Source organism: Uloborus diversus, chromosome 8 (assembly GCF_026930045.1).
Source record: "Uloborus diversus isolate 005 chromosome 8, Udiv.v.3.1, whole genome shotgun sequence".
Taxonomy (NCBI): domain Eukaryota; kingdom Metazoa; phylum Arthropoda; class Arachnida; order Araneae; family Uloboridae; genus Uloborus; species Uloborus diversus.
The window spans coordinates 37,570,267-37,628,770 of NC_072738.1; the positions used below are offsets into that span (position 1 = coordinate 37,570,267).

At 31.6% G+C, this 58,504-nt stretch overlaps 1 protein-coding gene across 2 annotated transcripts; it reads left to right on the top strand.

Annotated features, from left to right (window-relative positions):
- The first annotated feature begins 7,930 nt into the window (after positions 1–7,930).
- Positions 7,931–55,055, top strand: LOC129227652 (uncharacterized). Of its 2 annotated transcripts, XM_054862241.1 has the most exons (10): positions 7,931–8,034; positions 16,534–16,647; positions 22,227–22,724; positions 22,805–22,920; positions 34,618–34,817; positions 36,499–36,807; positions 45,638–45,891; positions 49,639–49,813; positions 50,002–50,098; positions 54,432–55,055. In XM_054862241.1, exons 2-10 carry the CDS (start codon positions 16,540–16,542, stop codon positions 54,466–54,468), a joined length of 1,794 nt encoding a protein of 597 aa, XP_054718216.1. In that variant the 5' UTR covers positions 7,931–8,034; positions 16,534–16,539; the 3' UTR covers positions 54,469–55,055. The 2 variants fall into 2 exon arrangements, with proteins under 2 accessions (XP_054718216.1, XP_054718217.1); XM_054862242.1 differs by lacking the exon at positions 16,534–16,647 and having other exon boundaries at positions 7,937–8,034.
- Positions 55,056–58,504: the final 3,449 nt, after the last annotated feature.

Below are 58,504 nucleotides of genomic sequence, written 5' to 3' on the forward strand. Positions count from 1 at the left end.
TTTTTTTTTTTTTTGGAAAGGCAAGCATTATAAAGAGTTTTAAATCTAAAAATATTTCCTGTAACCATCTAAAAAGCAATATTACTAATAAAAATGGTTTGCTATTAAAAAAATTGCAGGTTTACGTTTACCCTGTACAATTTTCTTATTTAAATGTGATTAAGTTAAACATTAAATTAAAAATTTGAAAGATAAATATGCAGAGGAAAATTTGAAAATTCAATACTAGAAATAGGTAGATGGTCAAAACGAGGTAACCCCCCCCCCCCCCAAAAAAAAAAGAAAGAAAGAATACCAAGAACCTCTAAATATTTTAGTGGTTCATTAGGCACTCTTGGTTAAAATATTAATTTGAATAAAGTTGAAAATTATTACTTTAATTTGATGTAGATAGTAATATTCAGAAATAAATTGAGGAGTTGAGGGGGTGTAATTTGAAACATTACTTATTTTCAACTCATATAAATAAGAAACAAATGTATCTATTGTTATTTATTTATTTTTCTGTATCACATCATGCATCTATTACTTACATTTTGAACAATATTTTCAAATCAAAACAATATTATAAAGAAAAGAAAGTAGGCACTTTCTTAATGAAACAAAGAAAAAAATCTTTCCCAGCACCAGTAGAGGACTTGTACTTATTTTTAATGTTCGTGGAAAAGCAATGTTTACATTTAATTTTGACAGAGATTTTAAATACAACTTAGCACGAAGAAAACTCATTCATTCCATACTAACAGTTCAGGTCATTACCACATAAAGATTACAACAAAAGTCTCTAATGTTCAATTTATTTTTTGGTGTTGTTACATCTGTAAACTTTATTTCAAACATAGAATTTCTGACATTTTTACACACACACAAAAAAAAAAAAAAAAGAGAAAACAAAGACATTTTTCTCAATGAGGCAATTAAAATCAAATTCAGGGTACCAAAACAGAATTTGTAGTTTTTATAGATTTTGGGGCAAACTATTATTGTCAATAACTACTTAAGTAACAAAATAAGCAAAGATTAATCTTTGTGTTTTCTGAAATGCAACGTAACTTCAAAATATTCACATGTTCAAAATGTGGTTATTATTATCAAATTTTTAAAAATTCTTTACTGCAAAGTATCATTTCTTAAAACTAATAACTATGGACAAAGCACAAGTTTAATCAAAAATTTCAGTCACTTATAAGCATAAAGAAAATAAATTTTGTTATAGGTTTTACTCCCATCTACTTACTTAGGGAGTTTCGATTAGACAGGGCAAAATATACTGACGCTTGTAATTTATTTTCTTTTATACTATTTGTGAAGTGAATGCTTGTGGGAAAAAAAAACCATTGATTGAAATAAATTGAATTTTTTGTTCAGATTTTTTCATATAGATTGCAATTCCATTCATTACCCTGTATCATGGATGCAGGCCCGTGTCCAGATTTTCATAAAGGGAGGGGTTTTAAACTTTGGGGGGGGGGAGAATTCAACCCCCTTACAGCTTTTAGTTTTACGACAAATTGCCGATCCCAGTATGGCGTTTATTCACCTGTAAGGACTGCTGTATTCTTGAACGATACCTGTAGCTGTACAAGTTACCAAAGTATTCCTTCGTTTCACAGGTTCGCTTTAATCAAACTTTGCTTGCTTCTTTTTAATTAAATCTGTTTACTATGTAGTATATTGCAATGAGTATTAAAAACTCTTCACAAATTCTTTTATTATGTAGAATGTATATCAGGTTGTTATGTTCTGAAATAATGCTTAATAAACTAAGCAAGAAAGAGCTCTTTGCAGATGCAAATTACATAGCCAAGCACAATCACTAATGCATCTTCATAGATGTAACATATGCCAAATTCACCATAAGCTCCTTACAATAAGCAATATTCTTTCTTTGCATTGGTAGATCATTCAGCGGTTCGTTCACCATACTTTTTTCGAAATATTACATCAGTTTGTAAGGCTTTAGCAGTTGTAAATCGCAAAAAAACTTCAGAGAGAAAATTAAAATAGAATAAAAACGCTGAAAGCAAACTTTCTCATTAAAGTAAATTTAAGTCAAATATATATTTTATTCATTTTGCTTATTTTTTCCCCAAGGGAGGGGTTTAACCCCTAAAACCCTCCCCTTGGACACGGTGCTGCATGGATGGATGAACATGACCTATATTCCAACATCCTGAAAAATGCTTCCAGAATTTAGTCAGAAACAGAGAAGGTGCATTGACAGTCAGAAGTGGACTAAGATAACAGTTGCTACCTATCCCTTCCAAAATTGGAGTTATTTGCAGTTATTCAAATCCTGTCCTGTAGTTTAGGTGGGGAGAAAAATCTGTTCTTGAGAGGGGGGGGGGGATTTCTGGATAACTATACAAAGAGAATAAGAATCAATGAACTGTTCATTTAATGCTGAAATAAACAAACCTAAATATATCTTTCATAATTTTATGTATACCTAAATTTTTTAGCCTTGCATTGAATACCGAAAAATTTATTAAAAATCTAAATTGAAAACAATATTTTTACATGACAAACAAGCATAAACCTTAAAGCATTTGTTTTACAAAACAAATTCAAAACTCTAGATTAAGAGAATCAAAACAGAATTCCAGCTATTTCTCAATTTCTGTTGCAAAATTATTGTTTCTTTTACCTCTTTACATTTCAATATTATTATACAAATGAATGATAATAAATATGATAATAAGTGTGACAAATCAGAAATACAGCACTGTTTGTATGAAGAAGAACAAAATTTCATTTAATTACACTATTTAGCATTTAAACACAGAATTTTTGTTGGTTTGTATGTCATTGTTGAAAGTCCAAAGACCATTTCGGCAACAAATTTCCTGAAGTCATCAGCATAATAAGAAGCATAACAAACATGAATGGCATATTATGTATGGAAGTTTATTATTTTTTTTAAACAACTTCATTAGTTTTGATAAAGCTGTCAAGCTAAGAAAACTTGGAAAATGATTTCTGGACATCCTTGTAAACTAAATATTGGAGATCATTCTATTATAATAGAATGATAATTGTATAAATACAATTCTTTAAGCGAACAGTACAATACTATCCTGAGTTTTCTAGAACATCTGCATCAGGGCTATAATTCAGTTAGTAGTTGAGTTTTCTTCAAGTTGCAGAATATCTGGAAGAAACTTAAAAAACATTAAGGGCAAACAAATTTAAAAGCAGAAGTAAAATTCTTCAAATGTGCTAAATCATCAATACGGCTGAACACAATTGGCAGGAATGTTTTTTTAAACTAGTTCATAAAATTATAAATGGAAAATAAATAAACACACTTTAATTGAAATAGAGCTGTATTTCAACTACTTTGCATTAAGTGTGTTGTAAAATTTAAGTTCAAATAACAGGGTGTGTTTTAAAAACACTTGAAAAAGTAACACACATATTACAGGGGAATATTTTACCTAATTCATCAATCTCTTTTGACTAGCATAGATTGCTTTTCATTTAATTATGTACACAAAAATTATGTACACATTTGTTATTGTGCATCATCTTTGCTCTTAAGAAGAGAAATCATCAGTTTATGATGACTAAAAGTAATGAACGTTCGTGATTCTAAATTTTTTAGGAACTGTGAGAAAACTTGCTTGCTTTTTCTGCACCTCACTCAGGAATATCCACAACAAAATTGTAGGGGGAGGTGGGGCATGTTGGACAGTGGGGCATGTTGTACGGGTTCCAATTATTTGAATAATATTAATATTTTTATTTTATTTTTTGAACAACAAATAGCTCCTATGGTCCTACAAATCCTATAATGAAATCACATGGTACAGTTATATTGAACAAATTTTATTCCAGAAAGTGTTATTTCAGCAGTCCTGCGTACTTTTCAGAAAACTATGAATTAATTTTTTTAATAGTTTTAGTCAAGATTGCGGGAAAAAAAATTGAACTCCTGTTTTAAACTTTTACCTGAATGCCACCACCTCATCAAAGTGCTTACTTGTGATTGTGATTGAAAAAATGTGAGTGCATACTAAAGAAATTAATTATAAACTGTTTTTGTTTGTTTTTAATATAAAAATTTAAGTGAAGTAAAAATATAGAGAATGCAATATACTGATGCTTGAATTTAAATTCTTTAAAATAAAGCCACAGTTTTTAGTAAATTCATTTATCTATACCTGATATTTCAGCTGGCCACATGAATCAGTTTTGAAAGCCGTATGTTGGGCACCACTGTTTTAGAGCATTTGAATTCCCCTTTATTTCAATGTTCTATTTCCTGACAAAAGTATTGATTTTCTAAAGACTTCAACAAATTAAGATAAGCTCTGATAAATTGAATATTTATTTATTTATATATTTATTTTTATGAGTGGTTGAAAGGAACTTGGATGCAATTGAATTACTTTTTGAGTGGGTGAGGTAAAATCATAAACATGTAATAAATGAATATAAATAATGAAAGAAAATTTACTTTTAAAGTTGATGCATTATAATAATAATATAAGAAAATAAATAACTCTGATTTAAGGAAGCAGTTACTAAACACTTTATTTTGCATTGGTTGAAAACATCGGATAAATATCAAAATATCCAATATACAATCGACTCCCGCTACAAAGCGATCCGACTTACGCGAAATGGCTACAATGCGATTTTTTCAACAGTAAAGAATTTTTGAGCTAGCGCGAATTCCTGGCTTGCAACATGAAAATTTTCGGAAAGGAACTGCGGTGAGTAAGTTGTTTTTCGTGAACGGACCTTCATCCCTTTAGAATCACTGAGAGCAGAAGTACCCACACTGTACTAGTCTTTTATCGCTTATATAAATAACTACTTCTCATTTTCCATTATCTTTTTTTCATTCTAAATGCGAAAGTTAACAAAATATAACGACACCTAGGAGCGCTGCTTTATCTAAAGTTGGTGAAGATAGAAAGAAAAAGAGAAAGTTTCTGACAATTACAGAAAAGGTAAAGCTTCTTGGAAAGCTGAAGCTGAACCAAAAAATGCTTCGAAGGGTCGCACAACAATTAGGTATGACGGTATGAGTGAATCTTCCATACGTACAATTAAAAGTCAAGAAAACGAAATCCATAAAAGTTCACCGAGTAATAGTATCCAAGCAAAATGCAAAAATTATGAAAATGGAAGCTGTTTTTTATTGTAAATTAAAGAAACCAGGAAGAGGGGTAATGCCATAGATGGAAACTTTATAAAAGAACCAATGAAGCAACTGTATTTAAAAATATATTAGAATAACTGCAGCATAAATCATCATTTTCACTTTTTTTAAGTTACAAATATCATTACTGAATCAACTGTACAGTACAACTATAGGGCATTTGTTCTCCTTACTACATGCCATACATACAGTACTGGTCTATTTTGTCTTTCTTTCCCATTGATCATTGTTTTTGTGCATCATAGCAGAATTTTATGTTGAATAAAACGGCTTTTTTTTAAAATACAAAAATTCAGTTCTTTATGTAAGAAACAGTAAGGTGTGATTAAGAAAAGGTTTTTAACTGTTTAAGGTTGTGTTTACACGTGTCTAAAATTATTGGTTATGTTTATAAAAGTTTTTACATACCTTTTTCCACAACGCGAAATTCCGACTTAAGCGAGGGGTCTTGGAACGCACCCCTCGCGTAAGTCGGGACTCGACTGTATATCAAAATATCGGATATTTTCGAACCCTAATCTTAACAGATAATCTCAAAACCCCACGATGACAGGCTTTATTTTAAAATGCAATTCCACACTAGTTAAAATTTAACTCCACATTAATCGAGATAGGATTATTTAAAAATCATTTTCCCACCAAATATTGAAATTTTTACGAAATTGATGTGGGGTAAGAACTTCATGTACCTTATTTTTCTGCTGGTCTAGAAGAGTAGAATTCTTCTAAAGTTTGATTCCAAGAAACAGGTTGTGTCATAATGACACACAATAGACGTGAAACATTTTAACTATTCATCAAACACTTTTGAACAGATTGTGTTTCTTATTCATATTTTTACATAAAATTATTTACATGTGTCTACTGATAATGATCATCTTCTTCCTTCTTAAGAAGAGAAATGATCTGTTTACGATAACTAAAGTAAGTAATTACAAATGTACATAGTGATCTCTGCGCTGCCTGAACGCAGTACATGCAACCATACAAAATGAGAAAGGAAGTGAGAAGAGTGTAATGTCTCACTTTTTTCCAATACCTGAAGGCAAGCAAGCCACTATTTTCCTTCTAACCGACATTGCTTATCCCCACCACTTTTTGTCACACAAAAAGGTTGGACCATAACTTCAAAGCCCTCGCATAAAAAGTTTCACTTAAAAAAATCTTTGATTCAGCATTTTATCATAAAAGTATTGATATTTCAACAGGCAAAACTTTAAATGTACCTAATTTCTGACAAACAAGAGCTGTGGCTGGGAGGACTTTTACAATTTCAAAAACCCATGATAACAGTCCTGATCTCATGGGTAATTCAACACTTGTTAAAACTTAATTATGCATCAATCATGGCCATAATTATTTAAAAATCATTTTCTCAATAAAAATAGAAATTTTTACTAACCTGAAGCGGGGTGATAGTATGCACTTTATTTTCAGGTGATAAAGAAAGAGTAGCATGTAAAGGAAATAATTAGGCAACCTAAAAATTAGTAAACCCTAATTAGAGCATAATAAAAAGTACCAACACACTACTTGAAGCAAACTTAGAACATCTCAGTTTTCTGTTTATGATGGAACACACAGTGAGTGACGTGCTTGTTGAATAAAAAAGAGTAAATTACCAAAATAACCAAAACTGCCTACAATTCATTAAATTTTTAATAAAATAGTACATTTTAAATTGGCTCGCTCAACCTAAAAAATCGATAAAAACTGCCGTGTATCAAGCAAGTGTTCTACTTCATATCCACCTCAAACGCTTTGGCAAATTCATGTGGTGATATTAATTTCATAATCGAATTGACATTTTTTTAAAACAATTTTTAACTAATAAATATTTAGCAGAAAATCATAACAAATCGTTTTTCCTTAAATCTAAATGTTATTAAAAGATACTGCCAGCAAGCATTGAAAATTCTGTAATTAATTTATAAGCATTTTATTTCCTCAGCATCTCCTTTCAAAAAACAAAAATTTGACACTGTAAATACTTACGTTGCATAAAGAGAAGATTTAACTTGGAGTTTAATAGCTTGAAGGAATATTAAAAACGATACATAAGTCAATTTTTGTCAATGATCAGGAAAAATAAAAACCCTAACATTAAAACATAAGTTAAAATGGGTTTTAATATCAAGTCACATTCATTTAAAATAAAAATTTCTGCAACATACAGCATTTATAATACAAATCACAAGTTAAGTTGATCTCCTCGCATCACAAGTGTATGTTTTGTTTACTTCCACTCGTCGCCAAGCACGAAATTGATCGCGCCAAACGGAAGACAGAGATTTATCGTTAAAAAAATTCAATTTACACAATTTAAACTTTTGCCTAGTCTTAAAGTGTTGTTTTTCAATAACGTTGTGATTGGAACAATCGATTTAACAGGAAAACTAACTATAAAAGACCCAAATAAAGTGTCAGAAGGGAATTTTAGCACACCGGAACACATGTTCTTGATATAATTACGCGATAGTTAAAGAAATAGGAATGGACTCACTCAAGTAAAGCTACACACGTATAATTTGAACATTGTAGAACAGTAATATGAGCATTAAAATCTTGGACTCACCTTTAATTTTCCAGATTCTGGGTTTTTCCACAGCACTGTCATACGCTCCATGTTAATCCTACGGGAGAAGAACCGTTGTACCGGTTAAGTTCGTCGAACGCAACCAAAGAGTTTGGATGGAGTATAAAACTAGAGATAAGTGGCAACACCTGAAAACGGCTCAAAAATTTCTCACCTTGGCAACAGAACGAGTCCCGTGCTACTAAATAAACAAATGTCTTTATGACAATCCGTTTCGTTTCACACGTTCTTCGTGTCCAGATTATCGTGTGAATTATTCAGGACTTGGGTAGGTACTATCCCCTCTCCCTTACAGTGGCGCAGCCAGATCAAGTTTCTGGGAGGGTTTTTCAAAATCGAAAATCGTCGCATATTATCTCATTCATTTTTAGTGCGATAATATTCAATTCGCAACTCTAGCGCTCGAATGCGCTATTTTGTGGTGATTTACAGAATTACCGAAAAAGGCAAAACATTTCATTCCACGTGTGTCTGTTGTGGTAAACATACTCACTTTGTTATAGAAATTGTTTTGTCCCTAAATGTTATTCTCCAGCTTCTCAAAATAAAGTTAGTTTCTATTATTTCCCAGTAAAAATTCAGTTGTTTCGTAAATAGTGAAAGTGTAAACAGACTAAATCTCTGGACTTACAAACTTCGCATTGGCTAGAGAGTAAAAACAAATGTGCGAAGTATTTTTTTTTTTTTGAAAGAGGCTAAAATTTCGCCAAGTAACATTTTTATTCTTATTCTTCTGTGTGAATTTGTGCAGGTATGAATTTTTTTTATCTAAATCTCGTGAGGAATATTTAATAACATTAGCAAAAGAAGTAGGGCTTTCCTTTCCACCTAATTTAAAAATAGTTACTTTAACTAACCTTACATTTTCTGCAATTTAATTGCAATGGAAAGTTGCAAAATATATTCTTGAAAATTTCGGAAAGGAATGAAAATTGTTTAACCCAGAAAGAATGTTTAGAATTTGAACTAGCAAAGACAAAAGCTGTGATTTTTAATTGCAAAAATAAAAATACTGCACCAAGAGTTTTGACAAAAAAAACTTTAGGGTTGCGGTTTTAGTATTTTGTTTGACAAAATTTTGCTTGTCTGTTAAACCATTCTTATGATGAGTGGATTAAAAAGGTAGGAAGATTTCAGAATTCAATAAGTTTAAAGAAATAATGGAAGAATAATTAAAAAGAAAACTACCACCATATATCCGTGAGAGTTTTATTCATGATTGCGGATTTTATTACATCATTTAATTGAGAAATTAGAAACGTATGGAACAGAAAATATTTAAATTAACCGATTCGGCAATTTGAGAAAACTCAGCTGCAAATGTAAAACACTTAGCACAAGCCAAATAAAACAAAGAAATATCATCTTCCTTTTTTAATAATCAATGATATTGTCATATACTTAAAAATTATCTAGTATTAAATGTTATTCTTGTCAGTCTTATGGTCACAATAAAAATAAAGTTCCATCAAGAATCGATAAATATCTAATTCAATTTCGTGGAAATGACTGCTTGAGAACTACATTGCATAATTTCTAACACATAGTAAGATAAAAATGTAAAGTATTTGTTTACATAATTGCTCAAAACTATGCAGGAATGAAAATCAACATGCAAACTTTTAGTAAGAAAATGCCTTTTGCTTTCAATCAAGTATTTGTGAAAGCAATAATGACCGTTTTTCATTAATTTATCCTCAAATTTTGGAGATAATTAATGTTTCATATGGATATTATTAATAATTTTCAGCCAATGCATATATATATACAACAAATGTACCTGCGCAGCATAAAATGTAAATGTGAACGTGTGTGTATATTATCTAGCTGTGTTCTAACGTTTAGTGATGCTTCTTGATTTCTCATCTCTACCTGGGCCAGAATATCCACAAGATTTTAAAAAATAATTTGAACTAAGTTTCATATACCCAGCCCTTGGCGACTTTTTCCTGTTGACGCTAAGAAAGCGTCCAAAAGAAAATGATGTATGACAACATATGACATACATCATTCTTAGTGATGCTTTTTCAGCGCCAACAGGAAAAATTCAGATTAAAAAACATGATCAAAGCCTTCAGAAGACAATATATATATAAACAACATAAAACCACAGAATAAACATTGCGAATATTTGCTTCAAAAATGCCAAAAACTAGAAAGTTTTTGTATACAAAGAAAAATTACTAGTAAGCATTTAAAATGTTTAAATTAACAAATTACTATCACAGCTCACCAAAGAAATATGTACCAATAGAAATAAAAGCTATTTTCCAACATGCATTTTGTCGAACAAAATCAATTCTCATATTCTACTGAAAAAGAGCAAATGATTCCATATGTGATGTTTAAAGCAGAAAACATCCCCAAAACATAACTATTTCAGCCAAAAAGAAAGCTTAGTTATTCAAATTTTGGAGTGTGAAAAGTAAAAATATCTCGACAGAACATACCAAACATAAACAATACAAAATTACCATACATTAATTTGCTATCCAAAAATGCTTTCAAAATATCTACTATATTTTACATAAAATAACACCTTCATATTTTTATAAAATCGTAGAGTCAACTTATTTTCAGAAATTCGGTACCTAAAGGAGGCACGTTTACAGAATATGCTCTCGGCGTCGATAAGAATTAACTTTTAGAATAAAATAACTGTACTTTTTTTTAAAATAAATTTAGATGTAGTAAATATAAAGTTAAAAACTACAAGAAACCCTCAAGATTTTGTAAAAACCTAACGAATTTCAGAAGCAAGAGTTTTTTTTTTTTTATTCTAAAATAAAAATTTACGTTTTTGTTGTATAAATCCTCATACTCAGTTTGAAACACAACATATGAAACAATGCGTCTTAACTGAGACACACCCCAAGTTGGATTTTACTCTTAATTAATGGTCAAGTTTAAAGAAACTGGCATTTTCTAATATTTATTCATCAAAACACAACTACTGAATCTAAACCAACACAAAATAAGCTTTCCTATAAGGTATATTGCACGAAAAAAGAAGAATCTATCCAACGTGGACTGTTAACAAGTTAAAAAAAATGGAACAAATCTACAAATCTAAAATTGCCTTCGGGTTGCCAAACACAGGTTAGTTCAGCCAAGGATGCCATGCTTAAAAAGTTATTGTCTCATTGGTGAGAAAAATTTTTAAATTTTGTGTAAAAAATTGGATGTTGCCAAATGTGGGGGGGGGGGATATATCACATCTGTACCAAAATAATTTCAAAAGAATAAAACAAAAAAATTAATACAAACAAAAATACTAAGCTAAAATGCATTTTATATACTGCCACGGCATGTGCTTGTTTTATCTTTTTCATTCTCCATTAGACGTTGGCTACAATGCCCGCTGGGTCATTCCATGTCAATTCAACCAAAAAAATGACATTTTGACACCCACCGACACAGATTTTGATAAAACTTGGTGAGTTTAGTCCTTTAATGTAGAAAAGTATCCACATCAATTTTTTCTTCTCAATCTGGTTTAGTTTTCATTTTACAGCCAGTCAAAATTTTGAATGTTTAGTATTTTCCAAACTATGACGATTCTGCTCGTTGATTGAAAATAATTTGTATTTCATTTACTTTTTAGCCAATTTTTATGAAAATGTACAGTAATATTTATGAAAGTATGAGGATTTCAGAAAAAAAATAAAGAAATTCTAAGTAATATTTTAAAAGTAGAAAACAATTATTTTCGTAAATTTTTTTTCTAAAAGTATGAAATACGTTAAAGTCAATATCAACCAAAGGGAATGTGATAATCAAAAAAAATCTTTTTTCCTGATGATCTTAGATGTGTGTTCTGCCATTAAAAAAAATAAAAATTAATGGCTTTTTCAGTTCTTTTTATTTTTAGCTTTAAAATATATCTGCTTCATTGGTTTTTTTTAATTTTATTTATTTTCCCACACTATTATCAAAAAATGAATGGATATAAAAATATAAATATCTCAATAATTTGCACATGAAATCCGCTTAATTTTATTATAATCACAAAAATGCTATTTTTTTTAGAAATTTCATTACATAGTACACTAGTGCAGCCAGAAATACCTTCTGGAGGCGGTTTTTGGACCAAAAATCCCTACTGGAAGGGTTTTTTGGATCAGTAATACCTTCTGGAGGGTTTTTTTGATCAACAATACCTTCTGAAGGGGATTTCTTGATCAAAAATATCTTCTAAACAGGGATTTTTTCATCAAAACAGTCCTTCATATGCATAAACTATACTATTAGAATATGCATGTAAGTTAAAACCAATGCCTTTGGGGGGGGGGCGTTCCCCCCCTCCCCCTTGCTGCACCACTGACATAGTAGTTTATTCAAAAGTGTTCTCTTCTCATCTTTCTTCCAGCCTGTGAAATGTTCTCCTACTGCAAAAGTGAAACAAATTCTTCTTCATCTACACGTTTCCCAACCAGTGGTTTGCGAACCCCTAGGGGTTCGTGAGGGCTGAGGGGTAGAAAGGAGGTTGTCAAAAATACTGGTGTAATGGCGGAAGTTCTTAATTCATGTGCTGCTTACTCATCATTTATTCATTTGAATCTTGCAAAGCGTGGGGTTCCATATAGTGCTGAAGAAGTTACACTTATGGATACAGGGTATATGAAGTTGAAAACATATAAATACTTTCGTTTTCTCAGTAGCTTTTGATTGGAAAATTCGATTAAACTCAATGGAAACAGTACATAGAGCATATGCGAACGCCTGCCTCACTACTAAAGTGGGACAAGGAGTTGCCATGTTTTTTAGCAACAATTTCCCATGAGCTTTTAATGATGAAAAAGAGAAGGAATGATTGGTAACCCAAAATTACATCAGGGGTGAGAAAAAATATTTTTACTTAAGAAAAATTTTCTGGGTGAAACTTGCTACAGTGTGAATTACACAGTTTTAAAAAAAAAAAGGAATAAACGAATAAACTATGCAACTTGCTTTGTGGTGTATGTAAAAAAGGAGTTTATGAAATTTGTTCAGATTGAGTTTCTCTTAACAAGTGGGCATGCAAATATGTTTGTTGATAAAAAAATACCCCTTTTTTAAATATCTGATTATTAAAGCAGTTCTATTGTTTTTCAAAAATAAAAGAAAATTCTTAAGCACTGAAACTCGAAATTGCAGTCAAATGATAATTATGCGCTGTATATTCCTACCAAACAGCTAGACTCATGGTCCTGTACAAGAAGTTATAAATTTAAAGACTATTCTAGTTTTATTGCAAGAAAAAGGATCATATTGCTAAACTGAGAGTTTCTAAAGGGTATTTTCTAAAACTATTCCTTAATTGCCATCTGATTCAATGTTACAAATAAATATACTGTTGAGTCAGAAAAAAAAAAAAAAAAAAAAAAAAACATTTTTTTTTTTAATTTGATATCCCTCTTTTGATAAATGTTTCAAGGATCAAAAGGATTTTCCCACAAACAGGGAATCAAATTAAATGCTGAACATAAAGACTGAAACTGTCAGATATTTGAGTCAAACTTTGAGATACTTTAATTCCACAACTATTGCAGTAAGTTGCATTTCGATGCTCTGTGTGCTTAAAGCTGCTTATGTTTACTTGTTTTAGTAAGAAAAATGGAAGATAAGTGCAGTGTAGGAGAGTTGACATTAACTCATTGTCACAAATTTAGTCATGGAGCACACAAGTTGTAGAAAATGTTAATGATTTGTCTGAAGATGAACAAATTTTCTTAAAGCTGTGAACTGAATCAGAACAAGAATTCAAACTATTTGTCTGCATCACAAAATATTTCTGAAAAAGTTTGAATTTCTGCAAAAGGTAATAAAATATTAATCATCATACTACATAAAGAATTTGGAAAAACATTAAAGTTGAATCAATATTTCAGAGAAAAATAGATAAAAAATTATCTTGCAAAAAGGAGGAATAACAGGCTGGTTTGATAAATGCTAAATGTTTAATAAAATAATATATTAAAAATTGAGTTTATAGACTCTTTATTCTAGCAAATAATGCAGCTATGTAAACAAATTGGGTAATGAAAATTTTTCGAAAATATTTTGTTTTAAATATGTACATACATAAAAAGAAATGGAACAGCAATTAATTTTATTTTTTTAAATGGCAGAACACACTTTTAAGATTCTCCCAAAAGCATTGGTTTTAATGCATATTCTAATACAGTAGTTTCTGCATATGAAAGGATTGTTTTGATGAAAAAATCCCCTTTCAGAAGATATTTTTGATCAAGAAATCCCCTTCAGAAAGTATTGTTAATAAAATACTCATTTCAGAAGGTAATTTTGGTCCTAAAACCCCTTCCAGTAGGTATTTTTTGTCCGAAAACAACCTCCAGAAGGTAATTCTGGCTACACTAGTGTACTATGTAAATGAAATTTGTAAAAAAATAGCATTTTTGTGATTTAAATAAAAATTAAGAGTATTTCATGTGCAAATTACCAAGATATTTATATTTTTAAATACATTAATTTTTTGATAATAGTGTGGGAAAATAAATTAATAAAAAAATATAATTTAAAAAAAAAAAGAAAAACAATGAAGCAGATATATTTTTAAGCTAAAAATATAAAAAACTGAAAAAGCCATTAATTTTATTTTTTTTTAATGGAACACACATCTAAGATCATCAGGAAAAAAGAATTTTTTTGATTATCATATTCCCCTTGGTTGATATTGATTTTAACGTATTTCATACTTTTAGAAAAAAAAATTATGAAAATAATTTTTTTCTAATTTTAAAATATTACTTAGAATGTTTTTATATTTTTTTCTGAAATCCTTATATTTTCATTATTACTGTAAATTTTCATAAAAACTGGCTGAAAAATAAATGAAATATAAATTATTTTCAATGAACGAGCAGAATAGTCATAGTTTGGAAAATACGAAAAATTCAAAATTTTGACTGGCTGTAAAATGAAAACTAAAGCAGATTGAGAAGAAAAAATTGATGTGGATACTTTTCTACATTAAAGGACTAAACTCACCAAGTTTCATCAAAATCCGAGTCGATGGGTGTCATGGCTTGGTTGAATTGACGTGGAATGACCCCGCTATAATTTATTGGAGTTGCAAATATATTTAATGTAAGAGTTTCTATGGATAAGCAATTAATTATTTATAACACTGACTTAAAAGTAATTTGTATTGACATTACTATATAACTTTTAAATGAAGGAAGTAGAAAAATGACACAGTAGGTATATATATACCTATCATTAATTTTACTTTTAATCTTACATTCATTTTGTTTGGTTTTTTTTAGCAAGATCATTTAAACTTTCCTCTTTAAGTACATCAATGTCTTAATGAATGTCAAATGCTAGTCAATAAGGGTTTTGATCTCTTGATGAGAACTGGGAAGGAGCTTCAGGTTTCTCTAAAATTGATTTACTGTGCTGTGCTGAAAGGCTGAGCAACCATGATACTCTGCTGTGCTTCATTGAAACCATTTCAGCTTTCTTTGACCCATTGTTGTGCTCATCATGAAATATCACTTGTACATTTAAGAATTAAAAAGTAATTTGTCACTGCTTGCACATTAAAATTTGTTGAAATCTCTCCTGCTTGATAAAGTTTAAACATTTTTTTGCCCTTAATTTGTCTGTGTGATAGGAATATATTCGAGTTCTAAGAGGGGTTTTAACCCCAAAGTCCTTCCTGTGGCTGTGCCACTGTCTCCTTATGGTGTAGACATATGTTTTAACATAGTTTGATTCAAGTACCACCTGTTATTTCAGACTATTATGGCAAGTACTTATTGCTTCGTGCCTGGTTGCAAGACAGGATATCTTTCTGAAAGAAGGCGGCTCAAATCAGAAGGGAGAAAATGCCCGCATTTATTAAAACCCAGAGTGAGTAATGAAATCGGATTATCATTTTTTTTTTCGTTTAACTGCAAAATCTAACTCATTAGCAGCTTTTGCACCAAAAAAAGTGAGCAACCGTGATAACCTGTTATGCTTTATTGAGATCATTTCAGCTCTTACACCCACCCATATAAGGGTTAGGGTAGTTCGAAAAACTTTTTTTCAGCTAGAGTCCAGGACACACCCTTTTTTTAGACTTACTAATAGCATTATGCTGTAAAAGGTTTAGCTTTGTACTCAAATTTTAAGAGGGTGCTCAATGACCCCTTAATTTAACATTAGATGTAGCATAGAAAATGCCACAAATTTAAAATCATTTCATTTCCCCTGCTGTTTTTTTTTTTTTTTTTTGGTAAATAATTATTTTATTGCAATGTATATGCATATTACTAGTATATATTATAATGTGTAACATTGTTTTTTCAGTTCAATGTATTTTTTCATATTTTTCCTATACTTATGAAGTTTTGGGGAGGGGGTTGAGCACCCTCTTTCCGTTGAAATAGGAAGCTAAAATTCTTCCAGTATATTATTATACACAAATCTAAAAATATTGAGGGGTGTCCTGTTATCTAGGAGAAACTTTTTTTATAGGTATTTTTGAACCACCTTAATAGGGGTGCTCATAATGAAATATTACTTGCATATATTTCAAGAATTAAAATAATTTGTGAGTGCTTCCCGATCATTAAGATTTGTTGAAATCTATCCTGCTTGGAAAAGCTTAAATACTGTTTTTTTTTCCTTGATTTCTACGTGAGATATGAATTTATTCAAGTTCTGGAAGGGGCTTTAAACACAAACCCCTCTTGCGGCTGCGCCACTGCCCTCTTATGGTTATGGTATAGACATAGGTTTCCACAAAATTTCATTCAAGCATCACCTATTATTTCAGATTACTATGGCGGGTAATTATTGCTTCGTGCCCGGTTGCAAGACAGGATATCCTGCTGAAAGAAGGAGGCTCAAATCAGAAGGGAAAAAATACCCACATTTATTTTCACCTAGAGTAAGCTATGACATATGAGTACCATTTTTCTTTGTTTCAATTGCAAAATCTGACTCATAGGCGGCTAGTTTACCAAAAAAAGTGGGTGTCAAAGGAGGTACTGTGGAGAGGCAGGTTAAGTAGGTGGGACTTTTGAAGTTATTTTTTTTTGGGGGGGGGGAGCAATTGAACAAAGAGGTTATTATTGATTAAACAATGACCTTCTCTAAAAAATTCGGGAAAAGCTTTAAAAATCGGGACACATGGTAACAGTAAGCCAAGTCCCCTCTTTCGCATTCAAAGCTCCAGTTTAATTTTCATGAAACAGTAACATGAGAGAAATATAAAACATACTTACTGTGTCAATTTCTCTTCCTTTAAGCTCATAAAGCGATCAATTTTATCATTTTTCGATTTATCATTAATTTTGAACAGAAAACGATCCAGACCTGGATCTCTGTACGAGCCCATAGCCTTAATGGACCCAACGGTGCAAGAAATAGAAAAAAACTAGCACTAAGACTCATTAATGTTGCAATTCTACACTGTTGGCCCTATAGATATTGTTGCAGGGAGGCCCAAAATTCATAGATCCAGGCCTGAGCAAGGCCCCTTCGCTTTTGAAATTTCAGAGGCAGTTGCCCCTCCCCCCTCTCCGTACAGAGCCACCTATAACCTGACTTTCGAAAAAATTAATTGAACTTCCTACTGGGTTCTCTGAATTCTGATGCTGGTAAAGCTTTTACATCGAGTCTGAAAACATTTTAAGTTAAATCCTAAAATGAATTCGTATTCTATTTCCGTTTTGTTCCAAAATGGATAAAACTCAATACACTCTGTGTGTTCCATTTTATTATCAAAAAAAAAAAAAAATTCTTAACAATTCTTTAATAAGCTTGCTGCTCGATGCAGTATTCATTGGTTCATACTTTCTTTCAATTCCCTTTTTTAGCCTCACAAGACCATAAAAAAAATATAATATGTTACATTCATTATGAACTTACAGCAGGACATTCGATCCTTTTTGATATTTCTTTTCTTTTTTTTTATCCATGACACGAAATAAACTTATCATTATGAACTTTCTGCACATTGGGCTAGTAATTAGCACTTTTAGTCGAACCAAGCTGAAAATAAATTTTCCCCATAAAAATAAATACCACAAAGTTTTGTGAGGTGATATTTACTGAATGTTCACCTAATGTCCATGAAAGTAAACTTACTGTACTATACATATATTCTACTTCATCCAAACTTATTAATTATTATAAGCGTATTTTTTTCTGGTCTTTATTAGTTAATTTAATAATTTAACCAATAAATTCAGTTCTTGAAATTTGTGTAACGTTTGGTCTGTGTGTTTCTTCATTTAAAAAAATCCTTGGTACTGTGTGTCCAGTGCTTAGCAGGTACCTTAATAATAACCTACTAGTGGACCGTGTGGAACTCCGCACTCTGCTTCGAATCGTTTCATTTGGCATTTCTCTCTTTAAAAATTTCAAAGAAGAACATTATAAAGAAGAAAAAGTAAACGGAAAAAAGTAAAGGCACAAAAGAAGGCATGTAATTTAAAGACATCAACGACAAAATACAACATTGTGATGATGTAATCATCGCTCACCTTTTGGTTATACGTATTTTCAATGCAAACATAAATATTAAAAGTGTGACTGAGTGACTTGTGAAAAAGCAGTAGTTGTGCATGTGAAAAAACGGGTTGTGGCAAATACAATCCTGCCTATGTGAGCCTGTGACGGAAAAAAAGAGGCATAAAAGAGATATGTATTGGCACGGATTCGAACTGGCGCCATTCTGATTGTCAGCATGACACTCCAACCAGCCGAGCAACTTCGCCTTCGTTTTCGAATGCTAGTCATTGAAGCAATGTGCAATAAAAACCAGCCAAAAAGCTTTTTGCCAAAAAAAAGACCATGCGTCTATGTTTTGTCATTAGCCAGCTGATACGCTTTAAAATTATTTGTGAAACATGGAATTTGATTAAGGAATGAGGAAGATAAGAATAGTTTAGCTTTTGCACTGATGTTTTTTCAATTTCAAACAAGTGCTTTGATGAAATAGTGGCATTCACGTAAAAGTTTAGCTTATTCACATTTCCAAATATTGGCAAGTTTGATATTAAATGGTACTATTCTCTTTGTGTAACAAGGTCACGAAAATTTTTATAAAAGCATGGAAAAGTAATGGATTTTATTTTCATCTGAATAGAGTATGAACCCTGAATAGAATTTATAACATCAACCTAGCAAAATTGTATTTTGTGAGAAAACATCAAAAATAGAATAAAATTTATCAAAGTAATGTTCTATATTGAACATTTATTCAATGTGAACATTCAATTTATTTATGGAGCTGGTTTTAATCTAGTTACATTGAAGTTAAATTCTTGATTAAAATTTCAATTTGTAGACATTAGTTTATTTTATTTATTTATTTATTTTTTGATAATAATAATCAAATTTCCCCAAATTTATGCATGTGCGCAAATGAAAGCAGGGTTGGCAAAGTTTTTACCATCCTGTTCAAAACCATTGTGTCCAAAATTATTTTTTAGAATCTATATTTTATGAGGAAATATCAAAAACAACAAATGTCAAAATTATGTTTTTTTTTTTTTTTTTTTTTTTTTTTTTTTTTTTTTTTTTTTTGACTATTTGATACAATTATTCAATGTGAAAATTCAAGTACAGTGAAACCTGTGCAAGTTGACCACCTGCAGTACACTACTTTAGTGGTCAACTTAAACAGGTGGTCAAGTTACAGAGGTTGATTTATATGATAAGTGCTAATTCGTTGCCTGAAAAAAGCGGTCAACTTCACAGGTTTTATTGTATAAATATATATGTAACTTATTTATACAGCTGATTTTAATCTAGTTACGTAGAAATTAAATTCTTCATTAAAAATGTCAATTTGTATGCATGAGGCATTTTTTTTCCTTCTATAAATCAAATTTTTCAACTTTTATGCATGTGTGCAAAAGAAAGCATTCAAAATAAAGTGCAATAATTGACTTAAATGCAATAAATTACAATTTTTTGTAGTTACAGAATGAATTATATTAAAAATATGAACTAACGAAAGAATATAGCACAAAATAAATAAATACCATTGTGCTGAACAGTAAAATAAACATAAAGGTCAAAAAAGCACAAATTTGCTGATTACTGCATACACGTGTTTCGGCCTTTCGGGGGATGCCTTTTTCAATGCAAAAAGTAAAGAACTTATGGATGAAAAGACATCCGACAAAAGATGCTTTTGTCAGCCTTTTTTTCTTTGGAAACCAAATAAGCAAGCTTGTGCAGTAAAGATAATGTACAATAGATGACAAAAATGCAAAAAATATGAAAAATGTGCAGTTACTGCCCTTTATCTGCACACGGTAGTATAAACCATATAACTTTTCAGAAGTAAACCAAAGGGTTTCAAGTTTAAAAAATCACTCTGTTTTGTCTTGCAAACATAAAAATTGTTAGGCTAATTAAAATTTTAAAACAGTTTTTCACCCTTCCATTTTAATTCAAAGCTTTTAAATGAAAATTAGTGTTCTCAGTAAAAGAAAATACCAAATGGCTCTTAAAAATGCAGCTGTTATGCAAACCATGAAACTAGCAGAACTGCTGAATATATTCACTCTTTAGTAGAGACGTACCGAGTACTCGGTAACTACTTGGTACTCGGCCTACTTGGCCGATTTGCCGAGTACTCGGTACTCTGCCAAATTCTGATCAGATACTCAGCCAATACCGAGTAGTTGCAAAAAATTAAATATTGTCCAAGACAGATACTAAAATTTCTTTTAAAAAAAGAGCAAGCATTATATTCTGCAGTCATTTACAATTAAAATTTATAAGTCAAATTTAAATTTTGAGAATAATGAAGTTTGTAATGCTTCAATGGAATAAATCTTTATTTTAATGTCCCCAAAGTTAATAAAACTTGTTTATTAAAAACTATGCAAAAAATGTAAGTATAGAAAATATGGAATTTTTATATTAAAAATGGTCTTTTGCTACAAACAAAAATTAGTTATAAAAAATATAAAAATACCTTTGTTTAAAAAATTAAAGGAAATAAAACAACGTTAAAAGCACAGTGCAGGAACACTGCAGACATGTGTTTTGGCATTACAAAGAATTCCTTTTTCAATGCACAAAATGGGAGCTCGTGGATTTAAAGGCATCCGACAAAAGTCGGATTTTTTTGTCGAATGTCTTGACATTCTTTAGCTCACATGTTATGCACTGAAAAAGACGTTCCTTGTAACGGGGGGGGGGGGGCAGAAACACTTGTCTGCAGTGTTCCTGCACATTTGTTACATCTGCTTTTAAAAAATATTTTTGTTTGACGGACTAGAACTATAATTGATTGGTATACAGTGAATCTCTCCTAACAAACACCCCGCTTATGCGGACAATTTTTAATTCCCCAGTTCCAATGCAAATAACATTATTAAACCCCTGTCCTGCGGACACCTCTCTATTGCGGACAAAAAAAATAGTCCTGTTAGTGTCCGCATTAGAGGGGTTTTACTGTAATTTGTTTTAATTCCAACTTGATTAATCATACGTTTTGTTTATTTTTAATTTTAGGAATAATTTTTTGGTAAACTTTTTGACACAAACAAAATTGTTTATATAATGCGTAATTAAACTTCAGCAGGAATTTAGTTTTAAAAACTATTATATGGACAAGGAGGTCTATACTACTATTCCAATGAGTTCATAATTCGTCACATGTGTGTCGGTGGTTCTTCTTAAAACATAATTGGTACTTGGTAACTCGGCCGAGTCGTGAAAGGCCAAGTACTCGGTACTCGGCTACTCGGCCAAAGTGCTACTTGGTACGTCTCTACTCTTTAGATTACGAAACACGAAACATGTTCCTTTGTGAATGAATTACATTATAATTAGTGTTTTAATACCCATTGCAGATAAAACTTAACCAGAAGTGCTAATATATAGTACATATATTCTGAATAATAGTTTCAAAATTTGTGAAAGGACCTATATGAGGCAAAAACCTGTATAGTGCAATAGCTCTGGTCCCAAGGTGTGCGTTATAATGGTCTTCTACTGTAGTTTAATTTTGTAAGTTTTACACCAGATGAAATATTAAGTATTGATTAAACACAATGAAATTTCTTTAATATTTGTAATCAAAGTATAATAACGGTAAGTTATAGTGCCGGAACATCAGTCAACTCATGTATCACTATCAGGAGGGAAACTAATAGTCAATTTATGCATGAACATAAACCAACTCAGTCATTTTTTGCTTTTGGAATGATTTATTTAATTTTTTATTTCAAATAATAATTATACTTTGATATACAAGATGTTAAATGGAAGTGCATTTGCATTTCACAAAGGGCACAAAATAAATTAAAATTTTCTATTCTAGATTGGCATGAAAAAAAATACAAGTATTACAGTACAACTTTAATCAGATATTCACACAGTATTCGGCCAAATATTTGGTTGAAATTTTTAATGAATATTTGGTATTCTGCAAAATATAGTACTCTGTGCTTTGTTGTATCACTAATTCTTTACTCAGTCCTTTGATGATACTTTCAGAATACCACACAACTAGAATTATGGCGGAAAGCTGTGGCTCGTGCAGATAGAGTGATGAGCAAGAAGAACAGCGTATGTGAGCTACATTTTGATGCAGATTCTATTGAAGAGTTTTATGAAACTAAAATGCCTGATGGCACTGTCCACAGGATAAAAAGAGGGCGATGTAGAATAAAAGAATCAGCTGTACCCACAATTTTCCCAAATTCGCCAAAATATCTAGAAAGACTTGCACAAAAAATAAAGGCATTGAGCTGCCCTGATGATATTGGTAATAACTCTTTGGTTGCAGAAGACTGCGAACAAAGTACAGTACCTGAGCCAAAAAAAATAAATTTTTATGAACTTGTGAGTTCTGTGGATATCATAGTTGTTCCAAGTGTTTTTTGGGGCATAACAGTGCATGCAAATGTGATGATTTGTGCCAAATGGGCGAAAAAAGAGCAAAATTTTTGCTTGGAACGGCGAGTCATCATTGATGAACATCTAAACGTAAAAGTAAGTTTTTATTTGTATAGTTCATTTTAAATTTTAACCTTTTACTTATTAACCTTACTATATTTCAAAATTATCTATAGGTTTTTTTGAAAGAAAAAGAAATATGTGATGAATACAGTATTGAATGTGCTGCGGACGTATCTGCTCTGCTCCAGAAAGTTGAAAACTATAGCCTTTGTCTCGGATATTCTGAAAAGTAAGATCACCCCATTCGATACTCCACTAGTTGCTACAGTGAAACTTGCTTCTAGCAAGAGCAAGGGGACCACAATATTTGCTCGTTATAACCAAATGCTTCGTAAAAAACGAGTTCGTGGAAAAATTCATCATACTCACTTTTTTTTATTTTTAATCCAAAGATTGTAGACAGACCAAAGATTGTTGATTAATTTGCTTTGAACTGTCTGAATGTATGTTTCTTATGTCATTGTTTTTGGGGAATGCACATACACACATATAATTTTAAATGCTTCCTTACTCAACAAACTAAAAAAAGTGCTGTCATTGCTTGCTCTCAGGATTTATGATTTATCACTAACTTTCGGATGATAATGAAATATTGAAGAAAATTTTCTCAAAAAAGGATAAACTTGACTGGAAGTCGACAAAAATTTTATGAATTGCAGAAATATTGCTCGCTTTAAGCGGGTTTACTCGTAAAAAGTGTGTTATGCTCCCATAGATTTAACATTGTACCAACCAAGTGTCTCGATTTCCTTGCTAAATCTAGGTTCTCGTTAAATCAGAGCTTGTTATAAGCGAGTTCGACTGTATTACATTACCGTAACCTATAAATCTAGCAGTACATTTTTTTTAGTTAAAAAATTACAATCTGAATCAATTTTGATTTTCTGGTTTATGAAAATGCATCTTAACGAAGTGAACTTAAACTCCTAATGTAATAAATAGTTTTGTATGTCTAAAACATTGACATCAGTATTTCTGGCAAAGAGATTGCAGGCCATATAGCAGTTAAAATCACACCGAGTTGCTGCCTCAGCAAGAAATGGCGAATAATCAATCTGTTAGACGACATCTGGATGCTTTTACCCGAGGTCGAATCATTGGGAAGTTTTAGGAAGGCCGCAGTGTGATAAGTGTGGCTGCAGAATTTGGAATTGCTCACAGCATCGTTTCATGACTTTGGTGACAATTTTAAACTACAGGAACAGCAATCCGGGGGTTCAGTAGTGGTCGTCCACGAGGAACCACACCCGCAGATGACCAGTATATTGTCTTATAGGCCAGAAGAAACAGGCGGCAGACAGCTGGAGAAATCGCTAGACACACGTCACAGACGACTGGACGACCGATATCGTGTTTTACCGTGGCCAGAAGACTGCACGGTGGTGGTCTGTTTGCACGACGCCCTATATGGTGTGTACCTCTAACGCCTGCCCATCGGAGAAGGCGTTCTCTGTGGTGCCGGGAACACCGGAATTGGAGAGACAATGATAGGGACGAGTACTCTTTACATATGAGAGCAGATTCAGTCTGAGTAGCGATTCTCATCGCATACTCATCTGGAGAGAGCGGGGAAGCTGCAATCATCCCTCGAACATCATTGAAAGGGACAGGTATGGAGGTTGCGGTGTTCTCGTTTGGGGAGGCATCATGTTTGGTAGTCGTACAGACCTTCACATCTTCGACACAGGTTCAGTCAACGGGGACCCGTTATTGTAACGAGATTCTTCTTCCATATGTGCGTCTTTTTAGAGGCGCTCTGGGTCCGCAGTTCCTTTTCATGGACGACAATGCACCATGTCATCGCACAGTAGCTGCCGAACAGCTCTTAGAGAGTGAGGATATTGAACGTATGGATTGGCCGGCACGATCTCCAGATCTCAATCCCATTGAGCATGTATGGGATTTTCTAGGCAGACGCTTGGCAGCTCGTACCTTACCACCAGTAGCGATTCGGGAGCTTCGATTGGCACTGCAAGATGAATGGGCAGCAATGCCTCAACAACTCATTGACACCCTCATTCTCAGCATGGGCAGACGCTGTGAAACCTGCCTAGCAGTCGGGGGAGATAATATCCCCTACCAGGGGTCTGGCCAGAGGATATTTGGGTCCGTTAGCGGACCCTTCACAAAATTCCAGTCAACCAAAACGAACCTTTCACAAAATCCCGATCAACCAAAACGGACCTTTCACAAAATCCCGATCAACCAAAACGAACCCTTCACAAAATTCTGATAAACAAGATCGGATCATTCACAAATTGTTTATTGAAAGAGCAAATGTGAAAGCAAAATAACGCATATTTCTGTGTATAAACCAATAATTTTTGGAACCTTTTCTGAAGTCAAATTAGAGGGATCAGCTTATACAAAATCTTCTAATTTTGCAAAAGAAAAAAAAATGGCATTCTTGCGATGCTCCTGCAAAGGATAAAGATAAATAATTGCTACTTCCAAATAAATATAATGCTTGTTGTTTGTTTTATCACAGCTAATTAGCAGCGGTGTTGTTATAAACTTTTCTGAAAAGGGGTTGGTAAGCAATTTTCTCCCCGCTCATGATTTAATAAACAATAATAATATATATCTGCATGCGAAATGAACTTAGAACTGCAAAGGGATAGTAAGAGTGGGGGGAAAATATGATCGCTTCAGATAGGGTTACCAACTTCAAAATTATCACCACTTAGAGTCACGTTGAACCTTTATAATGACTTGATTAGAAAAAATTCTCATCATTTTACCAGCTCGTCAATATTTGCATTTTTAATGTGCGGGGGTGCGGTGTGATATTTAACTGTTATTTTGGGAGAAAATTATATTGGTTTTGATTTTTCAATGCTAACAAGGATGATTAATTTTAAATAAACTCTTTTAATTACCGTTTTTTTTTCTTTAGATGTCTACACTTTGAAAAATGCAATCTTTTAACATCCGATATGAGCATCATATTTTGTTCTTTTTTCAAGCTAACTTCGCTTTATTAGGATGCAAATAAATGAAAAGTCTTTTTATTTTTGTTAGAACTCTCATTTCAAGTTTTTAAAGCAAAATTCCATTTTCTTTTACGACAGATATAGATGGTTTAATTTTTTTTTGCTTCAACTGTGTCCACAAATATTAATGAAATGTTTATCATATGCCTCTAAAATGCAATTTTAAAATAATTTTATCAAAAATATTTCTTTTACAAGCCGTTTTATACTTTTGATGTCTTCACTTTGAGAATTGCGATCTCTTTGCATCCGCTATGGGAATCCAATTTTTCGAATTTTTGATGTTTATTACGCTTTGTTAAGAGGTAAACAATCAAAATATCTTTTTATTTTTGTTAAAATCACGGAATTTATAAGTTTTAAACGAAATTCTGTGCTTTTTAAGTGTGTCTTGGGTCAAAAAGTTAAAAACGCTGTACCCTTGTCTGAATTTTATTTTATTTATTTATTTATTTGTAACAAATATTTTAAATACTGTACAGAAATGTTTCTATTATAATTTAACGTAATGTAGAATGGTAGATAAATATTGATACTTGAGAGAGCGATGCCCCCCCCCCCCCACTCAATGTCCAGAACGATATAAAAAACACTCCAGAATGATATTCTCGACATAGAAGAGGAAAACACTTTAAGTTTATAAAGAATAAATACCTTTGTGCTGAAAAATTAAAATGTCAGTAATCCAACGTTATTAAGCACAAAACTTGCAAATGATTGCAGACACGTGTTTCGGTGTTACAAGGAACACCTTTTTCAATGCAAAGAAGTGTGAGCTTTTGGATGAAAAGTCATCCGAGAAAAGCAACACGGTGGAACAGGAGGTAGTATAAATATCAAAAAATAGAAATTAAACAAAACAAAAAAGATAAAATGACACATGGAGACAAAATTTATTATATAATTCCATCAGGAAAAAACCGTTAAGTAATAAATTTTAAAAGAAAACCCATAAACAATGCAAAAAGTCCAAAAATGAAACCACTCTGAATAAATTAGCAATAAATTTACCAGCGGGAAAAACTATGTATGGAAGCAATGTATCAAATGGAGAAATGCAGAAAAAACAGAGTGAAGGATAAACATATTGGAATTAGTTAATCACAAAACGAAATAAGAAAGCAAAAAATGAAAAAATAAAAGTAAGAAATGTACGACGTTTACATAAAAATAATAGAAAATCTAAACCAATTTTAACAAAGGAGTCCACACAGAAGAAAAATAGGGAATTGCAGTAAGATCGTTAACTAAATTAGAACGGTTCCTCAGGATGTGAAAAGATTCCCAAAAATCAAGATCCAACGAATTGGGGCATTTTTGGATAATTTGATAAGAGTTAAAATCAAAAGAGTGATTCGATTCCCAACAGTGTTGAGCAATACTGGATTTATTCAGCTGTTGTTTTCTCACATAGCTTTGATGTTCTTTTAACCGAAATTTCAAAGAACGGCGGGTCTGTCCGATGTATCCGAGTCCGCAATTGCAAACAATTTTATAGATCCCACAGCAATTAAGAGGGTGAATAGAATCTTTAAGAGAAGAGAAAGAAAGTTTATTAATAGGAGAAAATACCACTTGGAATTGGAATCGCTTCAGAATCTTAGCAACCTGAAAACTGATACCAGGGAAGAAAGGCAGAACAACTAAATTCTTAGTGTTAAAAGTTCTATTAAGAACAACATTTTGAGATTTTTTGCAAAGTTTTTTATAAATGGAATCAACTAAGGTGGGCGGATAGTCTCTATCAACAGCCACAGCTCTTATATAGTTAAGTTCCGCATTAAGAAGCTCAGGTGAAGAACAAATATTCATTGCACGATAAACATATGTGTTGAAAGCTGAATATTTTTGATTAGGAGGGTGAGACGATAATCTATGTGGGGGTAAGGAAACAGCAAAAGGTTTACGATAAACCGTAGTTTCAAAACCGGACTCGGTTCGAGAAACGAGAACATCCAGAAATGGAAGGCAATTATTCTGTTCTTTTTCACAAGAGAATTGAATATGAGGATCAATGGAATTTAAAATGGATAAAGTATCATCAATGCTTAGTTGACCGTGGTTCATAAGAACAAAACAGTCATCAACATAGCGAACATAGAATTGAAACTGTAGTTTCTGAAACAACTTGACCTCAAAGTAATGCATGTAAATATCACTAAGGATGGGGCTAAGTGGGTTTCCCATTGCCAAACCATCCAACATAGTATAAAATTTACCATTAAAAACAAAGGAACTTTGCCTTAGACAAGTATGAGTAAGGAAAACTAAATCCTCAATTTCCTTAGAGGTAAAATGAAATTCAGACAGTCTACTCTGAAGGCATAACAATGAACCCTCGACCGGAACGTTCGTAAATAATGAGTTCACATCAAAAGAAACCATAAAAGAATTATTTGGAACGCAATTCTGAATTTTTTTGACAAACTCGATAGAGTTTTTTACAGTGAATACATTATTACTCATAAGAGGAGAAAACACAGAGACTAAATATTTTGCAAGTTTATAAGAAGCCGTACCAATATTGGAAACAATCGGTCTGAAAGGAATGCCAGCTTTATGTACCTTGGGTAAAGCATAAAATCTAGCGCAATTAGCAATAGAAGGAATAACAGAGCGTTTAACATTTATTGGAATAGACTGAACAGACTTGACAGCCAAAGAAATAGTCTTTAACTCATTTTCACTAGGATCTTTAGAAATCTCTAAGTATGGACCAGAAGAAATCAAATCATTAGTTTTGTCAACATAAGATGATTTGTCAAGAACAACAATTTGACCACCCTTGTCAGCTTTAGTAACAACAATATCTGAATTAGAAGTTAAATTCTTTACAGTACGCCGAACAGTATTAGTAAAGACGGGATTGGAAATTCTAGAATTAAAGTCCACATTAGAAGCAATAAGATGCCTAACGCAATCTTTTTGATTGGATGATAAGGCACTAAATTTAAAAGCTTTCTCAATAGGAGCAATAAGCTTAGAAAAAGAAGGTTTGCTGGCCAGAGCAAAGTTATCATTGCATTTTAGAGCATTAATTTGAGAACTATTTAAAGGAACACTTGAAATATTAACGACAACATTTTTATTTACCACTGGTAAATTTTCCGAAGGAACAACTTTCGAATTTCTACAAAGTTTAGCTAATTTCTTTTTCAAAACAACTTGATGATTCTCCGTAGAACGAAGGGTTCTAGACCAAGAAGTTCTATCAACATAATCAAAATCAGAAATAGAATTTGAAATAGAGAGATGCAAATCATAGAGCTCACGTTCAATAAACGAGAGGCGTTTCCTAGTTTCTTGGATCGAAGCTCTAAGTAGAGCCAATTTCGACCGAAAAATAACTTTATCAATTTTTACAGAACGTGGTAAGTTACATTTCAAAGAAATAAAATTCGGAATAACTTTCCTGCGCCTACATTCTTGAAGAAATTTTAAGTGGTTCAAAAAGCGAAACTTCTTAATACGAAGATTGCAAAACCTATTGATTTGAGACATTCCAAAAACAAAATAACAAAGTACATAAGAACAAATTATTATCAAAAATACAAATCAAATTAAAACAGTAACAAGGCAAAAATGAAGCAAAATTCAAAACTACCAAATACAACAAATACAACCAAAATTCAAGGCAAGAAGAAAGAAAAAAGAAAGTAGAATGCAAACGTACGGCCCGTTTAAGCCAACTAAATAAAGAATAAATACCTTTGTGCTGAAAAATTAAAATGTCAGTAATCCAACGTTATTAAGCAATAATTAACAAAATTTGCAAGTTTTGTGCTTAATAACGTTGGATTACTGACATTTTAATTTTTCAGCACAAAGGTATTTATTCTTTATTTAGTTGGCTTAAACGGGCCGTACGTTTGCATTCTACTTTCTTTTTTCTTTCTTCTTGCCTTGAATTTTGGTTGTATTTGGTAGTTTTGAATTTTGCTTCATTTTTGCCTTGTTACTGTTTTAATTTGATTTGTATTTTTGATAATAATTTGTTCTTATGTACTTTGTTATTTTGTTTTTGGAATGTCTCAAATCAATAGGTTTTGCAATCTTCGTATTAAGAAGTTTCGCTTTTTGAACCACTTAAAATTTCTTCAAGAATGTAGGCGCAGGAAAGTTATTCCGAATTTTATTTCTTTGAAATGTAACTTACCACGTTCTGTAAAAATTGATAAAGTTATTTTTCGGTCGAAATTGGCTCTACTTAGAGCTTCGATCCAAGAAACTAGGAAACGCCTCTCGTTTATTGAACGTGAGCTCTATGATTTGCATCTCTCTATTTCAAATTCTATTTCTGATTTTGATTATGTTGATAGAACTTCTTGGTCTAGAACCCTTCGTTCTACGGAGAATCATCAAGTTGTTTTGAAAAAGAAATTAGCTAAACTTTGTAGAAATTCGAAAGTTGTTCCTTCGGAAAATTTACCAGTGGTAAATAAAAATGTTGTCGTTAATATTTCAAGTGTTCCTTTAAATAGTTCTCAAATTAATGCTCTAAAATGCAATGATAACTTTGCTCTGGCCAGCAAACCTTCTTTTTCTAAGCTTATTGCTCCTATTGAGAAAGCTTTTAAATTTAGTGCCTTATCATCCAATCAAAAAGATTGTGTTAGGCATCTTATTGCTTCTAATGTGGACTTTAATTCTAGAATTTCCAATCCCGTCTTTACTAATACTGTTCGGCGTACTGTAAAGAATTTAACTTCTAATTCAGATATTGTTGTTACTAAAGCTGACAAGGGTGGTCAAATTGTTGTTCTTGACAAATCATCTTATGTTGACAAAACTAATGATTTGATTTCTTCTGGTCCATACTTAGAGATTTCTAAAGATCCTAGTGAAAATGAGTTATAGACTATTTCTTTGGCTGTCAAGTCTGTTCAGTCTATTCCAATAAATGTTAAACGCTCTGTTATTCCTTCTATTGCTAATTGCGCTAGATTTTATGCTTTACCCAAGGTACATAAAGCTGGCATTCCTTTCAGACCGATTGTTTCCAATATTGGTACGGCTTCTTATAAACTTGCAAAATATTTAGTCTCTGTGTTTTCTCCTCTTATGAGTAATAATGTATTCACTGTAAAAAACTCTATCGAGTTTGTCAAAAAAATTCAGAATTGCGTTCCAAATAATTCTTTTATGGTTTCTTTTGATGTGAACTCATTATTTACGAACGTTCCGGTCGAGGGTTCATTGTTATGCCTTCAGAGTAGACTGTCTGAATTTCATTTTACCTCTAAGGAAATTGAGGATTTAGTTTTCCTTACTCATACTTGTCTAAGGCAAAGTTCCTTTGTTTTTAATGGTAAATTTTATACTATGTTGGATGGTTTGGCAATGGGAAACCCACTTAGCCCCATCCTTAGTGATATTTACATGCATTACTTTGAGGTCAAGTTGTTTCAGAAACTACAGTTTCAATTCTATGTTCGCTATGTTGATGACTGTTTTGTTCTTATGAACCACGGTCAACTAAGCATTGATGATACTTTATCCATTTTAAATTCCATTGATCCTCATATTCAATTCTCTTGTGAAAAAGAACAGAATAATTGCCTTCCATTTCTGGATGTTCTCGTTTCTCGAACTGAGTCCGGTTTTGAAACTACGGTTTATCGTAAACCTTTTGCTGTTTCCTTACCCCCACATAGATTATCGTCTCACCCTCCTAATCAAAAATATTCAGCTTTCAACACATATGTTTATCGTGCAATGAATATTTGTTCTTCACCTGAGCTTCTTAATGCGGAACTTAACTATATAAGAGCTGTGGCTGTTGATAGAGACTATCCGCCCACCTTAGTTGATTCCATTTATAAAAAACTTTGCAAAAAATCTCAAAATGTTGTTCTTAATAGAACTTTTAACACTAAGAATTTAGTTGTTCTGCCTTTCTTCCCTGGTATCAGTTTTCAGGTTGCTAAGATTCTGAAGCGATTCCAATTCCAAGTGGTATTTTCTCCTATTAATAAACTTTCTTTCTCTTCTCTTAAAGATTCTATTCACCCTCTTAATTGCTGTGGGATCTATAAAATTGTTTGCAATTGCGGACTCGGATACATCGGACAGACCCGCCGTTCTTTGAAATTTCGGTTAAAAGAACATCAAAGCTATGTGAGAAAACAACAGCTGAATAAATCCAGTATTGCTCAACACTGTTGGGAATCGAATCACTCTTTTGATTTTAACTCTTATCAAATTATCCAAAAATGCCCCAATTCGTTGGATCTTGATTTTTGGGAATCTTTTCACATCCTGAGGAACCGTTCTAATTTAGTTAACGATCTTACTGCAATTCCCTATTTTTCTTCTGTGTGGACTCCTTTGTTAAAATTGGTTTAGATTTTCTATTATTTTTATGTAAACGTCGTACATTTCTTACTTTTATTTTTTCATTTTTTGCTTTCTTATTTCGTTTTGTGATTAACTAATTCCAATATGTTTATCCTTCACTCTGTTTTTTCTGCATTTCTCCATTTGATACATTGCTTCCATACATAGTTTTTCCCGCTGGTAAATTTATTGCTAATTTATTCAGAGTGGTTTCATTTTTGGACTTTTTGCATTGTTTATGGGTTTTCTTTTAAAATTTATTACTTAAAGGTTTTTTCCTGATGGAATTATATAATAAATTTTGTCTCCATGTGTCATTTTATCTTTTTTGTTTTGTTTAATTTCTATTTTTTTGATATTTATACTACCTCCTGTTCCACCGTGTTGCTTTTCTCGGATGACTTTTCATCCAAAAGCTCACACTTCTTTGCATTGAAAAAGGTGTTCCTTGTAACACCGAAACACGTGTCTGCAATCATTTGCAAGTTTTGTGCTTAATAACGTTGGATTACTGACATTTTAACTTTAAGTTTAGTTGATGCAGTTTGTGCCATCTCTAAATTTTAAAATTTCGTTTTAACAAAAAAAAAAAAAAGAAAAAAAGACAGTTTTGCAAAATAATTTGATTTTTCACAAAATTATTTGCTTTTTCACAAAATTAATTCATTTTTCACAAAATTATTTGATTTTTCACAAAAAACGGACCCTGTGAAAAATTCTGGACAGACCCCTGCCTACTAAAGACCGGATGTTTCTTGCTGGAACCCATCACAGGGATGTTTAGGCCTTCAGTCGCATTGCGCTCCATGCTACTTTTTCAATAAAGCTTCTTTTTATCCCTCTGATTTCTCTTTTAGTAAGTGTTGCTTACATTACACATGTCCTTACGTATTGGGGATCTTACGGTATTAAATGTGTTGATTTGGAAAGCTTTTGTACAAAGTTATATTGAAAAAACCGTCTTGTCCTTAATTTTTGCACACCAGTGTAGTTTTAAAAAATAAAGGACCATTCATTAATTACGTAAGGATGATTTTGGCAATTTTTGACCCCCCTCCCCCCATGTAAGGGTGCGTAAGATTGTTTATCTGCCGCCCCCCCCCCCCACTATTCTTATGCATCTGCTTTATTTATGCATCTTAGCCGTTTCTTACGATTTTACACATCAGTTCTGATTTTTCACACATTTTGAAATCTGATTCCATGGGCTTCAATAATACTCGCCCGTATTTCCTTTTAGCATTATTTTTAGCTCTCCTTATTTTTAATTGTGTAGTAGAGGACTTGTAGGCTTCTAAATTTGGCGCTGTCATTGAACTTGAAAGTATTAAGTCATCTGTATTGATTTAAAAGACTCATAAAAATTAATTTTCAGCAGTGTCTTGAGTTAATGAAGATCTTGGAAAATGAAATTGGCCTAAAACATTAATTAAGGACGTATAAAATACAGAAATAAGGGAATTTTCAAGGGTAAAATTTTTAAAAATTCCGAAAATGTTGCAAAAATCACAAATTTTGGAATTTTTTCAATATTGGTTGCCTATCCTAAAACTTGGGCGACAAACAATCTGTTAAGTGAGTAGTTAAGTACTTTTATCTATTTTTTTTCTGGTTTTTTATTTATTTATTAATTATTAACTTAATTTTAGTAATTACTAAATTATTGCTAGTCGCAGATTTTTTAGAAAACTACTAGCTTCAAGTTTTAGATTCATTATTTGTTTACAAAATAAAGTATTTATTTTTAAAAAGTTCAAAAGAAAAAGACATTAAAACTTACTGTTTACCTGTAGTTACCATGTCATTATTGCTGCACGTTTGAAACTTCTTTTGTTTTGAAAAATCATTTTGCAATTAAAACCTTTTTGCAGTATTTTTTGAGATTGAAAAATTATTGTGCTTCATATCAGATTTTTGGGGCAAAAAATAATAATTTTTTTTACATTTAAATTTGTACCTATGATGTAAAAAGAATTTATTATTTATTGGAATCCAAAATATGTTTTCAAAAATCCTCAATATCCTTGGTAGCAAAATAATTAAGTTGAAACTAATTATTTCACATGTCTCAAGTGCATATCAGATAGTTGCAATTTGATTTTCACAAAACACTAATTTAGATATTCTTGTGAGAAATGAATGTTTTTTTTTTTCTGTAAAAATGCATCCCATGAGTCATGGTAAATTTACAAACAGAAGTCAGGGAAAGTCATGGATTTCAAAACTCAGAATGTAGCAGATATCCTGAAAATTATATAATTAATTCATGTTAGAAATTTGAAATTAGAAAGTGAGTGAAAATTTATTTTGAAAGGTGTATTATTATAATTTAAATACTATTAAATTGTCATGTGCATTGTAAACCGAATAAATTTGAGAAATAATGTCCTATAAAAATGACTTTAAGAACTTTAATCTTTTTTTTCCTTTAGATTAGGAAATTTGGCCTTTTTTTTAATTTTAAGAACTTTAAATGGCTCGATCAATAAATTATGTACTGCAGTTTAAATATTGTGCAATAGTGCAAGATTCAACAAAAGTTATCTTTCATTTTAAGCCAAAACATTTATTCTAAATTATGTCTCTTTCCATAACAGCATGAAATATGCCCTTGTAACCTATGCTGATGAAGATGATGCACCTGGAACAATTGTATCTACAAATTGGATTGATTTTGAAAATGAAATTTGTTGGTTTCCTAATGTAACAACAGAAAAAAAGACAAAACTGCTTCTTTCCAGAGAATCACCATCAGAAAATTGGACACAATGTCAAGTCACAATTTTAAAAATGTTCAGTAAGTTTTAATTTATCTTTGCATCTTTTTCAGAAAAGTTTTGAACCTTAGAACCACTATGTGACAGTTATTTACTTGCAATTTAGGAAGTAGGAAAGAATTTATGTGATTAAGAAAAATCTAAAACATGTTCTGCCTATAAACTATTTGAAAACCAATCTCGTAACGATTAAACATTTTTCCAAAGTTGCACATTTTAGAAAGAACATTGTAATAGCGCCTATTATACAACATTTTAATTTTTTACTGAATATCATTCTATAAAAATTGAGAAAATAAATGCAACCATTTTTTTTAAACTGTCAAAATATTTCAATTTAATTCATTTCAATAAGCTGAATCGTTTAGAATCATTTGGCTTGCTTAAGGCAAGCATTGGTTCCAGTTTTCTAAAAACAATTCCAACAGCTCTCTTAATACTCATAAAACTTTGACCAAACTTCATCTTATGCTGAAAGTTCCAAGCTTTCAAAAAGGACCTAAAACTGAAAAATATGCAAGAAAATCTTCTCCCCCATATGGTCAAATTCGTGTGAAAAATGAGCTTAAAATTGGAATACAAAAAAAAAATCAAATTTTCAAAAAACCTCTTTGGGGTGCTACAAATTAATTTTGTGCCAAATTTCATGAAAATCAGCCGAACAGTCTAGGTGCTATGCGGGCCACAGACATCCAAACATCCCCCTGGCAGAAACTTTCAGCTTTATTATTAGTAATCTAAGTGTATTTGTATGGGACTTACTGGCAGGTGTCTGTGACATTTCGTTGTTTCCCTCTGTGTCTCTTCATGAATGTTCTTTTTTCTAAATGACTTATCTCCAAGATTGAATTGTTAGACATGATCTTTCAAGATGGTGGATTGAACAGTAATATAATCATACCGAGCATGCAATTTGCATCAAAAAACAGTTGCGGACAGTGAGTTGGCGGTTTAAGGGAATTTGTATTGCATTCCCCCTTGCACATTTTTTTCACTGTCTTTCTTGGCAATTCTAAGAGGAGGTTTAACGAAGTTCGACTGTACATGATGCTTAAATAAAAAATATGCATTAGCAATGCACAGCTGTAAGACATTTTCCTTTTTTTTTTCTTTTTTTGACCAACTTTTAATTTTTTTACTAGGAATTTTTATTTTATGTTAAAATTGTTACATTACTGTTAATTTTATGAATAAAGTTTACAAGAGTGCTGGTTGCCATAAATATGCTGCTGCAGAATACCAGAGTTTTAGCTTTGTTTAGAGCCTATATCAATTGGAAATATCGCGAACTATCGTGAAGCTTTTCTATACCACGGCTTCCTACAGCAAGGATGAAACAGTTGGTTCTATACTGTGTTATCTAACATCAACTAGTCAATGTTATAATTATTACTATTGTTTAATTTTAAATTGCAAAGTAGTTCATTATATTGTATAGTGTACAACTTTCTTATCAATCTGTTGGACAATGCGTTGTCAATGCAGCACAATATTGCACATTTAATTTCATTTTGTTAGCAAAAATTTTAATATGGATGAGTTAAAAACAACAAAATTTTTTCACTTATCTTATAGCCCTAGTTCTGCTCCACTCTTTTGAATAATTTGCTGAACAACTTATTGCAGTTTTGCAAGAAATACATATATATATATATATATATATATATATATATATATATATATAAATTTCTTTACTTAAAGATAATTATTTGGCTGCTGTGAAAGCTCTCAATCAAGAATTGGCGAGTTTAGATATAGACCCTGAAAGGACTTCGAGAAAAAGGAGGAAAAGGTACATTTTCTTGCCTGATGGTTCAAGCTGTGATGAAGACGGACCAAGACCTGCAAAACAGTCTCCTCCTTTTGTCATTAAATCCCACACTCCGCTTTCTCCGTTCCCAGAATCGCCTGATCCAAGGAGATCTCAGATTGGCCTTGTGGAGAGAACACCTGATTCAGCTCTGAGCATTACAGATGGAAATGCCTCAGCTATTGTTGATACAAATTCGGGTGAATATGCATATTTTTAATATGTATAAATAGACATTATTTTTAGTTTTTACATACATACGTAGGCGCCTACAAGATAGGGATATTTAACCTACTTCTCATGTTTTTGCTACATAGTGGTCTCTAATCCAGTAATAATAAAAGTATTGAAAAATAATGAAATAGATAACTATGTTTACAAGTTTTTAATGAAGTATTTTTTTATTAATTTATGTTAGTTAATATTTAATTTGCTAGCTTTTGCATTAAACTTAATTATGAATAAGGGGCAGCATTTATCCAGTTCACATTATTTTTAAAAATCTTGTTACATCCCCTAAATCCACTTCAGAAACAAAAAAGGAAAGAAAAACGTTTGTGTAGCTCCCACGGTATACTTTTTAAATTATTTAAATGTAAAACATAAAACTGGCTTTTCAATGACTTGTAAAGTTGTAATTTCTATTGAAATGTGTTTTGAAATAATCGTATTTATTTCATGCTGTTTAATGAAAAAAAACAGCCAGTTCTTAAAACTGTTAAATTAGCTGCATACTAGAGTTTTGAAGACTGAAAGTACAATAGATTCAGTTGTACTTCAGAGCATTTAACATACTTTAAAAGGAGAAAAATTAGGAAAAACAAAATCAGCCAAGAGATGAGTGTCAAGTTTGTGTTTTGTGCTGATTTGTGTTATTAGATTGTCATACAGGGCTTATAAACTAATATTTTTTTAATCTAAATTTTATTTTTTTATGCCTCTGAATAGGGTATAAAAGTTACAGCTGATAAAACCCAATGATTAAAATAGTTGATTCCCATGTTAGGTTTTGGACTGCCCAAAACTGATTTTAGGACAGGACAGGTGGTTTTTACCGTTTGAAAGCGCCTTAAACTCCAAAAGTATGCTAAATGAGTGTAATCTAATCAATTTGTATTTACTAATTTTTTCGTTATTACATGAAGATTTCCGCATGCAACAATTGGTAGGGAATGAAGGGAAATTCACACAGTTCTACCAAGACAACTAATTTCAGTTTCATTCATAACTCAAAGGAATGTTATTAAGTGTGCCATATTTAGGTGCAGGCAAAAAAAAAAATTTTTTAATGGTTTTTGCAAATAAGTTTTACATGATGTTTTAACGAAAATTATTTTTTTAATCATAGATTAAAGAACACCAAATTGATGATTAGATGCATGCACTTTAAAACTTGTGCAATTTCTTTTTTAAATTCATATTTTTAATACAATACATTTTGTAACTACAATGAACAGAAACTATAGTAGTTTGTCAATTTTTAGAAACAAATTATTGGAACTTTCCTGAAGTAGTAATTTAGTTTTAGATCATGAAATGGCACCATAGTGAAGAGAAGAAAATCTTCACAAAACTGTAAAAGACCCCAAATATATATTTTTTTCTCTTCAGTTAAAAAAATGTCATTTAATGCATTTAATATTATTATTGCACTATATTTTGAACACTTTTCATTTGCACACATGCATAAATGTCGGAAAATTTGGTTACTGTTCTGCAAAAAAAAAAAAAAAAATGAATTGAAATTTAATGAAGAATTCAATTTTTTTGTAACTAGATTAGAATCAGCTGTATAAATAAGTTTCACATATATTTATACTGGAATGTTCACAATGAATAAATATTCAATGTAAAACATAACTTTGACACATTTTGTTCTGATTTTAATATTTTCTCACAAAATATAATCTCTCTAAAAATGTAGTTTTGGACACTTTCGGACAGTTTTGGGCAGGATGGTAAAAACCTTGATATTTACCGTAGTTTTTACTGTAGCGTCCAAAACCTTGCCAACCCTGGTTGATGCATGCTATTTTTCCCCCTTTTTTTGTGATATCAATTTCATTATATAATTGAACTTAAAGCAGGAATGTTTGTTATAATGTTCTTATTTGAAATGCTCATTCTTATTATTGGAATAAGAGATAAAGCTTTGATTTGAGTTATAAAATGACACACTGCTAGGAAATAATAGGGGTTGTCATTCTCCATAGATTCATGTTTTAAATGACTAGGACCAGCTTAGCTGCCTCCAGAGCCAGTTGATAGCCCTCATTTTTGTATTTATATTATTTGGAAATGCAAGTATAGAAATAAAAATTTGTAGTCGTATTGTAAGTTATACTGAATATAGTATGTCATAGGCACCTTGTACGGAGGAGCCGGAAAGGGCAACTACCCCTTCACTTTTTTGAACAATTGTCAAAATAGTAACAGAACCTTTAGGTGATTTTTTAAACAGTTTTGAACTACTTCAAAATCTCAAAATGCTCCTGAAAAATTTTTGCTCATATGTGTTTGCGCTATAGTCCTATGTTTTTCACTCCATTTTATTGAAATCTATATTTTTTGTATTTGCCTATTTTTTACTGGGATCTCCTGGAACCCTGGTTCCTGATAACATGAGGTATGAAAATCTCACCTAGAACCTGAGGAAAATACTCTAATTGAAGAATAAATGGTGTGCTCTAAAGTGCTTTATTTTGATTTCCATTTTAGAGCTGGAACTCTGTATCTTCATAAGCTATTTCTACTTTTGCATGATTAATCATTGAAAACCATATGCATAACCATATACCATTCTGTTGCGAACTGAACTATATTTTTAACTTGATAGCACAGCCTCAGGCTCATGAAAACGATCGATGGCTGCTATGATGCCTAAGGGCATAGAGTTGAAAACCCCTGGAGTATAGTATCACATTATATTTTATGTTCAATGTTAAAATGCTAAATATGTAAAGTAGCCGAAGCTTCGACCATTGAATGGCCAAAGCTTTGGTATCTTGCACTTTGGCTAACCTGCATTTTATGCCATCTCTAATTGTAAAAATATATTTAACTGGCCAAAGTCAAAAAGTCGCAGAGGAATGATTTTGATTGACGTATTCAGTTTCAACAAAGAGTGATAACGTCGCATTCTTCAATCCTGAAGAGTAATAGCTTTGTATTAAACAAAAATGTTGCTAAAGTTAATTTCTAAAAAGTTACTAGCATAATTTAGCTTGAAGGCATCAAAAAAATAATAATAATAAATAAATAATAATACTAATAATAATCTGAAACTCAGACATGATATGAATAGTTTTAGTTCTTAAAAGTGGGCAGTGGGGGGCAAAATCATTTATTGTCCAGGAAGAGTGCTGATAAAAAATAAGTTCATCAGAGAGACAATTATGTATAATTTTTGGCCTATAATTGACTTCTATATGTTTATAAAAAAACATTTATACTGAAACCATAAATTAGAGGAAAACCAAAATTTATGGTGGAATAAACCTGAATAGGACTAGTAGATAGCAGATGCAATCTATGACTGTTACATTAAGCTACAAGACAAAATAGAGAGGAATTTATATATAATCATAAGTTAGGTTTTGATCTCTTAAACGCTATCCTTTTTGTGTACATGATTCATTTTTATGAACAATTTGCAATTATTATACAGGGTCCCCACTAAAGTCCGTAGCCACTCCGATAATTTCTGAAGGGCAAGAACTCGATAATTTCCAAAGACATCATAAAAGGTTGATCTAGGTATAGTAAAGTTACCATGAGCTACACAATGATGCCACTTATAGCAGCACCTGGGGCAAACTACAAAGTTTGCTTTCTTATCTCAAAAACTGTTTGAGGTATGGGGTTAACTATTTCTTTGGTCTCATTGAGCAAAACTGCACTCACTTGTATTCATTCTAAGATAAAGATACAGTCAGACCTCGATATATGGTCACCGGCTTAGAAAATCACACTGCATATAAGGTCACTTTTCTAAAGTCCCGGCTTGCTGAATAGGAATTCTATGTTATGTATTATCGGATATATGGTCTGGTCATAATACATTCATCGCTTATAAGGTCACTTTTGTCTGACTTCTTTAAATGATTTCATTGCCTAATCGATTCACTTCCAAGAATTTTACGGGATATACGATCCTTAAAAAGTAAAAAGTCATTTTTCCTATTAACATAGTAAATTAACAGTAGAAAGTGAGTGTTACGACAGTGATACTAAAATATGAAGCAGTAACGTGAGCACTCAGTATGTACATATCGTAATTTTTTACCAGTTATTAGAACCGGAAGAAAATTTTTAGAAGATACTTAGAAACCATTGTGCTTAAACTGAAGAAAAAATGCATCAGTCCTGTATTAATGTAATTTTAAGCGAGGTAAGTTGCACATCAGTTCTTTGCTTAGGGGTCATTTTCTCTAAACTGCTAAATTCTTGTCCTTGCTCCAAAAATAACAAACTAACTAGTATAGAAGTAAAACTGACGCTAGAATGCTTTAACAACATGTTTTTATGTTTGTAAAATAAGTTAAAACAAACACTCTATTATTATTATACATTTAAATAATTTTTTGATATGATAAATGTCATTCCCCTGTGTGTCCCTACCTCCACCTTAAAGGAAAATCAGCTCTAAAGAGTCAGGAAGCCATGCATATTTGTACAGAAATTGTTGTTTAACCTCTTAACAAGTGTTATGCAATGTTGTAAAATAGAAAAATAAAAAATTTTCAAGGTATGAACTATTTAAAAAAAATAGTAAAAAATGTCCTTTGATTTTTTGTCATTCCCCTGTCGAGGAATGGAATGAATGTTTCTCACACCTGGTAATAGTTGTATTAACTCATAATTTAATCTTTGAATTCTGGTCTCATCATAGAAATAATTTTAATTAGTTCTTGTTGAATAAATACACCATGTCGAGTATATTCGGGTGATCTCAAGTTAAATCTTGATAAGTATTTTCAATGACTGTCATTACCTTGTCTTTGATAATTCATTTAATTTTGTAATAATCGCTCAATGAATGATTGACTCTTGTTTGTATAGAGTTTCCCCCCCCATTACTTTAAGTGACATTGATATTTGTTGTTTGCAGTTATGACAATATATAAGTTAACTTTAATTTTTGTCATTCCCCTGTCGTCCTTCCCCTGTAAAATGTAAGGGAAATAAATATCCACAATAACTACTTTTTGGACACCACGACATTGCATCTTTTTCAATTTCATAAAAGTAGTGTTTCCTTTTCCCACATAAATTATAATATCGTCAGTAAAACCCATTATTTCCTCTAAGTGTCATTCCCCTGGCACAGTGAATGCCATTCCTTGCCCTGTTCAAATTGCGCTGTTTAGGGAAAATGACCCTTAGGCATATTTGAATGCAGTTTTATTCTAAATGGAAGTTTTAAAAAAACATTCAAAATTTCTTATTAATTCCAAAAATTTCAATTGGTTCAAATCAAATCAACTATTATAATTTAATTAACTGATGTTTTTGAACGTATTAAATTTTGAAAAGAATTAATGTATACATCCTTGTTCATACATCCTTATTTATCAATAAATATATATATGAATCGGTTATGAGGTCACCCCGCTTATAAGGTCAGTTTTGTGAAGTCCCGTGGAGTGACCTTATATCGAGGTCCGACTGTATAAAGCATCTGTGCACAAAATTTAAAACTATATGATATTACAGTAAAACCTGTAAAGTTGACCACTTGTCTAAGTTAACCACTGTTTTAGGTACATAATTAGTCCTGTATCATATAAACCAACCTATATAAATTGACCACCTGTTTAGGTTGACCACTAAAATAGTGCACCTCAAGTGGTCAACTTACACGGGTTTCATTGTATAAGAAATAATACACTGTGGTTAGACAAAATTTTTAAGCAAGACATTGACATTGCCTTTTACTTTCGATCATATGAAAGCAAAGACTGAACTTTTACATTGACTTATCTACTTAGAAAATAATCAATAATTTATGCGTGATGCACATACTATAGCAAATGTATTTGCACAGTTACAAATGCACAGCATCAGAATTAATGCTTGTTAATCACTAGGTTAAGCCATTAGGTAATCAAAATTGGCCCTATTCACTTGACGTCACTGTGGGTATGTAGCAGGCGAAAACTCGATTATCCTGCGTCTGTTACCACATGTATTTTTGCAGCTTATAAACTTTTCTTTGTCTTTAAAAAGGAGGTCATTTAAATGCTTTTAACTCAGAAACATTGTAAAAAAATGACGAACGATTCATTTGGCTTGAAATACTCTCTTTATGATTGTATTTTCCTGATTTTAAGCGTCTTGGTTCCTCATTAGTCATAAGTCGGAAAATAGCGATGCAGTGCTTGGAATTGAAGGAAAGACTAGCAAAAATAGTTGGGGATTATGTTTCTTTCAGGAGAACAGGTGTTAATACTAAAATTTGGCTCATGTGGTTGGGGATTCATTTGTAGTGTATTTAGTGATGTAAAATACCTGGGTATTTATTTTTAGGGGTAAATACTCAGGGTATATACCCGGGTAAATACCCAGAACGGGTATTTACCCGGGTATTTATTTCAAAAATTTATATTCAACTCAAATACTTTTGTGTCTGTATTTCTTTATGTATATATATATAACCAACCATATACAAAATAAATTTTTGCCCAAAAATTGTATTTTGATCACATATTTAAAGAATTATTGTGTGAAACAACTTAGCAAACTAATATAATATTCACATTAAATGTGTTGGATATGCCAAATCAATGTCCCCATCTTTCTTTTTTGTTTTTCATTTTTCAAAACAAAATTTAAAGTTTTACCAGTACAAATAGAAAGTAAGTGACAGACTTACGCCTCCTAAATACTAAATGCCTATCGTGTTCTCCCTTTTAACATAGAGCAAAATGATCCCAGTAAGCATATTTTTGGTCTTCTGGCTACTGCCAACTATTGAAGGTCGAAAGCATTAGAAATTAAAAGCTGAGAATACAATTGGTTAACTTCTAAATTTAAATTTAGAAATTAACCAATTAAAGATTTGATTTGAATTGTTTGGATCCATTGTCATAGCAACACCATCCATGTATTGCCGTCAGGTAGTAGCGTTGTTTGTGTACCGGCGGAGGATCGCTTTTAAAGCAAATGTGATATGCATTTAGTATTTAGGAGGCTTTGGAAAAACTGATTACAACTCAAAGCCAAAACTAACTAGTAGCATTATATTATGAAAAATCAACGAAAAGTTGTGCTAGTGCCATCTATGTGACAAAATTAAATTTAAATCCCTTTGCTTTACCCCATAAAAAAAATTAAATTATCCTGCCATCCTATTTAAGTTTTAGAATAGTTCATTCTAAATTCTGACCGTTTTTTTTTTTTTTTTTTTTTGATGAGATTTCATTATGCCTTTAATTAAAGAAGTTATAATATATAAATTTTTATATTTTTAATCTTTCATTTTACAGTTTATGTTTTAAAAAGAAAATCATCACTTTTTGATACCACCTAAAGTTTTTTTTGGCAAAATGTTCTATTACTAGGGGATTTACCCTGCCTTAGGATAAATACCCAAAAAAATATTTACCTTCCCACCCGATATCACTAATTGCGTGTATTAAAAATAGTTCGAATAAATTTTCATCATGAAGTACTGAAAAGCAAATCCAAATGAGCAAGGCAACAGAAAACAATTTTTTTTTTTTTTTTTGCTTATTAATATGAAAACTGTTTCTATATTTGCCACGTTACCACTTAAACTACAATAAAATAAATAAAATAACATCAGTCTTAATAACTTCTCAGTAAATTCTTCCAAGCATCCCTCATGCTTCCTTTTTTTTTTTCATTTTGGATATGACTAACCTAGATTTTGATTTTGAAATCCTGAAGTTCATCATTGAATTGCTTATACTTGTCCAATTATGACATTGAAAAGAAAGATTCTTTGGTTCACGATATGTTTCTTCCATAATTTCATCAAGTCTTCCAATAAAAAATATTATAAACTGTGTAATACATATGTATGTATCAGTTTTACCAATTATTTCATACTTAGATTTTAAAAAAATATTTCAGACTCACCTTTTGCATTTTTTTGTACAATACCCAGTTTTTGGGTATTTACCCAGGCCTTGGGTAAATGCCCGGGTAAATGCCCAAAAAATATTTACCTACTCACTGGGTATTTACCCGATCCTCATCACTAAATGTATTACACATATTTTAAATTCAAAATAATTTTTGAACTTGTGATGTATTAGAAAAGTGACCATTTAGGTACAAGGTTTCTTTCCAAAGTTAATTTTGAAATTAAGGAACTGTTGTGCTACTTGCAGTGTTTCCTCTAGACATTTCTAGGAAGGTGTGATGCCGTGTCCATTTTAGGCAAGCTTTAATGTGCCCTATCAATATGCTATCTTTACCAACATTTGATCACAAAAGCAAATTTTCATGCTCAAAAAGTAAAAATTCACTCCATCATGACCTTGAAATGCAACTTTATCACTCTACATGACCCCTAGAATGGATGTAGGAAAATTATGCTACAAAATTTGTTTAAGATAGTGCCCTTTTATCAGGAAGCCCTTTTTTAGATCTAGAAGAAACAAACTTTCCTAATTACAAGAAAAATGCTTGAAAATCTGTATAAATAAAACAGGGCTCTCTGCCGAAAAATACTATTTTAAACTTTTAAGTCAATAATTGCTCTTATTTCATTTATTTTTATTGTATTCAAAATTTTTCTCAGCAATAATATATGCGAAAGCTGATCACTATTATTCGATTGAGCGGGAATCTCTAACATTACAGCTATGGAGAAATATTCCGTTCCGAAAGATTATATTTGTATGGGCGTTGGGCGGGGTATTCGTTTATCTGTTATCCGATTAAGTTGCGCTGACAGTATTAGCACTTTTAAGCATATTTCTCTCATACATTTACGAAATACATCTTAGTCTTGCTCTGTATAACTGTACAATAATTTTTGTATCTTGCTTTTATTTATAGGTATCAAAAAGAATATTCAGTTAATGCAAGCACAACAGGATTTAATGAGGGATAACATGAAGAACCTCTCCTGCATTATCAACAGAATCGAGAGTAAAATTGATGCAGTGTTGGAATTGGTTGAAAGAAAACCTTCCTTAAAATTAGAAACCAATGAACTGATCAAATTGGCATTTCTGCCAATTGGCAATGAAGAAGAATTTCAAACCTGTAACTTTTTACTAGTTAAAATTTCTTCATTCCGGCAAAGTCTTGTAAGAAATATTTTATGTTTATATTTTTAAAACATATCGCTCCTCGGCAAGGAAAGTGACACAACTCGACAAAAAAAAAACAGCATTGGAGAAAATAGAGTTTTCACGCATCTGTAGTTTTAAGTGCTTTAGTCTCAAATAGTACAATATGGGAAAAAAAATTATGATGTGATGTTTACTGGTTTTTGTTGTTTAACTTAATAATGCATATTAAAAGTTTGAATTTATTTCTTCTAAATTATAAAAATTAGTGATATATCACTGTTGATTAATTGTTTTTTTTTTTGCCACCAGGCACCAGTTATGTGCGCTTTTGTGGCAAGAAAGAGCATTAAATGTAGATTTTATATCAATAACTAATGGTTTTCCCTAAATTTTGAGTTGTGTCACTTTCCTTGCCGAGGTGAGATATGCACATGCTCAAACCTCAAGCATGGAGCATCCAATCAAATAAATCCATAAGCTTATGTTATGATGTCACTCTTAGATTTTCGGAGCAGGAAAAAAAAATAATGGTCTTTTAGGGTCAGAGTTCGCCAAACCCGTTCCCCCCCCCCCCCCCCCCCGGGTGGAACTCTTGGAAAAACCTACTCTCTCGGTGAAAGGGAGATTTCAGAATTTACTTCATATTTGAAACAAACTAAATATTGTAATTGTATTGGTCAATACCAAATCCAGAAACTGCCACCTTCCTTGCTTTATAATTTATGAAGTGTTAGAAATATAAAGCTGCATATGGATTTCATAATTTTTTCTTTTTTTCAAGAAAATACTTAGAAGAGCGAAATAAGCAATAATTATAAGTGCTATGATACTTGTAACAAAAAATATCTTTTTAACAGCAACTTATTGCAAAGTTGCTGAGTGAGAAGTTAGATTTCAATAATCATTGGGAAATTAGCCAAAAGTAGCCAACATGTGTGATAACTGCACTATAACCATACCCGAAAACTATTCAAAACTTATACCTGTGTTATCATATGCAAGATTTGTTATGTAACTTTGTAACTATGCTAATATTAATCTTGTCAAGTAAATGGGTTTTTAAATACTTGATTTATGCTGCCCCCCCCCTCTCTTGTCTTAAAACTTAGTCATGCATTGTGAGAACAAACTGCAAAAAATACATTACTATGTAATGTATTTCCGGGTTGCAAGGAGCACTTTTTTCATGTTCCACCCAAAATTTGTTTCTGAAGATAAGAAAATATTTTTTTCTCAAATGGTCATATTTTAGAAAAAATAATTTTGATAATGCTGCATATTAATATTGAGCTTTCCAAACTCATATGTTTTTTTTTTTTTTTTCATTATTTCTTTAATTTTTACAATGTATTCCAGTAAAAAAGAGATTCATGATTTAAAATTTTATATTACTCAATGAGTGACAGCAAAGTGAAAGTAGCAAATCAGTAGTTAGATACAATGTTTAAATGAAGATTAAAATTAAATTATTCTTGAAAAACCTGAAAACAACCAGTTTTTTTTACCAATACTTCAAAAAAACCTGGTATTTATTCAAAAACCCAGTTGGGCTGGGCTTTTCCAAAGGAATCTGTATTTTTTCAAACCTTACTTAGTGTGGTCATGAGTGTAAGCACAGATTATGATGTAGAATTTTATGTGTTTAAAACTGGGTGACTTTTTTTTTTGCTATACATTATTTGTTAGGATTCAAAATGCATCACTAAGTAGTGAAGGATGGCATTCTGAACCTGTTATTCAGTCGTTACTCTTTGTAATATCATCTTAAACATAGATTACTATGTTTAACTAGTTGAACCTTGCAGAAGTATCTATATATAGCACTATTGATAAATTTATATGCCGATGAGATATACCTGTTTTGTACGGAGTACCAAAAGCAACTTCCCGAACCAAACTCAAACCAAAGTTTTAGATATGGTTATTTGAAGGCATGCACTTGAAATTGTGATGCTTTTAAACAATGCAGAGCCCTCAGTTACGTTTACAGTGCACAAATTTCATACTATTTGGAAGGCAACACCCACTTTTCCTGGCACAAATTGATCAGTTTATTGAATAACAATAAATGGCATCAGAACAATTTAAATGTGGCATGCAGAACAATTTAAATTTAAATGTGACATGCTTATTCTTTAATCACCACTTGTAGTTTTTCAACATGCTTCTTTATTTATGCAGGGTAAAAAAAAAAAGGTATTTTTATTCAAAAATTTGAACTCTCCTTAACTGTGGCTGTGAGTTCTACCTTGTTTAAAATGATCACAGTATCAAGTGCATACCTTCAAATAACCATATTTAAAATTTTGACTTCATTGGTTCATCGAATAGCCTGCTAGAGCTTCGTATAAAGGGGAAGTTACTTTTAAACAGGGTGGCTCCAGGATCAGGTTATCTGAGCGACTATCTAAAACACTCCAGCAGGGGTAGGAATTGTCCTAAAAATCCCAAAATTTTAAATTCTGTTCTAAAATTCCTAAAATTTTCATTTTTTTATTCCCTACTTCTGCAGAAAAATAAAATTCAACGTAAAAAAAGAGAATCCCCCCCCCCCCAGCTGCACATCATTTGTGGATGATCCTATAACCTTCACAGGCTGTCCCAAAAGAACTGCAATCAACCTGGGCGTCAAAAAAAGAGAAGTCGCCATAAACTGAGCTTTTGCTGCATCACAATTTTTTTTCCATCATTTTTGTATTGTATTTTTTTAAAATAGTGTTTAAAATGCTAACTCATTAGATTTAATCCCTTTTTTGATGTATAAAGAGAACATGCTCAATTATCTATACTAGTATAACCTTTGAGTGTCTGTGCCTGTAACGCCATCTCCTCCATATTAGCAATGTTTACCCATTCAATACTGGTACTATTGAATAAGGATAAGCAATTTCCCCTATCTCACCCTTCTAAACCTTATGTAGACTGGGCATCCTGTCCTGCGGACTGACGCACTGAACAAAATCAAAATCTTCAATCGTCGTCTGCTGTTGGTGGCGTTGAGCCATTGCAGGTGGCGAACGGAGATTGGTCGGCGAAGCAAGTAGAAGGCAGAGCCCACTAGTGTAATAATTAAAATCTGTTGTTATTGATAACAATCAAGATGTGAAAATATTCGGTACTTTTCCAATTTACTCTCAGGATAGTTGTTGCATGAGTTAGGAAGCTTTAAAAGAAGGTCAATGTTCATCTTACAGCGTAATGAAATATTTTATTACGAGCTTCATTTCTGTATTAGAGAGCCGCCCCTTCTGCTCACTTCACTCGCTAACCTCTGCAATGGTTCAATGCCGCCTTTAACGGGTGATAACTGATACTTTAATGCTTTTATTGCTGGATGTCCTGAGGACATCCTCAGGACTGAGTGATCCCCACTTTCGAAAAAAATATCTGGGGAAGAGTTACGTAACTGCTTTTTTTGCCCTCATCTGACCAAAAATAGTATAAAATGTCTTTTTAGAGGGAGAGGAGGACTATAATTTCAAACAATATCCGTGGTCTGTACTAGAGGGAAGGGGACAACTAAACACCACTATCTTGTTGAGCCTATGTTTGCCCCTCCCTTCCGAGAATCCTGCCTATGCCCATGGTTACAAACACACACACAGACAGACTCACGCAGGTTCAATAGTATAGATGTGGGGGGGGGGGACCGAAGGTATTCCTCCCAGGTACCGTTGTTTGTTAGGGCAGCCCTGTTCATGCATACAAAAGTTTAAACATGAAATTTAGTGATAAATTTATGATCAATCATTATTCTTTCAGCTTACATCTCTGTCTGTTGCTGGAGGCAATAATGTGAAGACATTTATATTCAATGTACTCCAAAAGTTAATGTTAGATGACATTGCAGAACTATATTCCTTCACAGGAGAGCCATCAATGCCCCACACATTAAAAAACACTTTTGAAAAGACTGAAGTTTATAACTTAATTCTCGGTAAGATTTTTTTGTTGTTTTTACATTGAAAATTGTTTTGAAATTGAGTAAAAGTTAATATTTTGCTCAACCTTAAGCATTTATTGAATATTTGGTAGGAATTAAGAGTGTTTATTTCCTATGTGTGAACTTAATCTCAATTTTATTGGTAGTATAAATTTTTCTTTTAATCTTTCTTCTTTCACTAGAAGTCTGTCGTAATACATTCAGTGATACAAAGGAGCCTACTGTTAGAGAAGCCGTCCGCGACTGGCTGAGGCAAGCCAAGCTTCGTAGGAGCCAAAGGTAAGTGAAAGTCTATTTAAAAGTATGTTAACAAATATAGTACCTAATAACGTCCACATAAAAAATGAAACTATCTTTTCTTTCTTAATAGAAATAAATAATAACAGGCACTGATAATGAAGCACAAAAACTGCAAATTATTGCATGCATCTGTTTCAGTATTACAAAAAGTGCATTTTTGATTGAAGGACTTGAACTTACAAATGAAAGAACATCCAGCTTTTGTCAGATGTTCTTTCCTCCATTCACTCCAGTCTTCTTGATTGAAGAGGGGGTTGCTTGTTAACAACAAAATATTTAGAGCTGGTTACCTAGTTTTAATCAGTAACTAATATTAAGCGTTCTCTTATGCTCGACTTAATGGTAGTACAATGGAGCGCCACAAATCTGCCAAGGTCGGAAACCCTCTTTTTCCTGTTCTGATTTTTTGCCCTTTTTAAAATATGTTTTTTTTTTTTTTTAATTCGCTATTTCCAAACAAATTTCTTTCGATCTATAATCCAAATCGCAATTACTTTCCCAAACAATTATTTTTAACACATAATTTGCAGATAATACGTTCTGCCTTAAGGTTATGCATTTTTGTGTGCCAAACGATGCCTCTTAGATAAAAACATATTAATTCTTAAAAATACAGGGTTCGTACGCTCTGGAAAAACCTGGAATCGTCAGGGAAAATGACATAGTTCAAAATGTCAAGGAAAAGTCAGGGAATTTTCCAAATCTGCCCCTCAAAAAAAAAAAAAATCCTATATTTCCCCAGGGAATTTTGTTGTATGAGATCTAATCTGGCAATAAAAAAAGTGGCACTCACAAAAAACTTCTGCAGTCGCCATTTTTGACCTTCAGTAGTTCCCAAGAGAAAAATTTCTCAGGTGAACTTGAACTATGCACTAACTCAACAGGGTAGAAGACAATTTACTGCTTCAGGAGCACAAGCCAGAAGGTGGGAGGATTAATCAGGGAAAATCGTTTTTTGATAAGAAAGTCTTTTCAGCCACGTGTAGTCGCCATCTTTGGTCATTCACAAAATGGAAGGAGACATGATCACTAAATGCCTAAGTTTCCAAAAACAAAGCATAATTAGATGCTTTCTTTCTTTGCAAACTAATGAAAATAACACAAAATGTGCTTCAAATTGTTTCTTTTTTTTTTTTTTTTTTGAGCAATTACGATTGCTTATTGTTCTCATTTGACGGTCTCTGATGTCCGTACCTTTTTCAGCCCCCACCGTCACCTGCAGGCACGACTCCACCCCCGGTAGCCGCTCCTGGTCGGTGCCGTCCATGTCCTACACACATGCGCCTTTACACACATACACACACACACACCAACGTGCATACACACAGGTCTACGCACACACAAAAGCCTACACATACACAACTCATACACGTCTCCCTTCAAGAGGAGAGGTAGGCTTGGAGGGACAGGAGGCGTGTCTAGAAACAAGTGAATAGGGTAGTAACCAATGAGTAGAGTTCTGTAGCAACTCGTGATTGCAAAAAACATAATTTGAATTCAAAATTTCAGAATTCAAATTAATTTTTCGTTTTTTTTATTATTATTATTTTGAACAATTTTCTTGGGAAATGAAAAAAATTTGTTATTAAAACTTAATTTTATCCTCATTACCTTAGACGCAAACGTGCTAAAAACTTTTCAACAGAATTATAGAGTCATGAAGATTTATTATTTTTAAATTGTTTTCATGCTACAAATTCAAAAAAATTATTGCTTATTTTTTTGCGTAGCCGCCATATTTGCTCATTCCCAAGATGGAAGTACACAAGACTTCTTAAGTGCCTAAGTTTCCGAAAACGGCATTGGATGTTTATTGCAATGCAAATTTTTGAAAACAACGATGTGCCCTTTTTTCCGGATAATTTATAACTATTTTCTGAAAAAATGCTAAATATTTTATCTTCAGAACATTTTTTTTTTTTAATTCTAATTGATTGTGCTGAAAACTGACTATTTTGTCTTAATTGTAGTTTATTAAGGATTATTAATTATTTACAAATAATGTAAGCTACAAATTCAAAAAAAAATCCAACTTTTTTAAAAAATAAAAATACTGATCTTATTTACAATAGTTTGACTTTATTTTGGTTCAAGAAGAAACTGAATGGAAACAGTCAGTTTAGTGGCAGCCTTCTTGAAAGTAACATCGTATAAATCAAAACTAACTGATATCTTTGAAACTTTGTTTTCAGGATTTTGTTTGAATTTAGATAGCATTCTACTACTGTTATTTTCATTTAAGTAAGTCTCCTTTGTCAACTGAAAAAATCAGAAAAGAAAAATTCCATACATTTTAAGAAATATGTTACAAAAATGTAAGTGAGGTGGAATTGGTATACTATTAGGCTTAATGACATAGGCTGTGGAATTAACATTTTTTCTCACTAAAAGTTTTTCTCTGAGGTAAGCGTTCATTTTATCGAAAGTTTTTTACTCTGAAATCCTTATGTTATGGAGTTGCTTATGGTTGCACTAAATCTGGTTGGATGGAAGACACAATCTTTGAAGAATGGTTCAAACTTTTCGCAAAGCATCTGAAAAAACATGCAAGCCATCTGACATATGAAACTGAAACATGATATCAATAAAAAAATTATCATTTACCTACTGCCCTATAGGAGTCATGCCCAGCAACCACTAAACAAAGCCAGAGCTGGCTGAATAAATTGAAAACCAGTATGATCAAACTTCCATTCCACTAAGCTTATTTACAATATCTACAAGAGATTAAGTGCTAGTTGAATATATAGCTAAGAAATTTAAAAAGTATTTTATTGTTCACATTCTAGAATCTTTAAATACTAGTGCTTATGTTGTAAAAATTCTTAAGAAGTCTTTGATGGAAAATTTTCCACCTTTCCCAGTAATGTAAAAATGGAGATAGCAGAAGAACAGATCATCAAAAAATTAAGTCGGACAATCCTCAATAATTGTGGACATTATACCTTTAATTGCAGTGAAATTGCAGACTATATTGTTCAATAGATTTTTAAAAAAAAATTATATTAAAAAAACTAAATAAAATCCTGTTTCACTTTGAAATTAAATTAAAAATTAATATTACCCATTTCACCCCACCCCATGGGGTGGAATGGGTATAAAAACAGACTTTGAAATAACAGCTTTTTTACTAAATAATAAAATTATTTCAATAATAATAACTTTGGATACGTGAAGTGTATTGTTGAAATGTAAAACCTCAGTTATGATTTTTTTAATTGTTGGATATCAGATTTGAATAGTTTGACAATTATTTAAAAGATACCTGTTTTTATACCCATTCCACCCCACCTGACCCTATTGAAAATAAACCCCAAGTTTTTTTCAAAATGATGCTGTTTATTAGTTTTCATTTCCTCATGGTGGTGATTACTTCAAGAACAAATATTTTTTTTGGATTTAAAAGTTTTTAAGTAACAGCTGAAAGAATTAGTTTTATCATTTTTTTTAAATGGTTTTAAAATATTCAGTTGCCTTATGAATTAATTTAGTGTTTTATTTATTTTTTTAAAGATACAGCTTGCAGTTAGTTTCTTTATGACCTAAAATCCCCACAAACAATTTTCCCAAGTTGTGCGGATTTTTGACCCTCCACTTTTACAAACTTTCATTAATAAATGAGAGAATTTAAAAGATTCTTTTGAAATGCATAAATAATAAAGAATGCATTTATGTATATTTTAATGAAATACAATTATGTAAAGTTTCATCAGTTTGAAGAGAAAAATTGAAAGCTCATAGATACTAAAAAGCATATTGGGAATCCGTGAACAAAACTTGGAATATTTTTTTTAAGGAAAAACAATGTACAGCAACCCCAGTGAATAGAGATTTTACAAAATAAGCTAGAAAGAATATTAAAATATTCAGAAAACTTTAATTATTTTTATTGTAAAATGAAAAAGAAAAAAACATATTGCTAAATGTTGCTAGTTCAATTAATTTTGGTTAGCTTCAGCAGCAGTTGAGACTCCAAAAATAAAATATTCCCATTGGTCCAACATCACAAAATTGTTTGGATCTCTGTTGAGTCATTGTTAGGTTACCAAAAAAAATGTGGAGAGTGTTGAGGGTGGATAACAAATTAAAAAGCTTCATGCGAGTTTAAATCAGAGCATTTAAGTGGGGTATGTCATTTGATGGTGGAAAATTCGGATGCTACATTTGGGTCATGTAAATAGAATTTTTATTGCATTAGAAAACCTTGTTCTGGGGCTTACCTTCTGAATTAATAATCTAATCACTGCATATATTTATTTTACTAAAAACGCATCGCTAATGCTCTAAAAATTGATTTTTGTTTCTTTTCCAGAGAGAGTAGACACATCAAAATAGTACACAAGAGTTGAATTCTGTTGCATCTATGTCATAATATTTCATTGTATGTCTGTAAATAAATGTGCTTGTATATTAAAGTTAAGTTAAATGTGCTAAAGTGCTATAGAATGCATTTTTTATTAACATAATCACATTGTCATTCATTTGAAAAATGATTGTATGAAGATGAAGAACCCGACATTTTTAATCTGCTGCCTGCAAGGTAGAGTGAAGTTTCTCAACGGTCTTTGACCCATAGTAAAGTTTGTATAAAATTTTCATAGACTGGTCTGAACCCCCGTTGAAACTTGCTATACTTCATAAGTTAATCTCTTATAGCAATTTGTATGTGCAAGCGATATTTCAAGATTGTGCCTAACTTTCAATGTACATGCTGAAAATTGTAAAAAAAATGTTTGGTTGAACTGCAACTTTTTAGTAGATATGTTTTTATTTCTGCTTAGTTCATCTCTTGTATATTTTTGTAATCATCCGTGCGTTTCATGTTCATATGCAAAGAAATAAATGTGTGATATTTTTTTATATTTCCACACAAAAAAAAAATTGTACTTGCATTAAACTTATGTTGTACATAAAAATTTAAATAAAGCTAAGTATTTTTTCGGGTTACTATGTTTATGGTGCAGTTTATTGTTCATGCTTATTTTATCGACTCAATAATTTACCGAATCCATCATCGTCAATTTAACTGTCTCAGTCATTGTCTGATTGAAGTACGTAAAGAACTTTTTTTTTAAAGTTTCTAATGGCAAGGCAGGTTACACTTAAATAACAAAAACATGTAGAACAGTGAATAAGTTAATAGAAATTGACCGAAGTCATTGCCTCAGGCATTTTCTGGCTCTCCAATACAGGGTCGTCTTGGAGTTAATAGAGCCGCAAAGAGCCCCACATTGATGCAGATGAGCTCTATTTAAAGGGTTCTCCAAGATCACACAATGAACAAAGATGGGAGTCAAAAATGCCAATTCTATGAAGATGTTCACTCAGACGGTCATGTTCTGTCACCAAATGGAACAATGCCATTGCCTCACGTCAAGGGAAAAAGTATAAAATAATTTCTCCAAGCGTCAAGTAGATTTAAAGCCCCATACAGTTTCAGAATTTCTTAGATTGTCTGGGAAAATTGAAAGTTGCACATGTACAATATATAGCTTTAAGTGCAAAGAAAGATTATCAGTGAAAAAACTTACACCTTAGTTTATATTATTTGCTAAACAATAAAATTATTAGTTTTACTTTAAATGAACAATTGTCTGTTGCTTGCACCCCCATACTTTTCCTTTAAAAGCTTACAAGTATTTTGCTGGCTATTAAAAACTCACAATCACAAATTTTCCAGACAATCTGTAACAAATTCTGAAAATGTATGGGGCTTTAAATCTGCATGAAGCTTAGAGAAGTTATTTTATATATTTTAGTTCATTTTAAAAACATGGTACATGAAAAAAAACTTTTTTATTTCATTAATCATTTTTTCTTTTGGTCTGGGAGTCCAAATTCACTTCCCAAAGCAGTATTATTTCACCCGATAGCAGAAACGGGACAACGCTGGGGTGAAAACAAGGGAGGGGCGAACGCCCCCCTCCTTGAACCAAGATACAGGAACTTTCCCTCAGCATATTTTTGATACTTAAGGCGATAAGGGGGCTTTCAGATGAGTAAAAATTGGTCAAACAAACGTATTTTCATTCATCATATTTCTAAAAACGACACCTTTAGCTGAACCGTTTTAAAAAAAAAACTGAATCGGTGGAAAACTGGCGAAGTTGTGACACTTTTTGTGGGAGCCACGCCCCCTTTTTTTACTAAAAAATGCATATAAGAAATGCATATAAAATGCATGAGTAAAAAAAAGCATATAATATTTAAATTTTTAATACTAATACCATTTCTAATGAATCATAAGACCTTATTTGTGGTGAATTAGTATTAAAAACTAAATTGTTTATTCAATAACGAAATTTGCAATAGTAAAACAGAAAATGCTGATTTCCTCAAAACCTAATTTTCGACATAATTACAAAACTCAAACTGCTCCTTTTAAACGAATTATTATTTAAATCTGCTGAAAATTTTATGCCAAGTATTTAAGTGGTTTGTTAACATTTTGTTGTGAAAGATTTTTCTGTTTAATTAGTTTTGTGGAGTTTATTTGCTATATTTTATTGAAATATGAACATATTTTATCGAAAACGTCTAGTTTTTGGGGGTTTTTTTCATTATTTATCTTTATTACAAAATTTTGAAAAGGTAATTCCAACATCCCAATTTCGGTTGTTTTACATATCGTATTTAGCTAGTATTTTATAAATTTGATGAATTTTCGTTTGCAAGGAGTAATATGACAAAAGCGTTATAAAATCTAAATTTAAATTTAAAAATAAATTAAATTTTAAAATAATTCAATGAAATTTTATATTTGAGCTGGTATTAGCATCATGTAACTATGCTGAAAATTTCAAAGAAATTCATTGAAAATTACTTTAAAAAAAATTGAATCCCCCGTATCGCCTTAAGTCCCAAAAACGCAATTTTAGATGATCTTCAATAATGTTATGACAAAAAAGGCTTTTCCTTGAACTTTTTTTCAGGAATGTAGTCTTGGAAAGGCATTTGTAACACTCTCTCAACATTTTAGTGACAGAGTGAACTTTGTACAGGAAGTTTTCAAAGCTCCAAAAACTCAATTGTAGATGATATTAGATGGGGTTTGGGGGCTCCTCTCCAAAAATTTTTCAGATTAACTCCAGAAAAAAAAAGAAGTAATTACTGGACACCTTTGATGACGTTAAGTTAAAATATGTTTGTTCAGTACACTCTCCCGATTTGTTTTAGATATGGAAGTTTAAAAAAAAATAACTTTAATTTGATACGATCAGGGTTCTCCGATATATATCACGATATGTATTTGATATTTATTTTGAAAATATCATGATATTTTGGATATTTATTTTTTCAACTACGGTATTTTCAATTAAAAAAATTATATTAATCACAGTAATATTGTTTATTTATTGCTTAAAATAACCAAAAAGTTAAGTACTATATTTTTATGATGTATTAACACATCATTAATATAACAAAGTAATACAATATTCCTTTTTTATTGAATATTCATGAAATTATTAGTAATGTACCAATTTTAATTCATATTAAGAGTGCCTATATAAAAGTTGCTCAGAGAAAAAGAAAATTGACTGTTCACCGACTAATGCATATTTTTTATTTCTCAATAATATAAATGTGTGAAAGTGGCTAACAGAAGAAAAATGAGTAAAACAGCTAATGCTTGACTCCATTAAAGTTGATAAAAATGTTAAATGAAATATTAGATATAAATAATGGAAGAAATCTTAGTTTTAAGCTTACATATTGTAATAACAATATACAAAAATAAAGAGTGATTTGAGGATGCATTTACTATTTTGAAGACTTTAGTTTTTACTGATTGAAAATATCGGATAGATATCAAGACATCGGATATTTTCGAAAATATCATGACATTTTCGAACCCTGGATACGATCTTTCATGATGTTAGGGGGTAGAGGTTTGAGAATTGACTAAAAATTAAGTATCTGAAATCAATCGCCCCCTCTTTGAATACTTTCTGGATCCGTACTTGGGTAAAAGTTTTCAATCTTTTGACAGATATTTGTCTTTTCGAAAAAGTTGAGTGGAGCAAGATAAAAGTTGGATGTGTTAAACATGGAGAAAATTCAGACAGTTTAGTGTCTTTGTTTATATGTTTTCAATTTTGAAGCAATTTTCGTGGAAAATTAGTGTTTTAATTTTTCAGCATGAAGTGCTTTTTTCAATCCTTTTATTTACTTGAAAATTAAATTTTCTTTTCCGGAAATTTTCGCAACTTTTATTGCGACCTTTTTGCAGATTTTTGAGGTGGTCAACAGACTATTTCTGAATATTTTTTTTTTCAGTTTCTGCACAAATTTCCAGCAGAAAAATTCTGTTTGCAGTGAAAAAGAAAAAACAACAAGCTGCCTAAATCTATGCAAGAGCCCTAAGTGGCTAACAGGTCAAAAACA

Coding starts and splice junctions, on each gene's coding strand:
- LOC129227652 (XM_054862241.1), top strand. CDS start 16,540: ATGGCGGGTAATTATTGCTTCGTGCCCGGTTGCAAGACAGGATATCCT. Junction 22,725..22,804: donor ATGAACATCTAAACGTAAAA/GTAAGTTTTTAT, acceptor AATTATCTATAG/GTTTTTTTGAAAGAAAAAGA. Junction 34,818..36,498: donor CACAATTTTAAAAATGTTCA/GTAAGTTTTAAT, acceptor CTTTACTTAAAG/ATAATTATTTGGCTGCTGTG.